At 39.3% G+C, this 72,089-nt stretch overlaps 3 protein-coding genes and 1 long non-coding RNA gene across 5 annotated transcripts; 2 read left to right on the top strand and 2 right to left on the bottom strand.

Annotated features, from left to right (window-relative positions):
- Positions 1-35,459: 35,459 nt before the first annotated feature.
- Positions 35,460-42,401, top strand: LOC311095365 (uncharacterized protein; the record flags this gene model as incomplete). The annotated part of the gene is made up of 6 exons (XM_084133857.1): positions 35,460-36,211; positions 36,311-36,441; positions 39,999-40,126; positions 40,662-40,807; positions 41,297-41,379; positions 41,480-42,401. 6 exons carry the CDS (start codon positions 35,460-35,462, stop codon positions 41,548-41,550), a joined length of 1,311 nt encoding a protein of 436 aa, XP_083989983.1. The 3' UTR covers positions 41,551-42,401.
- LOC311095313 lies at positions 37,395-38,108 on the bottom strand. Its single transcript, XR_014608816.1, has 2 exons — positions 37,997-38,108; positions 37,395-37,791 (listed from the first exon to the last, which is right to left on the bottom strand). It is a non-coding gene; the product is annotated as an uncharacterized lncRNA (long non-coding RNA).
- Positions 42,402-43,285: 884 nt separating the features above from the next.
- gjb1b (gap junction protein beta 1b) lies at positions 43,286-45,416 on the top strand (the record flags this gene model as incomplete). Of its 2 annotated transcripts, none has more annotated exons than XM_084133712.1 (2): positions 43,286-43,376; positions 44,575-45,416. In XM_084133712.1, exon 2 carries the CDS (start codon positions 44,589-44,591, stop codon positions 45,414-45,416), a length of 828 nt encoding a protein of 275 aa, XP_083989838.1. In that variant the 5' UTR covers positions 43,286-43,376; positions 44,575-44,588. The 2 variants fall into 2 exon arrangements, with proteins under 2 accessions (XP_083989838.1, XP_083989839.1); XM_084133713.1 differs by lacking the exon at positions 43,286-43,376 and adding an exon at positions 43,616-43,703.
- Positions 45,417-50,206: 4,790 nt separating this feature from the next.
- On the bottom strand, positions 50,207-67,525 carry rraga (Ras-related GTP binding A). Its single transcript, XM_084134004.1, has 11 exons — positions 67,434-67,525; positions 60,881-60,960; positions 58,512-58,611; positions 57,930-57,996; positions 57,609-57,831; positions 56,978-57,073; positions 55,746-55,868; positions 53,972-54,063; positions 53,777-53,892; positions 51,413-51,563; positions 50,207-50,656 (listed from the first exon to the last, which is right to left on the bottom strand). Exons 2-10 carry the CDS (start codon positions 60,905-60,907, stop codon positions 51,460-51,462), a joined length of 948 nt encoding a protein of 315 aa, XP_083990130.1. The 5' UTR covers positions 60,908-60,960; positions 67,434-67,525; the 3' UTR covers positions 50,207-50,656; positions 51,413-51,459.
- Between the last annotated feature and the right edge of the window lie 4,564 nt (positions 67,526-72,089).

Below are 72,089 nucleotides of genomic sequence, written 5' to 3'. Positions count from 1 at the left end.
ATCTTCCTGATGTTGTGCAATGTAAACCTGCATGATCAAGCTGTTTTTGCAATTTGGTCTGTGAAGGTCAGCTGGTCATCAAATATTACTCCAGGATTTCTGATCTATCTTGATGGGGTGATTGATGATGAATCTAGCTGGATTCTTGCAAATTCTGGCCTTCCTCCTCCTCCCTTCATCTGTAAAGTTCTTGGACCTGGACCCCAGCTCCTGCCACAGCTCCTTCACCCAGTTCCTGCCTGCATCCTGCACTCCCTGCTTTTGTAGAGCAGCATCAACAACATCCTTGTATGTATCTTTGCCTTCTTTATTCAAGAAGCCATCATAAAACACAACAAAAGCATCCCACACTGACATCCAAGACTGAACTTGGTGTCTAAACTTTGGAACAGTCTTCCTAACATTATCTGGGAAGCAGACACTCTGTCAGTTTAAATCTAGACTAGGCATTCATATAGAACATTATACATTTCTATTATTCAAATCAGTTTGATTATTATGATTATTACTATATTATCCTATGATTATCAGGCTGCATAGATTAGGTCAGCCGGAACCGGGGACACTTTCTATAACACCTGATGTACTTGTTACATCATAAAAAGAATTGCATCTACGCTAAAGTTAGTCTTTCTGTTTATTCCGAGGTTTACTGAAGTCAGCCGGATCTGGGCCGTATCCAGATCAGATGTGGACCTGCACCTGGACCCAGCCACAACGCATCCCTGAAGTGCCAGCCTCATCGGCCCTGTGAAGGCCTCATCGACACGACAGCCATTGGCACTGATCCTCAACAAACTCGTCTCCATACCGGCATGATGACTCCGACTTCCAACCAGATGGAACTGGATAAATATTCTGAATGTTCTGATCCAATCTGACTTCTGATCTGTAATGCTGCCTGAATCATAATCATACACTGTTCGTTCATTGGTCAGAGGAGAACTGGCCCCGACTGAGCCTGGTTTCTCCCAAGGTTTTTTCCTCCATTCTGTCACTGATGGATTTTTGGTTCCTTGCCACGGTTGCCTTGGCTTTTGGCTTTCTTAGTTGGGGACATTTAATATTCAACAATATTATTGATCTGCCTTACTTAAGGTGGACGATGAAGCAATTTTCTTCTAGAAACAAACTTTGTTGTATTATTTTCATGTTATGTGACAGTGAAGCTGCTTTGATACAATCTGTCTTGTAAAAAGCGCTATATAAATAAAGGTGACTTGACTTGACTTGACTGGGAGCCACCAGTGGGGGATTTAGCACTCTGGACGAGAGAAAAGGACTCCAATTATGCAACAGATTTCTCTGAGATATTCTTTCATGTTGACTGACCATTTTTGGTCAATGTGTAGGTCTGACAGCAGAGCCTCAACCCAGTGCTCAAATTGACTGCAGAACTTCTTACTGGCCTTGTGGATGTGGTGGCATGAGTCTCATCAATGTCAAGGAGTTGTGGGGCTCGTCACTCCCTGATCTTTGTCTCCAGTCCGTTCTTAGACCCCCTCATCACAGCACATGAGTCCATGAGAATGGACAACAAATTATGCCATGGCAGAGTAATTTTTTCAAAAAGGTCATCTAGTATATTAAAAAGTGACTCAGATGTCACGGTTGTGAACTCTTACGCTGCAAGATGTTGAATGACCATCTTCTCGATTTTCTGAGACCAGTAGCTGACAAGGACACCCAGGACCCTTTTGTTGGTATTACTGGTGGCGTAGTCAATGTTGAGGGAGAAGGGAATGCTTCTTATTCCTTTATCTTATTCCTTGTCATCTAGGATGGTCTTTTTCACACTGTGTGTGAGCTTGTATGAAGCAGATGTCCTGTCCATAGAGAGTTGGGCAAGGGCTTTGGGGTCTTTAGCCAACTCCTGGGCCAATTTGATGATTCCTGGTGCAATTGACAGAGGAAGAGAATGCTCTGCAATAAAGCCAATAAACAGTGCCTGAAAAACAAAAGCCACGTTTCCACCGAAATTACCCGGAACAATTTGTCCTAGGAACTGTTTTCCCAGGAAATCCCAGATATAATTTAAAAAAACATGTATAGTCTGAAATAAGAATTGTTTAGCCAATTTTCCATCTACATCTACTAACTTCTACTTTTCAATGCTGTTAAAAAACCAAGTAGCCAACTGCTTGCTTTTAAAACATGGAATGTCTGTCTATTTAGAAGTATTTATATTTAATAGGTTCTGATCTGATCTAAAAACACTTAATTGATCATGTGCAACACTGTCACATAGAGGAGGTATTGATCTGCTAAGCTCGCTTGGTGGGGCTGTCACAATGGTATTAGTAGCTGGTGTTATCTCAATGCACATGCTCTGTTTTTGGATCTTCCATGCTTTCATGTGTTTGTAGTGCTCTCTTTCCACTTGTGCCATAGTTCATTGTATTGTTGCAGAGAGTGCAAATAACCTTGCCAGGTGTATCAATTTTACAGAAGCAATCAACATGGACAGTCTCCTGCAACCAGCTCCATTTGAATCAATTATTCAATTTCTTGTCGATTACTTCTGATCTGAGACTGTTAAAATGTCAGAGTAGCCATTTTATCATCAGTAATGCTGCAAAAAAATAATACTACATTAATTAATGCAAGTAAAAATTTCTCAAAACAGTTACAGAAGACAAGTAAACAGTCAGCGATAAAATAAGAACAAAGAAACTAATTACAAACAAAACCAACAAAACATACAACAGAACAAAAATACAAATTAAATATACAGTGCTTTAGGTTTTTCAGGAAGATGTGGTATTATGTGGTATTTTTCAGGTAACAGTGGTATTCAGATAAGTAATAGCCTACAACAGATATTAAGTAATCAAATGTAAAATAACACTGCTGCATACATTAAATATAGACTAATCCTTATTTAAAACTACAAAAGTTATTAATTCAAGAGCAGTGATGACAGTGATTTTATCTTTGTCTTTTCTTGTTTGATAAACATTAATTACTGCAACAGTCATGTTGGCTGCTGTCACTTTAACAACTGTAATACATTTGAACCATTTTGTAAAATTGTTTAACTTCTGCTGAATAGTGTCAAACAAACTCTATTCTCTAAATTAATTTTCAGTGTTGAAGCATGAAACTTACAATCAAATTATTAGTTTACTTTTGCAAAATTATGAGTAAATTCAAGTAATGTTACCAAACAAACACAAAATATTAACTTATATATTATAACTGCCTTACCACAAATTTGAATTGTGTACCTGTAAATTAAATGGGTTTAATCACAATCCCAGTAGCCTGTTTCAAACCTTTTTTTAGAGCTTAATTCAATTTTATATATAGGATACAGCTGAGACATGCGATGCATTTGATTAGAATAATAGTGATATTTTATATTTATTTAAACGTCTAATTGGTCATGGCATGATTTTTTTGCTAATGCCGCAATTCATTTTGTTGTTGTTGTTATGTTTTCGATATACAAAAATTTCTGATGACCATCTTTCTGAAAACATGACATCTTTCTAATGTCTTCTTCTTCTTCTTGTTTTAATGGCGATTAACTCCTTAGGAGCATTATCGCCACCTACTGTACTGAAGTGCAAATTAACATGGTTGATGAGTCTGAAATTTAACCCCCCTCAGAGGCTTCATTGAGCTTCATCCGGCGCTGCGTGTTCAGCTCCTCCGTCCACACTCAACCCCTATGGTGGGATTAATGCTAAAAGTAATCCATCCACACATATTATATTCTAGACTCTAGACCCGTGTCATATATAATTGTCATTAGTGCTCTGTACAGCTGTCTGTCCAATAAGCCTTTTCCTAAAATATTTTTCATTATATTCTCCCCTTTCTTAAAGTGATTAAATAGTGTATCACAATATATATTATATTTACTACATATGAAAAGCACATGACATGCATTTTCAAATACACCACACACATCGCATAATCCATTTTCATGTAAACCCATAAGTGACAGTGTTGATTTCAACCAAGTGTGTCCTAATCTTAATCTAGACAGCAATATTTCTTCTTTTCTATTTTCTCCCTGACAATTTATCCTCCCTACTGTCTGTGTATTATACAAACTGTCAGTTTGTAGTAGTAAACAAAGAGATGTCATTTCGATCGCAAGTTCAGTATGTAGTACCACAGGCTCAGTCCTAGGACCGTTGCTGTTCACTCTGTACATGCTACCCTTGGAAGATATCATTAGGAAGCAAGGCATTAGTTTTCACAGTTAAGCCCGGGACACACCAAGCTGACGGTCGGCCGTCGGGCAGTTTTTGTGCATCGGCCGACTAAGTTTTCTCAGTGTGTTCCGCACCGTCGGCTGAAATTGGTCCTCGTCGGCTTTTTTTCGGCCGATTCTACATGTTGAATCGGCGTCGGGCCATCAGTGAGAGAGGGAACTCTGATTAGCTGTTCAGCTTAGTGAACGAGTCAGTGCACGAGAATAATAGCAAAACAGCGAGCAAAGTCAAAACAGTACAGACAGAAGGCTGTTCTAATGTTACGTCATCTTACCTGAGTGTTCCTTGGTGAATATTTCAATATTCAATAAAATAAGGCATTGAATATGAGCCGCATGGTTCGGGTAAGGTGTGTGCACGGGAGCGTAGTGAATTATCCCTTAATGTCAGCTGTGATTCAATTTAGGGGTCAAAAGCATAGGATAGAGGTGGCAGTTAACCCGCACCTCAGGCATCCGATGATTTTGGGAAGAAATTGGCCAGCTTTTAGTGAATTGATCAGGGGCTTATGTGTGGATGCCTCTTGTGTACAGAAAGCACAGGATAGCGAGGCGACGGTGCAGATGGGAGAGACGGAACCGGGACCCTCGAGACTGGATTCAGGGGAACCGAGCGCAATTGAGAGACAGATTATCTCGGAGCGCAATGATTTTTCCCTGGAGCAGTCTTAGGATGAGTCATTAAAACATGCATTTGAACAGGTCCGTACCATCGACGGTCAGTCTCTCCAACCCGACCGTCCGCTCACCTATCCCTATTTTGCGATTATTAAAGATAGGTTGTATCGAGTGACACAAGACACTCAGTCAAAGCAGATTACAACCCAATTATTAGTACCAAAAAGCCGTCGGGAAATGCTTTTCCAGGCGGCTCATTCTAATCCATGGCCGGACATTTAGGACAAATAATGACACTTAATCGTCTCATGGCCTGTTTCGTTTAGCCGGGCATTTACGAGAACGTGCGCAGGTGGTGCGCGTCTTGTCGTGAATGTCAGCTGGTAAATCTGCCGGCCTCCCCAAAATCACCATTGCATCCGCTTCCTTTAATGCAGGTCCCCTTCGAAAGAATTGCGATGGACCTCATCGGGCCATTAGAACGATCCGCACGTGGACATCGGTTTGCATTAGTGATAGAGGACTATGCAACCCGATATCCTGAGGCAGGGGCTCTCCGCACCATCTCAGCTAAGAGTTTTTGCGGATGCACTGTTTCGTTTAATCTCCCGAGTGGGGATACCGAAAGAGATCCTCACTGACCAGGGCATGGCGTTTATGTCACGTACATTACGTGAACTTTACGAGTTGTTGGGCATTAAATCGGTTCGTACCAGCGTCTATCACCCACAAACAGACGGACTGGTCAAACGATTTAATCGCACGTTAAAGACCATGATTCGTAAATTCGTTCACGATGACGCCAAAAATTGGGATAAATGGTTGGAACCCCTGTTGTCTGCAAGCCTCCACGGGGTTTTCCCCCTTTGAGCTCCTTTATGGACGTCAGCCCCGCGGGGTGCTGGACGTCCGAAAGGAGACTGTGGAGGAAGGACCTTTGCAGAGTCGTAATGAAATTCAGTATGTCCTGGACCTGAGAACAAAACTCCACACTTTGGGGCGGCTCTCAATGGAGAATATGTTACAGGTTTAGGACAGACAGACCAAGTTATACAACAGGGGAACCCAGCATAGAGAATTTTCACCGGGAGATAAAGTCCTTGTATTGCTCCCTACGTCGAGTTCTAAATTACTCGCAAAGTGGCAAGGGCCCTTTGAGGTCACACAGCGAGTAGGTGATCTCAATTATGAGGTACTTCGAACGGATAGGAATGGGGCACGTCAAATTTACCACTCAACCTCCTTAAAAAATGGAGTGAGGCGGAGTCAGTGATGCTGGCGACAGTATAAGTGCGGAAGAGGATCTCAGGCCAGAGGCGAATATTAAACAGCAGTCACTCGCACTGGCCCCAGGAGGAGATTATCTTTCCCAGATTATCACCGTCCCAGATTACTGACGTAGCCAGGTTGCAGGCAGAATTTGCCGACTTGTTCTCGCCCCTACCCGGTCGAACTAATCTTATTCAGCACCATGTTGAGACTGAGCCGGGCATGGTGGTTCGCAGCCGGCCGTATAGGTTGCCTGAACACAAAAAGAAAGTGGTTCAGTCTGAGTTAGAGGCGATGCTCGAGATGGGGGTAATAAAAGAGTCCCACAGTAATTGGGCGAGCCCGATAGTTTTAGTGCCTAAAACCGACGGCTCGGTTCGTTTCTGTGTGGATTACTGCAAAGTTAACGCTGTGTCGAAGTTCGCCGTGTATCCAATGCCGTGGATTGGACCCAAAGAAGTGTGCGATTGGGCGGGTAGAGGTCAGGTATCTGGGCTTCCACTTGGGTCACGGGCAGGTGCGGCCACAAATTGTTAAGACTGCAGCTGTTGCAACTTGCCCGAGGATATTATAGAAGGTTTGTGCCTAATTATTCGAACCTCACCAGCTCGCTGACTGATCTCACTAAAAAGGAAGCACCAGACCCGGTCCAGTGAACGGAGCAGTGTCAGCAGGCCTTCACCCAGGTAAAGGCTGCTCTGTGTGGCGGCCCACTATTACATTCTCTCCTCCACATTTTCTCTCCCTTTCTTGTTGCAGACTGACGCGTCGGACAGGGGGCTGGGAGTGGTCCTGTCCCAGGAGATAGAGGGAGAGTAACGGCTGGTGTTGTACAATAGTCGCAAGCTCTCGAAGAGAGAGACTAAATACAGCACCATTGAAAAAGAATGTATAGCCATCAGATAGGCCGTCCTGACCCTCCGCATCTCCTGGGACGGGAATGGCTCCCCGGCCTGAGTCGGGCGGTGGGGGTATGTGGCAAGGGGGGCGTGGTCTAGCGAAGTCTGTGACAGGAGAGAGGATCGGGAGACAAGTGCGGCGTAAGTGGGTCAAGTGCAAATGACAAAAACACCGGTGTCTTGTTTCAGTGATTGGCGTGGAGAAACTGCATATAAACGACGGGGAAACTTCATTCAGAGAGAGAGACATACGGAGATCTGTGGGTGAGAGCGCTGACTAACCGAGAGGAAAGAGTTTTTGATGATGCCGAGTGTGGGAAGCGCAAGGACGTGATCGCTGTTTATATTGGACTTTGTTGCTGCAGCGCCACGTGCGCGACTTTGTTTTGTTGTTTTTTTAATTTATAAATAAATACCCACAGCCTCCGCAGCACTTTAGCTTTTTCTTAATTTCCTCAACCTTACCGATTTTTGTCAAATATATCAACTAATCCAGAAAGATGATCATCATCCTCCCAAGAAAGAGCATTTTTTACAACACCAAACGGTGACACCACAACGCATGATGTAGTCAGCCGAGTCCGGGCTGTATCCAGATGGAGGACCTGTGCCTAGACATGACCACAACCAGTGTTGGGAGTAACGCGTTACAAAAGTAATGCATTACAGGAACATATTACTTTTTGCTGTAACGCAGTATTGTAAGGCATTACTAATCAATTTTCAGTAATATTTTACTCGGTACATGTTCGGTAACGCTTGCGTTACAACATAATTTTAGCCCAAAATGTAATTGTTCCAAAAAAAAAAAAAAAAAAAACCAGAGGGAAAAAACAGCCAGACCGGGAGACATTAACGAATGAAAAATGCAAGTAAGTTATTACCTGCTCGTGGTCAGTCGATAGCCGCGTTTGGTGTCCAAGTTTGTAAATAAAGACTAAATTACCGCTTCAGATATATTTGTATGGCGATTTATTTCATTCATCTCCCTCTTGCTGGTGTAACTTTGTATTGTGTGACATAGTCCAGTAAAGCCGTGTTTAGGGCAGGTTTAAATAAATGCGAACACAAAAAATAAAATGAATATATTATGTTCTGTGGAGAACATGTCCTTCTTCATCCGGTGGGAATTACCTTTGGTTTGCTTAGTAGTGTCATTTACAGAATTACTAAAAAATGTTTTGCTACCTAAAAGTTAAAGATTTTTTGTGTCACGCACAGCGGCGGTTTCTTCATTAGGGCGATCGGGCGACGCACCACCACCACCAAAGTGTGAAAGGGACTTTTTCAATCACAATCTCATTCAACCACAGAGTTAAGGCCTCATTATACTTCTGCGTCGGACCTACGCCGGAGCCTATACACCGTAGGCAACGTGTTGGTTTTAATTTATACTTCTGTGTCGTTGTCCTCGTTGACACGCACCTAGGGAGCATGTGAGACCCCGCGGGAGGGGTTCTGGCAGACCAATCACAGCGCTTGTGTCCGCGTAGAATTGACACGTTGTTACATTTTTGGAGAGGTGCACGTCAGGGTACGCCGTAGGGTACGCGCGCTACACACAGCCTACGACGTAGCTACGGCGGCAGTTCGACGCAGAAGTATAATGAGGCCTTTACGCTAGCAGCAGTCACTCACTGTTGTTCTGCCTCTAGTCCAATCAGCGCCAAGTCACGTTCTGTGGAGTACCGCCTCTTTTTGGGCGATTTCACTCTGGCTGAGAATCGCCCAGAGTGTTCCCATAGACTTACATTCAAAGATTTTTTTTTTCGAGCTGCAGGCACTGCAATGCATTCTCTATGGGTTCCGGGAGGGCTCGCACTAACGTGCTTTCGTCATCATACGTAAACTTCACTTGTGCAGCGATTGGTGGAAACAAATATACCTCTAATAATATTTAGCCATAAGCTGAAGTGACATCCAATAATTTACTCAGTGAATAACTTACATTTCACGGACATATTCTCCATCTGTAAATGTTAGAAAGTCAATATTTCCAGTTTTCTGTCGTGAGTGAACGAGCTTTCTGCAAGCTAAACTTCCGTGAACGAGCGCCGCCGCATGCATGCGCGCCGAACAGACGGAGCGCAATAGAATAGGAACGCAATTATTCTGACTAAAATATACATTAGCACTAAATTATAAATATATTTAGCTAAAATATTTGTTGTTGAATATTTGTTGTTGTTGGTAAATAAATGTGCTAGAGAATTTCAAACCTACATGTGTTTTTTTATGATATTATCTCTGTTTTTATTATTATTTTTGTTTATTTTAAGTTTAGTAAATTTAACTACTTCTTTAAAAAGCATTATTTTGTTTTTAGATTGTAATGTTGCAATGTTAGAATGTAATGTGACCCCTTTTTTGGATACACTGCAGATAGACAGCAAGGTTACACTATATGAACATTGTTTGTAGGACAATATTGATCAGGATATTACTTTTTTTTTTTTATTAAATACAGTTTTTTTTTTATTATTATTCAAATAGAAAAATAATAATTAAATACTCAGATAATACCATACATCGCCATATAGCCCAAAAATTCAGATTTATTTGGCAATTGGCTATTTCCCAACCCTACCGGCTGAAGTTTTAGCTAAACTTTAGGCTAATGATAGCTACATTATTATCACTGTTATATTGTTATTTAACAATTAGCCTACATTCAGTCCTGGATTAATAATTCAGTTTGTCGCGCCCCCCCAAAATTTTTTTAGCACCAGCCGCCACTGGTCACGCATGCATGTATATTTCCCTCATAATAAATATAAAACGCATGTGTAGACTGATATTTTTCTAATGTCTAAACTCCTTTATTAAGGGAGTAGCCTGTGGATATATAAACAGACGTTTCAATATATTGGTATTAAATGCATTTTCTGAGAATTTATATTTCATGTTTTAACTGCAAATGTCACGTCCATGACGCTGGAATTGCCCAATTTTAAAGAATTTATCCTCAACTGGTTTTGACAACACCGTTCTCTCTACACAGACTTTAAACGCAAACCTGTGATAAAACGCTGATGGTGCTCACATGCGCATTAAGAATTGGATCTATAGTTATGTGCAGAGCCGGATTAACGCAAAGGCAAACTAGGCACGTGCCTAGGGCCCGATTGGCGGGATGGGGCCCAGACAGACGGACAAAAAAAAAAAAATTTTTTTTACAAATGTCCTATCTACAATTTATTTCAAAATGTATTAATTAACTAAAAATAGTGACGATGTTTATCTTAACCATAGACTGTTACATTACGTCACATTAACGCCAGCCCATGACTATAGAGGCGCCAGCCAGTTAAGTCCGAGGGGACGTCAGCGGCGGTCAGAGGCGGTCAACGAACGCATCCATCAGGTGCTGCGAGTGCGAAGCAAAAGCCTAAATAGGCACGCAAAGAAGCACAGCTCGTAATGCAGGTCATCGATTTTGGAGTGATTGCAATGTATTTTAAATATAAACTTGTGGGCTACTGTAGATCAGCGTCATTTCTGGAAAAATCATTCACCGCTTTGTTAGTCTACGAGTCTAAAAGAGCGCGAGCGTCATTAACGTGCCCAGACGCGACGCTTTGAATTTGCGCGTACAATGAATAACATCGCGTTGGGAGCTGACTAGTAAAAAAGCTACAAAAGTAAAAGACAAGACGTTTGTATTCAAAGTTAAAAAACCAACACACTGCAACATTTTTAAATGTTTCAAATAAAGGATCTCAAATCTATGGTTCTATCTTTTATATTCTGATGCTGATGATTAGATAATACCCTGACATCATAGCCTATACGAATATTAGTTTAGAATTTTTTTCCTGCTCAGTAGCGATCGTATCTTTCTCTTTCACTTGATTTGTGTGTATAGCATATTTAAGGTAGCAATGCAATACATAATAACATATTACTGATATTAATAATATGACAATATCTGCAGTCAATATTGATTAAATGGGAGGGAAAAATCCTGCCCATAACGCAGCTATGGAAAAAATTATAAAAGCACGTTCATGTTCATCTACTGAAGTGGTATTCTGGAACTGTGAATAAACTGAATAAAACAGCAAAATAACAACAAGAACAATAACATCTTCATTAAACAAAAAAGAGATTACCTTAGATAAAGTTTGATGTAGTAGGCTACCAGTAAAAAGTCTGGACCCATTACTATTTTTAATGTTTTTGAAAGAAGTTTATTATTATGCTCTACAAGCCTGCATTTATTTGATCAAAAATACAGAAAAAAACAGGAATATTCAGCGAGGATGTGTTAAATATACAGTATAAAAGTGATAGTGAAGACTTTTTTAAAACAACTTTTTAATAATCAAAAAATCCTGAAAAAAAGTATCACATGTTATAAAATAAATATTAAGCACCATTTCTAACATTTGATAATAAATCAGAATATTATAAAGTTTTCTGAAGGATCACGTGACACTAAATTCAGCTTTGCATCACAGAAATATATTTTAAAGTAGGCTATAGTAAAATAGAAAACCATTATTTTAAATTGTAATAATATTTCACTATATTATTTTTCTGTATTTTTGATCAAATAAATCCAGGCTTGATGAGCATAAGAGACTTCTTTCAAAAACATTAAAAATAGTAATTTGTCCAAACTTATGTACTGTGTAAGTAAAAATATACTAAATTTAAAATTAAATGTTGCATAAATAAAAAGGTTAGGAATTATATTTGTTTCAAGTGTTTTTTTATTGGGGGTGGGGGGCCTCCAACATGAATTTTGCCTAGGGCCTCCAAATGTCTAGAACCGGCCCTGGTTATGTGCGTTTGAATATATGTGCACAGGTTTGTAATTCCCTACAAACCAAGCCTAAACAAAGTATTGGTCTTTCCTTACAAATTTTGATACAGAATTTTATTTTATTTTGTCACTTCGGGGTAGGTACACGAAACGAATTTTCCCGACAACGCCTTATCTGTAGAGTGGTAAATGTTATTTTAAGAACAACTGTGTGTGTGGTGTGTGTGTGTGTGTGTGTGTGTGTGTGTGTGTGTGTGTGTGTCTGTGTGTGTGTACCTCAGTAGGATCAGTAGTACCTGAACTTTAGGTTTTATGTTAATGCCTAAGACAAAGAATCAGACGCGTTCATCAAGCCAAAGAGGCCTAATTACCCACACATCCCGTGCTATATTCTTCTCAACAAGAAAAGGTGTCGTTTCTTCTAGAACATCTGTATCTGTTTCCCGACGCCAATAGGATCAGTGTTAAAAAGACAAAGAATCAAAACATTTATCTAACTCACAGTGAAGGTGTTTGCGAGTGGAACTGGCCGGGGAAGAGTGCATCCTAAATGGGTTTGTTAATGGGTTTAGGACAGTTGCTTAGGCTAGCCTAGATGTTTAAAGAATGACACTTCATCAAAAGCTTTCTGGTGATTCTCTGGGCTCGCACACAAAAACATCTTTTTAGTGTATATAAATTTGTTTGTTACTTTTGTTATTTTAGTATTTTTTAAAGAAAATGTTTTATTTTTTAACCCAACCCATAGTGTGTGTGTGTGTGTGTGTGTGTGTGTGTGTGTGTGTGTTGCAAAACAACAAATTTACATATTTTACTACAAAATTCTGAGTAAAATAAGACACACAGGGATTTTAAACGTTCAAACATTTTATACATTTGTTTGCCATACAAAAAGCAAGAAAAGTTGTCTATTTCCTTAAAATAAAACTTTTACTTTATTTTATTCTTTAAGACAGACTGATGACCAGCATATTTTATTAGTACTGTAGCCGAGCAGTTTCCTCACATGAGTAAAACACAATTTTCACTTAGAAAACTTTTTAAATGTATGCATGTACCTTTTTTTCTTTTGACAAACCTACATTTCAAATTATACCTGTGTGTGTGTGTGTAACAACCACAAGGGATACATGTTGACGCCTAAGTTTCGGGTACAGTGCAAACATGCAATACTCTAATCTAATCTTAGTGTAATCTTCGTGTGGTCAGAACACAAAACTTTGTGTTGAGTGATCCAGACAAAGCTTCATGCTAGAAAATATCATGGAAGTCACTAGCCCTTCAACATCCAGCACAAAATTAAAGAGATGAGCTTAGGATGTTTCGACTATTACCATCTTCTTTGACCCCCAAAAACGGGTGAATAGTTGTGCTAAACTCTTTGTGTGTATTTTTACACGCCAACATATTCTGTCAGGGGTGTGTCACACCACTCTGATGCAAAGTGTTCACACTCTTGAATAACTTTCAAACATAATATTTATACAGGAGTTACTGTATGTGTGTCCAAAACACCTGTACATTTCAAAAGACCAAATCAGTAAGAAAAGAGGGCACAGCATACATTGAAAAGTAACATTTATAATAAATACACAAAATCCATTCGTGAGCAATGAGCAAAGTTTGTTAATTTTGTCTTGTAAGTGTTGTTTTATCACTCCACTAGTGTCCATCTTATTCAGATAGCACTATTTTGTTTGTTGGACTCTCCTTTGAGAACTGTCAACATTCAGTGTTTATAGGAATAAATGCAAGTTAAGAATTTGAGTGGTAGTCTTTCTGCTTGAGAGTGTTTGACTAAGTTGATATTTTTTAGTGCAACTTTACAGCTATCTATGATGTGGGATCACATGAAGCAACAGCACGAAAAGTAAGTTATTCTGTTTTACACTTAATCTGTTACAACTGAATCACATCTGACTATTGCACTGAGAGCTGCACATTCATTAACGTTTGAGGCTGGTAAACAAAGTGCCACACTCTGGTAAAACCTGCAGATAAAATCAAAAAATGACGTGTGAAGAAAACACCATGTAAAATTAAGACCCCAAATCACTAAGAAAATAAGTTAGGCCATACAACAATTGTTTATGATGCATACAGAATATAGAAAACTCAAATGATGAGCAATTTGTAAGTTTGTTACACGTTTGTTACAACACTAGATTAGTCATCTTGTTGAGATGACACTGTTCACATTTCATTGTTTGTTGGTCTGTGTTTTGTTTTAGGTGAAGACAAACCGATGTAAGTTCATGCTATTCCGCACATGGGAAAACGTGTGTGATAAACGCAGGCCTTTCATTTAAGAGGCTTTTTAAATATATGACTGAACTTTCTCTTTTTAACAAACCAGTATTTCATATTTCAAGCAAATGCAAGTGAACTGTTTATTACTGTGATAATTTACAGTTATATGTGAAACAAGCTCAGTCACATCAGAGTTGAATTGGAACAGTTATTGCATGTTTAACAGTGCTAGTGTTCTTGGCCTCATCAAAGTTCACACAAGGCACAACGTTTTCACTGTGGTGCGTTTCATTCTTCGTTTTTATTTTATATTAAAGGTCCCATGACATGAAATTTTCACTTTCTGAGGTTTTTTAACATTAATATGAGTTCCCCTAGCCTGTATATGGTCCCCAAGTTTCTAGAAATTTCAATCGGTGTAAATCGAGCTTTTGCTATCTTTCTCTGCCTTTGAGAAAATGGAGGCTCATACGCGCTGATCTTGAATCTCCTCTTTATGACGTCATAAGGAGGAAATGTTACCTCCCCTTTCTCTGCTTTGCCCGCCCAGAGAATATTTTCCGCCCATGAGAAAATGCGCTAGGAAGTAGGAACACGCGCGCGCGCGATTTTAGTTTGTCCACGAGAGATATCATGGCTTTTGAGCGAGCGAAGCATAACAATTGCTCAATAATTGGATGTACAAATGAACACCGAAGGGTCAATACAGAGCTGGGCTTGCTGAACGTCTGAAACTAAAGTCTGGATCACTCTCTTTGGCTCAGCTACACACCTCGGACAAGTAAGTCAACTAATGATATATAAGTGTGTTGCTTTACTGTTTATGGTTACCTAGCTTGTTACACGTAGAATGTGGCTGTAACATTAGCTATGCAGCTATGCAGTTTATGTGTGTGAATACACACACTGTAACGCGAGTGTTGTACACTTTTTCCTGTTGGTTATATGACGCGCGCGATATCCGCATTTCAAGATCGCAGAGCTTGATGTAATTGTAATAAGATAAATACAGACGTTACAGATCTCTCATGAAAAGGCAACAGTAGGTTAGCGTTAGCTACATGATAATAACTGTAAACCATCCGAATAAAGTACCGCATCCAGACATAATATTTTAAACTAACCATTCGGAAACGTCCTGCTGGAGCCGCTGAGTTGCAACTTCTTCATCCGTTGCTTCTCCATCCGGATCAGATTCTGGGTCAAACTGAAATGCTTGAAAGACTGCGTGTCTTCGTGCCATTGCTATATCCAACATGCATGCCACGGTACTGTTGCGCAAGATGGTCAAGGCCACACCCACCCTCCACCTTGCGCCGCCTTTCTCCTCCTCATTATCATTTAAGGCTACAGACACCGAAACGGCCTGTCTGAAGGAAGCTCATTCTGGTACTGGCTTGTAGTGGCTATAATTCTGCATCGAGGCTGAATTTTTGGAAAGAGATTTCAGATACAGTACTAGGGACCACTAAGGCCTATATTAAAGCCTACAAAAAGTAGCATGTCATGGGACCTTTAAGTAAATGAACTACAGTTGATAAGTAGTCATTTTAAGTGAAAGGTGCAATGTTTCTGTCCATGCCAATACTTTGACACCAGTGTTTTAGGCGTCTGTCTTTTAGGTTTGATCCAGAAAACAGACGGTGTGTTTTATGTCTTAATATTTTGTTCTCCTTTTTTTTATATATTTTTTATTTTTATGAAAACATGCCGTTTTTGTTCACATCAGCAGAGTACCAAAATGTTTTAGTATATCATAAATTTCAATAGTTAGCTAGCAAATGCAAGTGAACTGTTTATTACTGTGATAATTTACAGTTATATGTGAAACAAGCTCAGTCACATCAGAGTTGAATTGGAACAGTTATTGCATGTTTAACAGTGCTAGTGTTCTTGGCCTCATCAAAGTTCACACAAGGCACAACGTTTTCACTGTGGTGCGTTTCATTCCTCCAAAGTTCCATTGTTTCAAAGTTTAATTGTAGCATGTAACAGTTTGGAGACATTTTTTTTTATTGTATTTTTATGATACTTTGATTTTGTGTGCACTTTTCCTGAAACAAACTGTTTTAGAAACTGTTAACCGCGTGTGTGTGTGTGTGGGTGTGTCTGTCTTCCTAACACTTTGAAAAACAACTGTTTCCTCTAATCTGCTGTAATTGTTATGTGGATACAGAGATGAACCCAAGCACAGACAGAATGCACTACACACAAGGTTTGATGACAAAGAATGGGGAAAACAAAATGTCCATGGTGGATGGGTGGAACGGAGGTCTTAGGATGACGGGACAATGGCTGATGGCGAGGGGTCCGGGCAGACTTGGATGGGGACACATGAGGAAAAGTCTTGGGGGAAACAGTCCAGGGTTTAGTGGAGACAGGGGTGACCGGGGAAACCCACGGCGGCTTAACGGGTGGAAACCGCAACAGGAACAGAAACAGGGGGTACAGCGGGTGACAGGACAGGAATCATGACAGGGGGTTCAGCAGGCAGCTGTGGAGCGGGAACAGGAACTGGGCTCTCAGAAGCGACTTCAGAACCAGTACTGCCCGAAGCGGACTCAGAATCTACGCCCCTCATCTCCGATTCGGTAACAGCCTCTGATTCTGGGACAGAGCTCTCTGCAGCTGGCTTGGGATCAGGGTCTGGGGACAAGACAGGACTGACAGGGACTTCTAGAATCTTAACTAGACATGACAAATAATCCGACAGGGTCTTAGCAGCAATGATGACAGGCATTTCCTGATGAGCTGAAACAGACTGTAATACTGCTTTAGCAGCAGAAACTGCCGCGGCTTTCTTTTTGCTCTCACGACGGCAGACTCAGGGACGGCTTTCTCTGCAGCAGACTCCGGAAAAGCCTTCTGACGCCGACTCAGGGACAGCTTTCTCTGACGCCGACTCGGGGACAGCACTCTCCAACGCAGACTGGGGAACTGCGCTCTCTGCAGTGGGTTCAGGAACAGCTTTTCCTGCAGCAGAGTCCGGAACCACGCTTACAGCAGCAGACTCAGGAACAGCGCACTCTGTTACAGCGGCAGGTTGGAGAGCCATCGCGGACTCAGGGGGAGACAGAGATGGAGGACAGAAAGCTCCCTTCTTCCTCGTCTTTCTCCTTGGCCGTGGAGCAGATGCCATTGGCGGACTGGTGAGTGGTTGGGGAACTATGGCGGTCTCTGTGTCAGGGGTTGGAAAATCAGTCTCTAGGAGGGCTGATTCTGTCGCGGAGGACTCTGATGCCGACTCCCAAGAGGTCCGTCTCCCTCGCTTGCCGAGTAGACTTTCAGGTCCGGATGACGTCTCGGGAGTGGAAGTGGGACCAGCTTGATCCCCCTGGGAAACAACACCTAGGACACAACCCTCCGGAATCACTGGCAGCTTGACTGGTGGTGATGACAAGATGGACCCCCGCGACTCCCTCCTCGATAAACAATCCACCATATCAGCGAACGAACGGCAAACCAGCTTCTCCCATTCAGCCAGGGGTGGAGGAGAGTTGAGACCCGCAATGAGGTAGCGGTTTAGGAGGACATCAGGCAGGAAAAACCTTCTCTAGTTCACGACCCGGGCATACTCCCTCAATGATAGCTCTCCCTGGGAGGGAATTGGGAGTTTGTGAGTTCCTGTGCCACCAATCCTTAAGATCATCTGGGTTATGCTTGACATAAGAGGACATAATGTCTGCTGGGTTCGGTTTTGGCCGGTTCATTCTGTTATGTGGATACAGAGATGAACCCAAGCGCAGACAGAATGCACTACACACAAGATTTATTGATGACAAAGAATGGGGAAAACAAAACCCACGAGGGGGCAAAACACAGACAAGACAACGAGTGACTAAACTAGACTATGACTTGACATAACTAGACTACAAACAGCTAATACAGAAACAGAACTTTCTCTTGATGACAGGTACTCACGGCGATGGACAAAGTCTCACAATGAATGATAACATGTAACAATGAACTAGCACAAGACAGCAAACACAAGGGGATTAAATAGGGAGACTAATGAAAACACAACAGGTGACACAGGTAAAGCAATAATGACAAAACAAGGATAACAAGGGGGCGGGGCAAGAGAACGAGACAACACAAGCACGTGGCCCAAACAAAAGGCCATGTGCTTGCACACAAAACATGGGTCTGTCATGATCCTGCCTAAAGAATTAAAGAATGACAAGGACTAGATGGCAGAATCATGACAGTAATTTTAGTGAGCTCTAGGTGTTCTCGGCTTCTCTTTGTTCAAATAAGACAATGCTCCCATGAATTTTGGGGTGGTATGTGGATATAGAATGCTGCACAAGGAACTCTTAAATATTTAATCTAATAAAACATCTATGTAGTGTTTTTAAAAACACTGTAAAACAAAGGTGTGAAGACATCTTTCTATCAGAGACCTTCACAATCTATGATGTAAAACAAAATACAGTGCATCAGAGTACAACGATTTACCAGCAAATTACTGTAATCACTTTTGTTTGAAGAAAAAAAAAACTGGTTAAATTAACTAAGTGTGATGTTTTATGACTACTGAAGGTGTCGCATCCTTAGAGCACTGCGACCCTGGATATTTCTCACCTACAGCCCAGCCTCCTGAATTTGGTATTTAAATATGATTTAGGATAGTAACTCTAGTGTTACAATGGCTACTCCAAAAGCTCCTGAAACATCTAGAGAGATGTGTGTAACACCAACAAGAACAGCAACAGATGAACAGGACTGAACAGTTAACAAGCTTAAACAGATGATGACCTGCACTATCAGTTTGACAAAGTTTCTACGTGAAGATGAAGATATTGTGAAACAGGACTTTCCGATGTCTGATGATCGTGTAGGAAGATTGACCCCTTGTCAAACACAAATCTTCCTACACGATCATCAGACATCGGAAAGTCCTGTTTCACAATATCTTCACGATATCTTTTTTTTTTTTTTCAAACAAAAGTGATTACAGTAATTTGCTGGTAAATCGTTGTGATTTACCAGCAATGTCTCCAAACTGTTACATGCTACAATTAAACTTTGAAACAATGGAACTTTGGAAGAATGAAACGCACCACAGTGAAAACGTTGTGCCTTGTGTGAACTTTGATGAGGCCAAGAACACTAGCACTGTTAAACATGCAATAACTGTTCCAATTCAACTCTGATGTGACTGAGCTTGTTTCACATATAACTGTAAATTATCACAGTAATAAACAGTTCACTTGCATTTGCTAGCTAACTATTGAAATTTATGATATACTAAAACATTTTGGTACTCTGCTGATGTGAACAAAAACTGCATGTTTTCATAAAAATAAAAAAAAAAATAAAAAAAAGGAGAACAAAATATTAAGACATAAAACACACCGTCTGTTTTCTGGATCAAACCTAAAAGACAGACGCCTAAAACACTGGTGTCAAAGTATTGGCATGGACAGAAACATTGCACCTTTCACTTAAAATGACTACTTATCAGCTGTAGTTCATTTACTTAACAGTTGTTTAGAGACAAACACAAAAGAACTGTGTTTCTATGACTGTGCGGTGAAATGCAGAGTTTTAAGTGTAATAGTTTGAAAAGTTTGAAGTGTAATGGTTGAATAGGTAACAGAAAAACGGCATAACTCACTTTTTTTATGTTGGGTCGTTGTGTCTTGCGATCCCACAGCGTAGATAGACCAGAAAGACGTCCTAAAAGAAATTTCATTTGTTTAGTCTCAAGCAGTGTCATGTAGAAGGACTGACATTTAATTCTCAAAATGTGGTATTTGTTCATGTTTTCATTATTCCTATGAACATGTTTGACCACGCTCAGAGAGTAGTCTTTACAAACTGTACAAAACAAAGAAACTAAATGTAACGCGGATCATCGATTAGTGGAAAAATATAATTTTACATACTGTATCGACATAAACTTTCACAATAGACCAGGAGAGAGGAATTCTGTATTCTTTATGGCTAATTTTCTCTTTTCCTATAAGCCTTACAATCTTTCGTAATAAATTGACCTCTTGAATTTACTTTTGTTCACACATAAACCCCATATAACGATTATGTTGCAGAAGAGCAAAAATTACAAAGACTTTTAGCACATATATTACCTTTATTTGAGTCAAAGAAGATGGTGATAACAACTGAAAACAAACTATAATCTTTAATGTTAAGCGGGACGTTGAAATAAACAATTCTGTGGACGTTAAACAGCTTAATATAATATTAAGTATAATGTAATATAATATGAAATACTGGTTTGTTAAAAAGAGAAAGTTCAGTCATATATTTAAGAAGCCTCTTAAATGAAAGGCCTGCGTTTATCACACACGTTTTCCCATGTGCGGAATAGCATGAACTTACATCGGTTTGTCTTCACCTAAAACAAAACACAGACCAACAAACAATGAAATGTGAACAGTGTCATCTCAACAAGATGACTAATCTAGTGTTGTAACAAACGTGTAACAAACTTACAAATTGCTCATCATTTGAGTTTTCTATATTCTGTATGCATCATAAACAATTGTTGTATGGCCTAACTTATTTTCTTAGTGATTTGGGGTCTTAATTTTACATGGTGTTTTCTTCACACGTCATTTTTTGATTTTATCTGCAGGTTTTACCAGAGTGTGGCACTTTGTTTACCAGCCTCAAACGTTAATGAATGTGCAGCTCTCAGTGCAATAGTCAGATGTGATTCAGTTGTAACAGATTAAGTGTAAAACAGAATAACTTACTTTTCGTGCTGTTGCTTCATGTGATCCCACATCATAGATAGCTGTAAAGTTGCACTAAAAAATATCAACTTAGTCAAACACTCTCAAGCAGAAAGACTACCACTCAAATTCTTAACTTGCATTTATTCCTATAAACACTGAATGTTGACAGTTCTCAAAGAAGAGTCCAACAAATAAAATAGTGCTATCTGAATAAGATGGACACTAGTGGAGTGATAAAACAACACTTACAAGACAAAATTAACAAACTTTGCTCATTGCTCACGAATGGATTTTGTGTATTTATTATAAATGTTACTTTTCAATGTATGCTGTGCCCTCTTTTCTTACTGATTTGGTCTTTTGAAATGTACAGGTGTTTTGGACACACATACAGTAACTCCTGTATAAATATTATGTTTGAAAGTTATTCAAGAGTGTGAACACTTTGCATCAGAGTGGTGTGACACACCCCTGACAGAATATGTTGGCGTGTAAAAATACACACAAAGAGTTTAGCACAACTATTCACCCGTTTTTGGGGGTCAAAGAAGATGGTAATAGTCGAAACATCCTAAGCTCATCTCTTTAATTTTGTGCTGGATGTTGAAGGGCTAGTGACTTCCATGATATTTTCTAGCATGAAGCTTTGTCTGGATCACTCAACACAAAGTTTTGTGTTCTGACCACACGAAGATTACACTAAGATTAGATTAGAGTATTGCATGTTTGCACTGTACCCGAAACTTAGGCGTCAACATGTATCCCTTGTGGTTGTTACACACACACACACAGGTATAATTTGAAATGTAGGTTTGTCAAAAGAAAAAAAGGTACATGCATACATTTAAAAAGTTTTCTAAGTGAAAATTGTGTTTTACTCATGTGAGGAAACTGCTCGGCTACAGTACTAATAAAAGATGCTGGTCATCAGTCTGTTTTAAAGAATAAAATAAAGTAAAAGTTTTATTTTAAGGAAATAGACAACTTTTCTTGCTTTTTGTATGGCAAACAAATGTATAAAATGTTTGAACGTTTAAAATCCCTGTGTGTCTTATTTTACTCAGAATTTTGTAGTAAAATATGTAAATTTGTTGTTTTGCAACACACACACACACACACTCACACACACACACACACACTATGGGTTGGGTTAAAAAATAAAACATTTTCTTTAAAAAATACTAAAATAACAAAAGTAACAAACAAATTTATATACACTAAAAAGATGTTTTTGTGTGCGAGCCCAGAGAATCACCAGAAAGCTTTTGATGAAGTGTCATTCTTTAAACATCTAGGCTAGCCTAAGCAACTGTCCTAAACCCATTAACAAACCCATTTAGGATGCACTCTTCCCCCGCCAGTTCCACTCGCAAACACCTTCACTGTGAGTTAGATAAATGTTTTGATTCTTTGTCTTTTTAACACTGATCCTATTGGCGTCGGGAAACAGATACAGATGTTCTAGAAGAAACGACACCTTTTCTTGTTGAGAAGAATATAGCACGGGGTGTGTGGGTAATTAGGACTCTTTGGCTTGATGAACGTGTCTGATTCTTTGTCTTAGGCATTAACATAAAACCTAAAGTTCAGGTACTACTGATCCTACTGAGGTACACACACACACACACACACACACACACAGTTGTTCTTAAAATAACATTTACCACTCTACAGAGAAGGCGTTGTCGGGAAAATTCGTTTCGTGTTCCTACCCCGAAGTGACAAAATAAAATGAAATTCTGTATTAAAATTGATAAGGAAAGACCAGTACTTTGTTTAGGCTTGGTTTGTAGGGAATTACAAACCTGCGCACATATATTCAAACGCACATAACTATAGATCCAATTCTTAATGCGCATGTGAGCACCATCAGCGTTTTATCACAGGTTCGCGTTTAAAGTCTGTGTAGAGAGAACGGTGTCGTCTTAGTGGCCCCTAATTTAATAACAAATGATCGTTGCGACGGAAGCGAATCAATCAAAACTAACTTTAGCTGGAAAATAACTTTATTAAAGAACCGCTATAAAGCCAAAACAATCTCTGTTACCTTAAATTATACGCTTATCTCTGTAAAGCTGCTTTGAAACAATCTACATTGTTAAAAGCGCTATATAAATGAAGATGACTTGACTTGACTTGACTTGACTTAAAAGAACATCCCCAGACATGTTATTTTAATGAATATAGCCAGTGTGGTGTAGGGGTAATGGTATTCCTGAATGTCTTGACTCAAATACTTTGACTCAGTTAACATATAGGCTACCCTATTGATCAAACAACAACGATTTTGACACTCAGGGTGTCAACATTACGTAATACCTGCTTGGGTGAATTTCACCCCCAACAATCAAAGGAATACAATCAGCAACAGTTTCCCCCATACAGACGTTCCCCCTGTAAAAACATTTGACACCCACTGACCAGTCAGTTTGAGTGACATATGGATTCCCTGTCAATCACTAGTGAAACTAGGGTAATAAATCAATCAAAGGGGTCATAAATCAACCAGAATGTGTCAACATGACACATAGTATATGTTAATACTACTCTAATAGTAGTTTAAAGATGTGGTAGCATTAGATCTGGACGGGAATGATAACTCTGGGAGTTGGAAGGGGTGTGTCGCAATTCTGCCTTCTCACACAGGTTCGTGGATCTGAGTGTCGCGATTTCGGTTTCATCGCATATCGTTACAGCCCTAGTCATTTTAGAATGTTAAGTTAAAGCTAAAACTTCTGTAGTTATTTTGGTGAAAGTAACTCAAAAGTAATACAGGAGTAATGTAACGCATTACAATTCTGAGACAGTAATATTGTAAGGTAAAGAATTACTTTTAAATAACAGTAACAAGTAATGTATAATGTATTACAGTTTGGAAGTAACTTGCACAACACTGACCACAACGCATCCCTGAAGTGTCAGCAGAGATTGTGTCAACTAGACTCTCCCCTGTGAACGCCTCATTAACACGAAAGCCATTGGCACTGATCCTCAACAAATCCGATCTTCAACCAGATGGAACTGGATAATATTCTAAATGTTACAATCCAATCTGACTTCTGACCTGCAATGCTGCCTGAATCATAATCATACACTGTTTGTTTGTTAGCCAGAGGAGAACTACTCTACATTAAGCAGCATCAGAGTATACATATATGAAAACATATACATTAATAAATCCAGTTTGTGATAAAAAATTAAAACTGAGATAAAATAATAGGACATGGTCAATATGAATACAATGGATCGTGAATTACAAAGACATGGGTCAAAGGGTTTATATTAGGGCCATAAAAATATTCCAGGTCTCTAAGATGTGGGTTTTGTTTTTTAAACTGTATGTTAAATATTCCATATTTAGAGTGTCGATTATGATATGCTTAAATAATTCAAATGTTGGAGGGTATTCTTTTTTCCAGTTTAGTAGATTACATTTCTTAGATGCATAAGAAATCAGACCTACTATTTTGATAAATACAGGGTCTGATATATCATTTAAGTCCACACCAAAAAGATATATTAAAGGATAATATTTTTTCCTCAGGGCCATCACAGAGAACTCCCTATAGGTACTTTAACATCCACCTCTCTCTTGTCTAGTGCTTTTTTTGCTAGTTTATCAGCAACCTCATTACCAGAGATCCCAACATGTGCTGGTACCCAACAAAAATACCCCACTATTCCAGCCTCTTTCAGTCTGTATAATGATAAATATACTTCCATTAATAAATCTTCTCTGTCTGATTTTGCATGTAATATACTAATTAAAGCAGAAGAAGAATCTGAGCATATTACTACTCTGTTTGGTCTGACTTGTTCAACCCACTGTAGTCCTATTATTATAGCTGTTAACTCTGCAGTGTACACAGATAACTTATTGGGCAACTTCAAACTAATCTGTATTTTAAATTCCGGAATATATACACATATTCCAACCTTTTGACTGACAGGTTCCTTAGAACCATCTGTAAATATTTGTAAAATTTTATACAATTTGTTATTTAATACAGCATGCATGTTGTTTCCTATATATTCTTCTTTGGACTTGTCTAGTAAGCTCAAGTCAACAAGCGGTTCAGGGACTTTCCATGGTGGAGCATCAGTAATTTGTACATTAGGACAGAAGATCTTTTATTGTCCGTGCCACAATCCTTTGCCCACATTCTACTCTTCCATCCAAAACTATTTCCTCCATCATTATGAATATTCCCAGCACTCCTCCAATATTTTCAGAGTAAGATGATTTTTCACTGATTGTTGATTCACCCAGTATGTCATTGCCAGTTTTTCCCTTCTAAGATCTAAGGGCATCTCTCCCATTTTTACCCCAATTGCATCTGCAGGGGATGTTTTAACTGCTCCACAACATATTCTTAGTGCTCTGGATTGAATAATATCAATTTTTTTCAGTAAAGACTTGGTTGCAGACCCGTATACAACGCAAGAGCGAATCAGTGCTTGATACATGCACACCAATGCACTACGACTAGCTCCACAATTGTAACTAACTGCACGCATTCAATTTAAGATCTTTTTACACTTTGATTGAATTTAACTAATATTTTTTTACATGATAACTTTTCATCAAACCATAAACCAAGGTATTTAGGTATTTTTAATACCTAAGGTATTTTTAATCTTTAATCTTTAAATCTTTAATCTAAACAAGGTAATTTTAATCTTTACATGGATGACTTATCTAAATGCTTGAATGCCTGTAAAACGACTCGGTTACTCACGTAACCTCGGTTCTCTCTAGATGAGGGAACGAGTGTTGCGTAAACTAGCTTACGTTACGGTAAAACCCCTTTTCTCGAGAAAATTGAAGCCAAAAATTATCCTTAATTTTTCTAAAATTTAAAACGCATTTGCTGCACCGTGCAGACCTAGGCGAGGCAGCTTGCGCGCCTATTGGCTGCTCTGCGGCAACCTATGGGGAGGCAGCTGTGACGTATGCACCAATGCCTCACGCCCTCTGAACGTCACGGCCCGCCAAAATGGGCGTGGCTTATGGTTATAAAGCCCAGACCGGCCCAGGTTGCCCTTGGTTTCATCGACTGAAGCGATACCAGATCGTAGCACAAGCACGGCAGGGTTACGCAACACTCGTTCCCTCATCTAGAGAGAACCGAGGTTACGTGAGTAACCAAGTCGTTCTCTTACAAGAGTACTCTCGTGTTGCGTAAGCTAGCTTACGCTACGGGAACCCAATGTAAAACGCTGTGCATGCTTAAGAACTTCCTCAGTCAAAAGTCCCAGGGCAAGTGCCCAGGCCTCATAAGACGAGTAAGCTAACATCTCGGCCAACGACAGTGGGCCTAACGAGCAGTATGAGGGCCAAACACAGTTTGGGCCCTAGTATACATAATGAAGTGCTTAAACACTATAACACAGTTAGGCCAGACCTAGGTCAGGCAGGTAACTGCAGATATCACAGCTAAACCGATAACAGTCTAGCCTGTAAAGCGTGAATTTCTAGGTTGTAAAAACGTATTAATGTAGACGGGGAGGCCCAGCCTGCCGCCATACAAATATCCTGAAGTGAAATCCCACTGGACCAAGCCCAGGAAGAGGCCATGCCTCTACTGGAGTGAGCTCTGATGCCCAGGGGGCAACAGAGGCCTTTGGATGTATAAACCAATGAAATAGCATCGACTATCCATCGTGAAAGGCTTTGTTTCGTGGTAGCTAGCCCCTTAGCGCGACCACCAAAAGAAACAAAGAGCTGTTCTGATTGTCTGAAAGCAGCAGAATGCTCCACGTAAATTCTCAGAGCCCTGACAGGGCAGAGGAGATTTGCATCACTCTCGCTGTCAGACACAGGGAGAGCAGACAGGGAAATAACTTGCGCTCTGAACGGAGTGGCAAGCACTTTAGGAACATATCCATGCTTAGGTTTGAGGATGACTTTGGTGTCATTAGGCCCAAACTCAAGACATGTAGTGCTGACAGAGAGTGCATGCAGGTCACCCACCCATTTGACTGAGGCGAGGGCCATCAGGAATACGGTTTTTAGTGAGAGATATTTCAAGTCCACAGACTGTAAAGGTTCAAACGGGCCACCTTTCATGGCCTCTAGGACCATGGAAAAATCCCAGACGGGAACCGCAGGAGGTCGAGGATGGTTCAGCCTCCTAGCCCCTCTGAGGAAGCGGACGACCAGGTCGTTCTTCCCTAGTGACTGACCATCCGTTGGCAATAGAAACACTGCTATGGCCGACACGTTTACCTTGAGCGTGGAAGGGGATCTACCCTTGTCCAGAAGCTCTTGAAGGAAGGAGAGAACCTCCGTTACCCCACAGCATTGTGGGTCTACGTTCCGTGCTGAGCACCAGCTAGAGAACACTGACCATTTGGAGGCGTACAGCCCCCTGGTAGAGGGCGCCCTAGCCTCTGTGATTGTGTTTAACACTCCCTCTAGGAGGTTAACGGGTACCTATTGATAGCCCATACATGCAGGGCCCATAGCTCGGGATGGGGATGCCAGAGTGTGCCTTTGGCCTGAGAGAGGAGGTCCCTCCTCACTGGAATCGGCCATGGGGCTGTTCCCGGTAGCTGCATCAGCTCCGGGAACCACACTTGGTTCCTCCAAAGCGGGGCTACTAGGAGCACAGAGCATTTGCTCTCCCTGATCCGTTTGATAACCTGTGGTAACAACGAGATCGGAGGGAATGCATAGAGCGGGTGGCTAGGCCAGTCGTGGGCCAGCGCGTCCCTGCCCTTCGTAAAGTACGTTAGGCAATGAGCGTGTTCTTGTGACGCGAAGAGGACGACCTACGCTCTGCCGAAGGTGTTCCATAACAACTGAACCACCTGGGGGTGAAGGGACCATTCCCCTGGGGGAACGTTGTCCCTGGATAGCATATCTGGCCTCAGGTTCAGAATGCCAGGCACGTGCGCTGCTCTCAGCGAGCACACGTTGTGCTGAGCCCACACGAGAAGGTGTTTTGCCAAGGTGTACAGGCTCCGTGATCTGATACTGCCCTGGCGGTTTATGTAGGACACCACTGACATGTTGTCCGATCGGACTAAGACATGGTGGCCCTTTAAGAATGGGAGAAAAAACTCCAGTGCTATCTCGACCGCTCTCATCTCTAGACAGTTTATGTGTAGGCACATTTCCTGGCCTGACCAAAGGCCGGAAGTTGGCCTGCCCTCGTAAAGGGCACCCCAACCGAGGTTGGAAGCATCTGTCGAGACTACTTTTAGCTTCAAGACCGCCCCTATGTCGACGCCTGAATGGTACCAGTCGGCCGCCTTCCAGGGTTCCAGGGCTTTGATGCAGCCCTGGGTTATGCTGAGACGAAAGTGACCCGAGGTCCATGCACGAGACGGGACTCGGCACTTCAGCCAGTACTGTAGGGGGCGCATTTGTAGCAGACCCAGCCGAAACACTGCCGAGGCCATACGGCCCAGAATCCTCTGAAACGTTTTGAGAGGAGTGTCATTGCCAGCTTTGAATGACGCTGCTAGGTGCTGTATGGAGAGTGCGCGCTGTGATGTAAGCCACGCTTTCATTGACACAGAGTCTATTTCTGTTCCCATAAAAGAGATTTTCTGGCTGGGTAACAGCAAACTCTTGGTCCAATTGACTTTGAGACCCAAGTTTTCTAAATGGCTGAGTAGCAAATCTTTGTGCGTCACCAGTTCTGTCTCTGACTGAGCTAGAATTAGCCAGTCGTCGAAATAGTTCAGTATTCGCATGCCCTGTTGTCTCAGGGGAGCGAGCACCGTGTCCATGCACTTCGTGAATGTACGAGGTGCTAAAGACAGGCTGAACGGAAGGACAGTGTACTGATAAGCTCGACCCTCGAAGGCGAATCTCAAGTATGGCCTGTGACGGGGCGCTATTTGTATCTGAAAATACGCATCTTTCAGATCCACTGATATAAACCAGTCCCCCGGGCGAATTTGCGCGAGGATCTGCCTGGTCGTGAGCATTTTGAACGATCGCCTCATAAGTGCTTTGTTCAAATGCCTGAGGTCTAGGATGGGTCGGAGACCACCATCCTTCTTTGGAACGAGAAAATAATGACTGTAAAAACCCGACTCACTCTGTGTCAGGGAACGGTTTCTATAGCCCCTTTCCTCAGCAGTTTCGCTATCTCGCCGCAAAGGTGCTACTTCGCTTTTTACCGTGGTTTCGACCATGGCTCGAAAGCGCGGGGGTCTTCGAGCGAACTGCAGCGAGTAGCCTCGCTTTATTATGTTTAACACCCATTCTGATACTTCCGGGATGATTTCCCATGCTTCTCAACGTATGGCTAGGGGTAGAATGGTGTCTAGGCTCAGGTCGCTGTGTGTTAGGGACCCGGAGACCTGTTTGACTTGTGCTTGTGACACTGTACTTGCAGCGCTTATGTGTGGAGGCGCACATTGAATTACGTGTGCCTGATTTACACATGATACACTTGCCGTGGGAGCGGGGAAGTGCTTTATTGATGGGGGCCCTGCGTGTGTGTGTGACACTGAACGGGCAGTGTTTATGAGTAGGGGTGAGCACTGAATAGTGGGCACAATTCCTACATATAAAACACAGTTGGCGTAAGCTGGATAACAAACAGACATTTTGCTCTTTTTGAGATTTATTTGGGTCGCCGTAAAAACGGCATTTGAGTGCAGGCGTGCGTGTTGTGTAACAGGCTCGAGAACTGCAGTATAGACATCTCCAGTCGCCTTTGATGCGGGAACTGATAGAAGAGAGCGCGAGATCTTCGACGGTGGTCCAGCCACGGCGGGAATTAACCGTCGCCGTCTTCCCTCCGTGGTCAGGAGGGTTTCGGAGGCTCAGGGTTCAGCACAATCTTGGGCTTGGGTCCCCGTGAGGGAGACGGTCTGTGGCGGCTCGAAGAGCGCGAGCGCTGGCAAGCTTCAGCATGTGGGCGGCGCTGGGAAGCTGGCGGCGGAGGCGGCGGCCCTGAATTCTGAGCAGGCGGCTGTTTCTTAAAGTGCTCCGCGAATCCTTTTACAGACGGGCCAAACAGACCGGATGGCGAAATCGGCGAATCCAAGAAGGAGGATCTATCCGCGTCCTTCATCTCCGTAAGCGTCAACCACAAGTGAGAGCCGCCAGTGAGAGCCGCCATGTTTCTGCCGATCACCTGGGCGGTGGTTTTCGTCACTCGCAGGGCTAAGTCAGTTGCGCTGCGTAGATCTCTGAATGCCTCTGGGTCCGGGCCAGCCTCATCCATATTACGGAGAAGGTTGGCTTGGAAAACTTGAAGCACGGCCATAGTGTGGAGTGCTGATGCAGCTTGACCGGCGGTGGCGTAGGCGCGACCAATGAGAGCTGACGTTGTTCGGCAGGCTTTAGAAGGGTGAGTGGCCTTAGACTGCCATCCAGCGGAGGGCGGACAAAGGTGCGCAGACACAGCTTCCTCGATAGGGGGAAGACGCTGGTAACCCTTTTCCTGAGTGCCGTCGACAATGGAGAGTGTCGAGGAAACTGAAGTTTTGAGCTTGGCAGAAAACAGAGCCTTCCAGGATTTAGATAACTCCTTGTGAAGTTCAGGTAGAAACGGAGCGGGCCTTTGCTGCGGGGCCGGGCGGCATCCCAGCAGAAAACAGCCGTCTAGTCTGTTGAGTGCAGGCTCGTCAGGAAGAGACCACTCGAGGCCGAGGTCTGCCACGGTGCGGCCCGTTAGAGGGAGGCGGAAGTGAAGCATCCTCGCCGAAGACGGCTAATCGAGCCCGTAGGGTCGGTAGAGCCATATCATCGCACTCCGGGCAGCCGCCTTTGGAGAGCGCGTGGTCGGCGTGGTCCTTCCCCAGGCAGGAAACACATAAGATGTGTCGGTCCCCAGCCGTGAGGGGGGCTCGGCACGAGCCGCAGGAATCGCGGGGCATTTGCAACAACGCCCGCTAATTTGCTCTTTTAGAATGAATGTGTGTGAAGAAGCAACGACACACACAGAAGCTTTAAAGGATATGTGTAGTGCACCGGATGGCGCAGCAGGAAACGGTGGCTGAAGGCGGCGAGTCGAAGGCCGGCTTCTTCAGGTCTCTGCAGTGCAGTTGGCTCGTCCCACTGAAGTGCTGTTCGATGGCGCGAAGGCTTCTTCCAGAGTCAGCGAAGTGGATCACTCGCTGAAGGAGAATGAAATCAAGGGCAACCTGGGCCGGTCTGGGCTTTATAGCCATAAGCCACGCCCATTTTGGTGGGCAGTGACGTTCAGAGGGTGCGAGCGCCCTCATTGGTGCATACGTCACAGCTGCCTTCCCATAGGTTGCAGCAGTTGCAGCAGAGCAGCCAATAGGCGCGCGAGCTGCCTCGCCTAGGTCTGCTCGCTGCAGCAAATGCGTTTTAAATTTTAGAAAAATTAAGGATAATTTTTGGCTTCAATCTTCTCGAGAAGAGGGGTTTTCCCGTAGCGTAAGCTAGCTTACGCAACACGAGAGTACTCTCGTAAGAGAACTGGTTGTATGGTTGGGAACATCTTTGTGAATCTTTGTCATTATGTATGCAGATGATCTTGTGGTTTTTAGCCCTTGTAGTGCTGGTCTCCAACAGCCGTTAACCATATGTTCTGTTTATGGTCTTGAGCATGATATTTTATATTCTAGTAAGAGTGTTGTGTTGATTTGCAGAACGAAGGAGGACAAGAGTTTAAATCTTCCAATTTTTAAATTGTCTGATAAGGATCTTGCTGTGTTTGCGAAAGTAAAATATCTTGGTCATTTTATAACTGAGCACATGACAGATGATGAGGACATTGAACGGCAACGTCGCATGTTGTGTATGCAGGCTAATATACTTTTGCATAAGTTTGGTTCTTGTTCAGATAAAGTAAAGACATCACTGTTTAAAGCATACTGTACACCACTTTATACTGCCCATTTGTGGACAAGTTATAAAAAAAATCTAGTTTACAGAGGCTTCAAGTAGCTTACAATGATGCAATGAGAATTTTATTAAGGAGACCTAGATGGCATAGCTAGTGCGAGTGAAATGTTTGTAAGTGTGGGAGTTAACATTTAAAGCTGTGTTACGGAATCTTATGTTCAGATTTATCTGCCGACTTAATGCTTCTAAAAATGAGATAATCATGGGTCTATCAAGGTTTAGCACTACACGTTCTCAGTCTAAGTTGTGGAAACACTGGTACTTTTGTATTTTTGTAACGTATTGATGAATGTATGTGTTTTTTTGTTTGTTTTTTTATTGGTTATGTGTTTTAAAAATTGGAACCTGAGTCTGTAATAAAGGTTTGATGATTTAAAAACGAGTATTCTTTCCAATGTATCATACAACTTTAACTTTAAATTTAAATAATAATTAATCATTTAGATTTAAATGTTCATGTGCTAATGTCTTATACTAATTAGGCTACTGCGTACTCAACTGTGCACGTGGTGAATCAGCCAGTTTTTTTTTTCAGTTAACTTTTAGTCTGCTACTAAATATAGCTGGTGGCGGAAATGCACCATTAATGTTGGATGCCAACCGCCGTTAAACAACAACGAAGAAGAAGAAGAAGAAATATAGCTGGCGACCACTTGCTTAGAAATCCGCAGCACTTTAGCTTTTTCTTAATTTCCTCAACCTTACCGATTTTTGTCAAATATATCGTCTAATCCAGAAAGATGATCATCATCCTCCCGAGAAAGCGCATTTTTTACAACACAAAACGGTGACATCCACAAATAAATTCAAACCAGGTAAATAAAAAAGCTTGATATTTATAAGTGTATTATGTTGTAAGCATTTGTTAGGTTAACTAACTAACTAACTAACTAACGTAAGTGGAACGTTAGTAGCAGTAACAACCTGGCCTAACGTTAGTTGTTCTACTTCTTTGTAAAATAGGCTGTATATTATCAGAGTATTTTAATTTGGCTAAACTTTTACTTCCCTACATTGGGATACTCGACCACATTTCATAAAAATATATCGTTCCTTGTTATTTCGAACTGAAGAAATCGCCACTTGATGACCGATTCATGAGCGAGATGATTCTTTCGACTTGAACCTGTTCGCGAGTCGCACTCATAGACTGTAAAAAATAGGTCGCACTGATGATCCACTCGCTGCTGTTCTCGAGTCAACAACTCACTGATTCAATGATCCGATCAACGAGCCAAAGCGAAGCTTCAAGCTTGAACCTGCGTCAAAGAGTATAGAAGTACCAAGAGGCGAAACTCAATAGAACGTTCCATTGCAACAAACTCACCCATGCGCAGAGCTGCAGCTCCGCCATCTTGGACTGAACGCAACACAGCTGTCATAGAATTGAACGATACCGGTTCAAATTCAAAAGCGGTTAAATGAACTAAAAAGTAGTTTCTAGTTTTTAATATCTCTAGAGCAGACATCCCATGTCTCCCGGAAGATCCGGGAGTCTCCCGCATATTGATAGCGGCTCCCTGATGCCCACAAATTAGCTAAAATCACCCGGAATCTAGAGCGAGCGAGCGAGCAAGAGCGCGCAGCTCCAAACCGTGTAACGTAGAGCACACGGCAGAAAGGGTGAGGAAGCGAAATATCAACATATCAACCTAAAATGTGGAACACAACTTGTTCAGATTTTTTGCTTTCATTTTCTTGCAGTTCTAGAGTAAAATATATTGTGTAATATATATATTTTCTATAAAATATAAATAATTATATTTTAAATTTGTACATTTTAATAAACTCAAACTTATATAACTTTTTTCTGTTTCACTTTCATAATTTATTTCACTTCAACAATAATCTGACAAATTAAAACAAGACCAACCATAGGTCTAAATTCCAAAGCATTCCTGAATTAACAGTTACAACCATTAAGTTTGGATAGTGATTTTCATGTTTATGCGAAAAAAAGTTAAAGGGTTAATTTAGTGATAACAATGAATTAATAAAGCGGTCATTTGCCAGGTTAGGTGTTCATATATCTCTGAAAGTATGCGATTTAAAAAGCCAATTTCGAGTCTTGACAATTTCGACCAAATACATAACATTAGCAAACTGTTACTGCGGTTATGGGATAGCTTACATTAACGTTACAGCACCTGTTATCGTTGACGTTAGCTCACTTTAAAGTTAATAAAAACCTTTTCTACTTTACCTCTCTGGATCTTTGGGGAATCTATGAAATGCTAGTTGATTGGTTGTACACTGGTAGTTGTTGCAGTTGATGGCAGAACACTGTTTTCTTTGTTTCCAATTATTTCCAGACATAATGTTAATGCTGTACAGTAGTTGTGCTAACGGTAAAGCCGTTGGTTCAGTCCAAAATGGCGGCCGCGCTACCGAAGCGCCACCTAGTGGCTGTTGTCAAAACTGCAACGGAGTTTCGCCTCTTGTTACTTCTATACTCTTTGCCTGCGTGCAACTGATGGCGCGAAAAGTAAGTGACTAATGAATTTTAGTATTGTTTATTGTACGTGAAATCATATTTAGGTCATAAATGTATTAGTTCATTTTTTTTAACTAAATCTGCTGTAAAAGGGCAAGTTGTTTAAGCCCATTGAAATGCTTTATGTGGATGCCCTCATTTCGATTTTGGGTAAAATAACGCAAATGAAGGCCCATGAATTTTCTCCGCTGTTGTAACTTAGCAGTTTCAAATAATATAAAACGTGTTTGCATAGCGTTCCTCAAAATGTTAACCCATTTTGCCCCATATGTTGAATTTTTATACTATTTGTCGCCACATAACGTTAACTTACTTGCAAAATGAAAAAATCACCATTTTGAAAAAAAACGCGTTTGTTGTTTTCGTCCTTGAAATGGTCTATATATGGCATATTATTTCACCAGTTTGCACATTTAAAAGATACGTAAATTTATGTTTTAGTAAGGTTGTTTTGATAGAGTATAAATGTTTGTATTAGGCTATTTTTAAAAGTTTGCTTATTAATTTGCTATATTAAATGTCTGCATTTCTCTGACTAGTGCTGGCTAGAATAAATGTATGTTTAACCGATCAGTACTTTTTAAATAATTGCTTATTTGAAACAAGTACTTTTAATATTTTAATATGGCATCTATACTTTTACTCAAGTATTTTATTTGTGTACTTCGTCCACCACTGAAACTAAGTCTTTATAGTCAATTATGTCCCAGTTTTTTTAACTGCTAATATTTCAATTTTCACTGAGCAGTACACTTATTTTTTATATTTTATTGTTGTTAATGTTTTAGTCTATGCCAGTGTCAGAAATGAATCTTTTATTCAGGGGAAATATTTAGCTCATGGAACTTTTTTTTGTTCTTTTACATGAGGATTTCTTTATAGGAGCATAATTTTTCTAAAAATATTTGTCAAATAAGGCACAAGTCAGACTTGTCTGACCAGCACAAATTCAACATTAAATCAAAGCAAAGGCAATTGAAAATTACTGCTTCACAACATCATCCTTTGGTATTAAATAAAGAAAACTTGTGATAAAGACATTATCTCATCTGTAACTTGCAAATTAGATGAAAAAGATTTTGACTTCATATCTCCACAATCAGCTGCACCTGCCTTTAAGAGAGTGAATATTGATACACTTTTCTCTCTCTCTACATTTAAATATCTTTTTTATTCACACTTTGTGATTTTTTGCCCCTGGTCCATGTTATAAAATATTTTTAACTAATGATTAAATAATTGTTCAAATGATAGAAGCAGCATTGAACTTGAAAAAGATATTCTGCTTTCATCTGAAATGAGAGTAAAAATACCTGCAACTGTTATGACATATGTTGGATGTTTTGTTCAAGAACAGCCTTTGAAGGTTTTGCAGTTCAGATCATCAACATGCATCGGAGAATACCTGTGAAAGGCCATCATAATCAGATCTTCAACCCAAATGAGATGTATCCTAATCCAAAACGCACAATTCGGCAAAATGCTGCTAGTGACGGAGTTCGCCGTCATAAGTTGTCATCCTCTCAGCTCATTCACTTTCTGAGGAGTCAAAACCCAAAACAAGCGTCTGAACTGTCTTCATCGGCTGATGAAGTCGAATATATGACAAACATAACTGAGGCATCATCAAGACTGATGCAGCAACCAAACATTAATGCAATGGCGTCTATGGATCAGAGAGGCGTGGCATTGGCCAGTGCCGAGAAGGACGTGGAGAATAAAGTTTCTGAATCCATATTTGCTGAGAAAAACATCAGCGTTGATTGTGTGGCCTATCGCTGGATGATTACCACAAATAGTGAATTGTGGGACACTGGGAATATTTTTTCAGACACAGATCACTCTACGGCAGAGCCATTCACAAAAGAAATGGTCAGTTTTTGTTTCCAAGATGACTGGAAAGTTGCTAACCTCTCCAGCCAGAGGTCCTGTCCCTCCTCAGAAGAAGAGTCATGCCGTAAAGGCTCCAACACACTGACTGGTGAACCTGAAGATGATGACGGTGTACATGTCCAAATCCCAGAGTTTCAGAGTCGCAAATTTGAGGAGATCCCAGTTGTTATCACTCGCGTTATTCACCCAAACAAGTTCTTCATCCAACACAAGGACACAAACCTTTGTGAACTGTCTGAAATCATGCTGTAAGTAGATTAATATGGCATATCTTTAACTTTTTTACTAATGTCTGTACAGTTCAGGTACTAGTGTCTCTCTTTGTTCTGTTTTCTTTGATTAAGCAGTAGGAATAGCAGTAGATCTTTTGCAGAGATGAATAGTGTCCCAGAATTTGGTGCTTATGTCATGGCATGGGTTCCCAAGCAGGAGGTCTGGTGCCGTGGCCAGGTCATCAAAGTATGTCAGTTGAGTAGAGGTAAGACAAAGCTGTTTTAAAAGTGCAATTTTCCCCAAAATTTATATTTTCATTATCCTGTTCATTATTAATTTCATCTGTGAAATGTATTGTTTTTATCCCTGCTGCCCGTACCATACCCCCCCCCACTCATACAAGGTATGAATGGGATGAATAAATGTTAACTTAATCTACATTTTTAACTTCTAATTTTAGCATTAATTCTGTATTTTAAAAAAATTGTCATTGATGAAATGGACTACGTTCACATATGCACCAATAATGTGATTATTTACAATAATCAAGAGTAACTAAGTTAAGGTTATGTTTACCGCCATTCTTCACAAACCTCAACGCCCAGCACAAACGAACTCGCATATGTTCACGGGTAAATATTTCCCCCTCTGAAAGTCCCTGCCCGCGAGGTAGTACTTTTTCAAAGTTCAGGAACTTTCGGGGGTGGGACTTTTGCGCTGAACACGCTGATTGAGTTCACGCTGCATTTTGATTGGTTGACTCCACGCAGCATTTTATTTCAACCGCCATTTTTAAAAATCTATTACGGCGGTCCGTGCAGTAACAGTACTGATCCACTTGTCCGTTGCGACACTTCTGTCGTGCTGCACTCCACTATATTCCTATGGGTGACGTCAAGCGACTCTGACGCGCCTGCAAAGCATTCCGGGAAGGCGACGCTTCATTTGGAAAAATGCTGCGCGTCAAAAAGCTGGCCAATGCCCATCTTTATGCAAATGCATTCCGTTGAACGTGACGCGACTATCGAATAGAAGTAGACCATAGGGCTGACTTCTAATAGTCGACGATTCGACGATTCGATTCGGAGAGGTCTGATTCGACTATGAACCTCATAGTCGAATACATGGGCGTCAGTTTGGTTTGAAATGTGCTGGGGACAGAGACGCATTCGCATTTTCAGAAGGGCTGGGTACAAAAAAATATTTTCCACTTTCGCGCAGGTCATGTTTTGAAAGACGATGTCCTGTAGCTTACTAATGTAAATAAATAAAAATGTATTCAAAAATCTGCTTCACATTTTCAGCAGGGCTGCGGAGCGGCTGTGGGTTGACTCCACACGGTTCTCATGGGCTTTATATATAGGCTAAGTCCTAACGTGAAAAAAGCTTTACGTGGTTTAATGTACCTAAACAATGATTACCAAATTTCCCTCTCATATTGCTCCTCATAACCACTGAAAATGGTCAAAAAATCGAACCCAGAGTCCAATTATTATGGACGTTATCTGATATTAAGCGTTTCTGCTTCACATTTTCAGCAGGGCAGCGGAGCGGCTGTGAGTTGACTCCACACGGTTCTCATGGGCGTGAAAAAGCTTTACGTGGTTTAATGTACCTAAACAACGATCACCAAATTTCCCTCTCATATTGCTCCTCATAACCACTGAAAATGGTCAAAAAATCGAACCCAGAGTCCAATTATTATGGACGTTATCTGATATTAAGCGTTTCTGCTTCACATTTTCAGCAGGGCAGCGGAGCGGCTGTGAGTTGACTCCACACGGTTCTCATGGGCGTGAAAAAGCTTTACGTTAATGTACCTAAACAACGATCACCAAATTTCTCTCTCATATTGCTCCTCATGTTTATGAAATGTTATGATATATGTGTGATATGTTTTGTTCATCTGGCTTTAAATGAATAAAAGGTATTTTACACACCATGTTTTTCTTTTAGTTTTTTTTTTTAGCTCTTTTGTTTGAAATGGAAAAAATCTAGCTGCTATCTAAAAAAAAAAAAAAAAAAAAAGTTTGACTATCAGTCGACTATGGCAAAATCTAACCAATCAGATTCGACTATGAAAATCCTTAGTCGAAAAAAGCCCTAGTAGACCATATGGAGACGGGGGGAAATTTCTTGCAGGTCCTCTGTTCTAATACGCAACATTTCCCGCTCGGTCAAAACCACGCCCATAGCGGTAAACGCCCATCAACGTAGAAATGTGGGGAGGCGTCGCGACACCACGCGACAGTCGTGTCGCAAAGGTGGATCAGTACCGTAAGAGTTGTCTGTCTGCAACTATGGAATTTAATAAAAAATACGACCGCTGGACCGACGAGCAGTCGCGCGGCAGTTCTACGTCACCAGACAAATTTGCATAATCTTCCCGGTACTTTAGACCGCAGTGTAAACACAGAAAGCTACCGGTTTGGGGCAAAAAGAAAGTTCCTGGGACAAATTGTTCCAGGTCATTTCGGTGGAAACGCAGCTATAGTGACATCGCCAACTACTGGCCTGGCATGAATAATACAGCGTTTTTATTCGTTTTCACGGATCATTGTGAATGTGGATCGTTTTTACAACGTTGTCATTTGTTCAATGAAAACAATTTTTCCGGATTTTTTTTTTTTTTTACATCGTTGCCATGTAAATGTTCCCTTAAGGCCTGGATATACTTCATTTCAAATTATACTCCTTTGGCCGCGAGTGCAGAAAGACAAGTGCGCACACGCCGAACGATCTAGTGAATTGTTTTTTAAACGCTCAAGCTCAAGAAAGGCGCTATATAAAATAAACGTATTATTATTATCAAATCACTTGCACATGCGCTGTTGTACGTGCAATTCATTACGTCAAAATTACATCATACTGCCGGTGCGCAGACGTGTACTGCTGAAGTATACTTTGGGCTTTAATCTACTTGTCAAACGCAAAACACATTTCTATGGACGTCTTTATTCTGGTGATGCACCTAAAACGTCTTTTTCGATGTTTCCGGCCATTAATACCCTGGTGAGTAAAACCTATTTAAATGTATTTAAAATGCATTTATTTATTTATTTCCTACTAAGTATTCTACAATCCATTAACATATTTACTGACACATCGCTTGAGACTTACTGATATAAATATTATAATTAAACTTTATTTGGAGTACTTCTTTGCACAATGCACATTTCTTAATATTAAGCCTAAAATGTGTTTTAATGTCACTATTAGTAAGGATAATATGATCTCTGTATAATATCAGTCTTCAAATGCAAGATATTTAAAGTGTATCTAAAGTATACTTGCAATAGTTCCACTTTAGCACAGTCAAATATACTTAAGTATATCTTTAGTTGGAACCTCAGCACTATTTCTGGATAACTAAAGTACATTAAGCACAAAATGAGTTGTTCCAATATAAATGTATTTGAAATACATTTATTTTATATTTATATTATATTCATTAGGGTATACTACATGATAATCATGTCGCGCAACATTGTCAACATGAACTTAGTTTCTTCAGCAGCCCAAAAATGTGATGCCGCCTTTACCGCTATGTTTACAAATCATGACCGCATCATCCACGTTCATCACAAGCACATGCGCGCTTCAGTCAGAGTGGAATAGATGCCAATGAAGTGTTAACTTGGTTAAAATCGGCATATGCCACATTTGTTTATGGTTACTACGCTTATGAGTTTAATTGCACCAAACTGGATGAAGTATTGTTACGTTAGGTAAAGTAAAAAGTTTAATCACAATATTGGCTAAATCTCATAATCACATTGAGTGTGCTGGTAAACGTGGTCATTGATGATGATTTCTGCACAGACATTAAGGTGGAGGTCAGGAGGATTGACTACGGAGATGACGTTTGCGTGTCTCTTCGGGATATCAAGGAAATGAGTGGAGAAGTGGCATCCAGACCCGTGCAAGCGCTGCAGGTCTCGCTGGCAAATGTGGGTGACGCTATTTTGGGTGTGATGACGATACACGAGCTCACAAGATGATCCATGATATTGGGTTCACTATTTTAAGGAATCTTCCATGACAAATTATATGACTGGAAAAATGTATTTTATTCGACTGAAAGTCACAAAATGCAAAACAAAACAGGTGCATTTTGAAATTAACTAAGAGAACAATAGCCTTTAAAATGACTTACAATGCATCTATACTTACAATGAGGCTATAACTGATTCAAATCATGTATTACAAGCAAGTAATTTTGTGTTAAAATACATAATGTAATGTCTATCGATCTTATGATTTCAGTCGTATCCGACTGATTCTGTGGCCTTCTCTTGCCATACGCGAGAGACTGTCCATGAGTTTTCTTGGCAATTTTTTTGCCTGCAAAAGCAAGCACAAGGTTTTGCCACAAGCTCAACTCCGTCATGTTTTAATATGGCGAGATCTTGTCATATCACTAACATTAATATTGTTGTTTCAGATTGTTTAATGCATTAAGCTGTTTTAACTTGTATGGTGTAGGTGAGGCCAGTATTTGGAGAAACCTGGTCTTTTGAAGCAATCAGCTGGTTCAAAAGCAAAGTTCAGAACAAGACTCTTTATGCCAGGATTTACCCGGAAGGAGAAGTTGAGCTCTTCATGGAAAAGGGAAAGATTGGTGCCATGAGGTAAGGACAGCCCTATTCTCATTCCAGTAATTTGGACAAGCATTAAAGTGGACCCTTGCTAATGCCATCTAAAAAAAAAATGTTACTGATTATTCCTGCCTGAGCAAACTACTGTTATCAGACACGTTTTTTTTCTTCTTTTTTTTCTTGTCTGATTTAAATCTGAAGTCGTGTCTGTGTGTGTTTGGTTGTATTGTTTTAAATCGCAAATCCGTACAAGAAAAACTTGTATTTTTCCGCACATTTTCCAAGTCTTTAAATAAATCTTGAGGTTCCTGCTGTGTATTATGTACCAGCCCTCATGTTGAAATAGACAAATGCTACTGGGTCGATTATTATTTATAACATCAATTAATGCACTTATCATCAGCTCATAGCAGAGGCGATCGTAACTTAATAAGCATGTTGTAATGGCGATGATCACTTTTAACACTAAAAGTGCATTTGCCTGGCTTCTAATCCCCAGTCTTTTCTGTTTGACTCCTTTAGGAGAGGTGATTCCCTTTCTGAGAGACTTGCACAAACTAGATTTGCCATTCTCAGATGTAACGAGCACAAGGGGTTAAAGAGAAGTGAGTGAGTGGCACCTTTAAGTGTCATGATATAACTGGAAGATAACATGATGGACATGAATTCTTTATTGTAACATTTACAACTGATGTTATTTCCCAGGTGACGCCCAAGAACGAGCCCGGAAACGGTCCTCCGAGTGGGAGAAGTATCTGATCTCCTGTTACCGCTAAAACGGGAAATAATGTTGTCTGTTCCGTCATCGCCAAAGTGTGTGCTTTTGTCGTTGATCCGTTCTCAACCTCAGCATACTTTCAATTATGTACCTTTTACTGTGTTTTACTTTCACTTAGTTTGTGTACAGTGCACATTTGTTACAAGATAGGTTGTATTACAGAAGAAAGTTGATGTTCATTGCTGTAGAATGTGTTGTTTTTGGTTTAGATGTTTCATAATTGTTAATTCATAATTAAAAAAAATGAGTTCTAAGATAGAAGAATGTCTATTTCAAAGAAGTTTAGAGTCGACTGTGGTCTTTTTTTTTTTTTTTTTCTGAAATTTATTACTGAAACATTGTTTAATTGAATACGCAGATGTACATCGCCCCAGAATCATGAGACACTTGCAAAATTATTGTCTGGATGTTAGCCTGATTTTATAGCATGTTTTCATGCCTTAAATAACTTTAATTTGAAGAAGACAAATCAGTAATTACAACATGCAATGGTTTCATGATCAGACGAGAATAATAACAAAAGAAGTCCTTTTCTTTTGGGGAATTTTGGACTGTCCTGTGCAGAGCGTGGATGCTAATATGAATGTGCACACAGATGATGACAGTTTGAAGGGAAATATTCACAGTTACAGATTGACGCCAGACCTTTCTTTCCCTCATATCTAGCAGATCCCCTGCATGTGTAGTTGAGAAATGATGCTTAAGATTGTGTTGCTTGAAGAACCATGAAAAACAAACTCACTGGCCAAAGTTTGAAACACCTGGTTTAAAATTGTGTATCCGCCTTGTTAAACTGCAGCATATTTAAGAGGAGCCTGTTCAACTGTTTTTGCACTGATGTCTTTGGTTAAAAAAAAAAAAAAAAAAAATCTGTTCTAAAAGTTGCATTTGGAAAAGCAATCAATAAAAATCAGTTTTTCTTTTCATGCCTGAACTGTTGTTCTGCTCGTCTTGCTGATCCCATGAATGAACTTTGACACTCTTTCCAAACATGATGGCAGTTGTACAATGAATGTCATGAGTCGCTCTCAAAAGCTCTCATGTCACAACAACCAGACAGAACCATCACTATCACATGGCAGTTTGTAACCATTTCACATTTGTGCAAATTGGTGGCTAATTCATATGATCTATACATTTTTGTCTGCTTATGCCCAAGTGGTGTTGGACCTTTATGCTTGTTTTTTCTCTCAAAATTGTTTCACATTGTATGATTTCTTCTGAAATTGTAAAATACTTTCAGATAGGGATGACAGAACTCAAATGCCAGGGTTAAAGCTATTCAACAAAATGCAGAAATGCGCAAATATTTATTTTACTGGTGTCCCATCTTCAGATCTTGTGTAGTTTTTTCTCTCTTAAAAATGCTGTCTGAAATCTGTCATTTACATAATATGAATGATTTCGCCACAGATTGAACCTAGAGATACACACAAAAGCCTGACAGTATTATTTCTCAAGTCGACCTTCTTTGATAAATTGTGCTGTGTTTGATAAAGTGAGAGCGGGTCAGAAACGCCCCTCATTTCCTCTCCCTGCCAGGCACAATGAATAATGTTGCTGCTCATTGTGTCCACACAGATTCTTTCTTCTGCCCCGTGTGGGTGGAAATCAAGGCATTTGATCTGAATTCTGAAGAGTCTTGTTAGCCTCCATAAAGAGCAGCATTGTGTATAAAATGGGTTATATAAGTGCATATGACAGCCGTGGTGCAGGGTTGTGGCTAGTAGCGCGTAAATTCATTGCGTTTGCAAAGGGCATGGTGATCATTAGCGAGGCCAATAGCCGTTTCCTGGAAATGTCTCTTTATTATCTCAGCTGAAGGTAAACCACTCTAGAAATCAATTTTATACCATTATCAAATATGTTGATTTGACTACTCAGTACTCAGTTATTTTTGGACCACATCATGAAATTTAAATCCTTTTTGGTTATTGTGTGGGCCGACTGTAAGCTTGCTATTGGTCAGGTTGTCTTGTGTCAGGTGACGACATGCGGTAGACCGTCGCCTAAGCTCTTAACCAGCTCCAAAGTGACCAGAACATTTTTGTATTTTTGTCAACCAAGTATCCAAATGCCAAGAATACAGTCTGTTGTTCTTCATGTTTGGACCTGGTACAGCATAAGCTGCTTTCTCACGGGCTGAACCTGGTAAATCATTGCTCCGCTTCAGAATTTTGTGCCAGGAAACATGTTTGGTTGAGAATTATGTTGCATTGGTTGTTAGGATTACATTAATCTTTAATGTTGTGTAATTGGCAGTTTATAAGTGATTAGTCATGTTGTGTTTGACTTATCTGAATATGTTATACCAGTCAAAAGTTGGAATAATCCTTTACTGTGGCTATTTTTTACATTTTAGGTACACTCTTAAAAATAAAGGTTTTTTAAGGTTTTTAAAGAACCTTTCAGGGATCAGATCCTAAGTTGTTTTTTTTTTCTTAGTGTGAAGAACATTTGATAACTAACTAATGTTAACTAATGAATTGTAAAATGTATTAACTAACATGAACTAACCACGAGCAATGCATTTGTTACTGTGTTTGTTAATCTTTGATAATGTTAGTTAATAAAAATAAAGCTGTTCATTGTTTGTTCATGTTAGTTCACAGTGCATTAACTAAAGTTAACAAGATTTTAATAATGTTTTAGTAAAAGTAGACAAAGCATGGCACTAACAAAGATTAATAAATGCTGTATTCGTGCAGTTCATTATTAGTTCATGCTAACAAATGCTAACTAATGAACCTTTTTGTGAAGTGTTACCGAACCTTTTTTGACTATAAAGAACCTTTTGTCCAATGGAAATGACAAAGGATTTTATTTTTAAGAGTGTAAAAGCATTGAAACACCACAAATGGAGAAATGGGAATTATGTACTGATTAAAAACATTATATATATTTGAGCTTCCAACTTCCTAGCTAGTGTAGTGTAAGACAGACTCGATTCAGAGTTGGGGAGTGTTTTGAACTCGATGAAACCATGTAAAAGTCATTGTGCTTTGGATTCTCTTCTCTTTAGTCTTCAATCCAACCATGAATTGGGCTTCGTTTTATGCCGTGATCAGTGGTGTGAACAGGCATTCGACGGGCATCGGACGCATCTGGCTGTCGGTCATCTTCATCTTCCGGATCATGGTGCTGGTCGTGGCGGCGGAGAGCGTGTGGGGAGACGAGAAGTCTGGGTTCACCTGCAACACTCAGCAGCCCGGCTGCAACAGCGTGTGCTACGACCAGTTCTTCCCCATCTCTCACATCCGCCTCTGGGCTCTGCAGCTCATCCTGGTCTCCACTCCAGCCCTGCTGGTCGCCATGCACGTCGCTCACCGCCGGCACATCGAGAAAAAGATCCTCAAGATGTCCGGCCGGGGAAGTGAAAAGGACTTCGAGAACATAAAGAGACAGAAGTTCGAGATCGCCGGTGCTCTGTGGTGGACTTACATGATAAGCATCATTTTCCGCATCATTTTCGAGGTGGTTTTCTTGTACATTTTTTACTACATCTATCCAGACGTCAAGATGTTTCGTCTTGTGAAGTGTGACTCCTACCCCTGTCCCAATACAGTGGACTGTTTCGTGTCCCGTCCCACAGAGAAGACCATTTTCACTGTCTTCATGCTGGCGGTGTCTGGAGTTTGCGTCTTGCTGAACATCGCAGAGGTTATGTATTTAATAGGTCGGGGGTGTATGAAATATTTTCAAGGAGCTGTAAGTCAACCTAAAGGACCGTGGCTCACTCAAAAACTGCCAACCTACAAGCAGAATGAAATAAATCAGCTGATATCAGAGCACTCGTTCAAGCCTAAATTCAATGTTGGGCGTAAACCTCCCACAGATAAGAGCGAACGCTGCTCTGCTTTCTAGACTTGTTCGGTTTCTTCAACTATCAGTTATTAATGGAACGTGGATGTCTAAAATCAAATTAATATATTGTCATTGATTTGCTCTTTTAGTGCGAGGCTTCTCAACTGGTCCACTTTCCTGCAGAGTTTAGCTCCAACCCTAATCAAACTCACCTGGAGAAGCTAATCAAGGTCTTCAGGATCACTAGAGAGCTCCTGGCTGGTGAGTTTGAGGCCCTGTCCACACGAACACGGGTATTTTCAATACCGCAGCTTTTTCCATGCGATTTGGCCTTTCGTCCACACGCAAACGCAGTTTCCGGTCACTGAAACCGGACTTTTTGGAAAACTCCTGCCAGGGTTAAGATTTGTACAAACTCCGGTTGCAGTGTTGTCGTGTAGACGGTGAAACCGGAGATTTTGGCTTGACGTCGGAACCGAAACCGCTAATAACCTTTTCTCCAGGCTTCTGATTAGCCAACATGGCTTTACGGTTAGGGTTATATCGCCACCTGTTGGTTTGGCATGCTCTTGACAGCGGATTTTTGCGTTTTCATGTGGACGCGAATCTTTTTTAAAACAAAGGAGGAAAACCTCCGTTTATAAAAAATGTCCGTGTACGTGTGGACTAGGCCTGATCAGGGTCAAGCTGAACCCCTGGTTTAGTGGCCCCTCTACATGTGAGAAGTGATCATGGGAAGATATATGCTGGAGAACTGTGAAAAAAGTGTGTATGTCTGCTCAGACCCTGACGTGGCGATACACACTTTTCCACATCAAAGGAGAGGCTGATCAATGCAAAGCCATGGTGGAGCGTGAAGTCCAGCTCCCTCTTTCTGGGTGTAATGAGTGAAGCTAGAAGGTCCAACCACACCCTATCCCTACCATTACTGTATCCCTCCACCCATTAGATCCACAGAGGTGGAGCTGGACGTCATGAGCACCACTTGCGTCAAAGAACTTTTTTATAAATCTGTGCATATGCACGTTTCATAAATGAAGCCCCAGATTGTACGCAAACACTGGAGAGCGTATCAGTTTGTCTTTTGCTTCCGTACTAAAGTTTGGTGACCTGCGTATTCATGTACAAAGATATTTGACCAAAAGAGGGTCTATCTCAAATTGACTCTTTGGCTGAATCCGAAATCGCCCCCTATAGCCAATTATAGTGCTGTCCGAAACAATAGTGGACGTTATTGAGTGTGCTCATTCAATCCCACAATGCACCGCAATAACGAGTGTAGGCTACAACTGATGTGCGCTCAACGGCTGTCCGAATTTGCTCACTCGTTTTGATTCACTCCTTCAAGTGAACTGTATTAGTGGACTAACGTAGGGAATAGTGAATGAGGGTTTAGGGGCCGATTTCGGATTCAGCCGTTGTCTCATAAAAAAGGCTCAGTGTGTTGCATGAAAGTGGAGTAGATGGTACGTGTTAACATTTTAATTTTATTGTATGTTATTTAAAATGTATTATTTATTGACAATAGTAGCCCTCAACTCTACAGAGGACAAGCAGCTGAGAAAAAGATGTGTGTATGGATGAAAACAGAAGCCCTAGAGCATCGGTCAGCATAATTGAGCGGAGGGATAATCACATGCACCTCCGGTCGCGTCAGTGGATTGTCAAATCTCCGCACTTGCACAGGTTAAAATCTCATACTTTAAAGGCCCACTTTAGTTTAGCTTCGTTTGGTGCGTTTGACGTAATTTCCACTGAAACAGGAAGCTAAGGCGGGACATATTGAATGGCTCCTCCCCCTTTTCAAACAGCCAATAGCGTTTAGTTTACCTCACAGACTGCAAGTCGTACTTGACAGCACCATGGAAGTGAATCCGAGCGCGTTGGATTCAATAGTAGAGGAATAAATTCTAGCCATTTCATTCTTAACCAACGTACAGTTGGAAAAACAGAATAAAACTCGAGCGTTTGAGCAACCGAACACACATCTCCAACCCGTTTCGCTCCGATTTCTGTCTTAAATGATGATGATGATTTCTGTCTTAAAACGGTCGCTTTGTCCAGGTGGTGTTTATAGCATAGGGGGCGGAGCTTTAGATTCTAGAGAGCGTTTGATTGGACAGAAGATGTGATGAGAAACTTAAGTCATAAAAATCCGTGATCCATTTTAGCGGAAGTGAGAGACTTAAAGGCACACTGTGAAACTTTTCAACCTTCATAATATATTTCCAAGACCCACTTACAATAGGTTGAATGACACGTCTGCCATAGCCTGACGGGGTCTGTATCGCTTTTACTGGCACTATGTAACTTCGGGGTTCGGGTGGTTACCAGAGCACAAAAAGAACTACAAAATTCGACTGCTTTACGGCATACGTCACTTCCCCCACCACTTCGTCAAATTTGGACGTGAGAGGCCAACCAGCGTTTGTTTTCGGCTTTCGTGCATATGTTTTTGTCATGGGGCTGTTTACACCTGGCCACTTCATGCGTTTTCTCAGATGGGATAGCTATCCAAACGTGAAAAGACCAGGTGTAAATGCCCTCCGAAACGCATTCAAGACGGATTTGAATCCGATCGCTCAAACCACTAAAGGAGGAGGTCTGTGCAGCATTCCAGACCAAACTGGACAAGTGTAAATGCATCTGGTTGTTGAAACCACATGTAAATTGTACTCCTCTCAAAAATGCTAAAAATAAAAACGTGTGAGAGCGTGTTATAGGCTATATGTTATAGACAGATATGACGACGCTACTGGAACACGCATCACCGCAGATGAGCAACTGAGCATAGGCTATTCATCAAGAGAACGTGCAAACTATCGCAAATCAAAGTGAAAGTAAGTCGCAGACGCTTAACACACAATCATCATCATTAAAAGATCATCATTAAAAGTAAAGAAATGAAGTGATCTTACCAGGGCTGTTGCCGCTCTCTCTTATTGCGGTCTTTGATTTTGAAATTTTAGCTGATTATCAATAAAATGCTGTTCATATCTGTTGCTCGTGCACTCCATTAAATCTGCATACAGCGCGGGAATTGAAGATCGGATTTAAATCCGTTTCGCAAAAACACATTTATGTGACCAGTTGTAAATGGAATTGTTTTGATAAATCAGAAATCCGATCTGAGAAAACGCATGAAGTGGCCAGTAAATAAATCTCTTATTTGTAAACTTGTTTGCATTCTATGTTGTATGTTGTTGCGCTTGCTTGTAAGTATGTTTTTTTTTATATGCTGTTCATTCATTTATTGCTGATAATTAGACCAGTCCAATAATTTCCACATATGTCTAGCTAGCTTTCGATTATCAGAGCTGTTAACAGACTTGCTAAAAAAACACTCGTTTCTCTTACGTGTTTTTTGCGTTATGTTTTATTGCCTAGCTTGCCTCACGAACTAGTTTGCCAACTGAACTCAGGTGTTGTGAGGTGTATTTATCACGTAGTCCTGAGGGATATCAGACGACGCTGTTGACGTTGATTCTTGTGATTATCATGAGAACAGTTTTTAATATCTCACATAATTATCAGGACATAAATAAGCCTAACGTAGAGGTTTTAAATAGTGTAAACAAGTACAATTTGCAAACTATTATGATAAATTGCAATAATCATGTCTTCGGAGTCTATCTGTGCCTATTCCATGCCCGATGCAGGTACCGGTGTACAGGGTGGGGGGTGGAGGGGTATTTACGACAGTGCAAGTATTCCATAGCGACTCTAGGGGTCGCTGTTTGACAAAAACACAATTCCTTCACAGTGTGCCTTTAAGTTTTGAATGCTTATATCTCCTAAATGCGAATGTTGTCATTGTTTTGGAACACACCAGCTTATTCATAACCTTAAGGCTAACATCTTCATACTAAAAGCTAAAAAACTTAAATTTTGATTTCAGGGGGCCTTTAATAGTATTTACCTAACTTAGTAAAACAGGCTATGTGGTTATGAGGAATGATCACCTCAAAATTGAAAGCCATATGCAACTTCAATGAACTTTATTTAATAGAAATTCATACATCTTTCTAGCCACCGTCACGTGCCAGTGATTATCCCTCCACGTGTGCCATACGTTGCCGATACCCCTGCCCAAGAGTGACATTATTGGTTGATACTGTATAACTGATATTTTGACTGTCTAATACGGTGACGTGTACTGTGTAGTATGAACGCCCCTTAAGAATGCTACATTGACAAAATATTCATTTCTGATTGTTTATCTTTGTATGCTTGACGTACAAATGTGCAATGATTTCTGTCTTAAAAGTTAATCAAAATGCCACTTTACATTTTTAGTAAAGTTTCTTTGTTATTTTCCTGACATGTAAATGATTTGTGAAAATGGTGGTCTGAACATGTAAAATTTTTGTTTGAGTTTTTCCATTTGTAGTTTTATTTTAGATAGACTTGAGACTGCATTTATTTGATTCTAAATGTTTCTTGGTCTCACAATGTAAAGTTACACTAGCAATCACAGTCTATCTAACACACCTTTCACGAGTCATACAATCAAATATAATTGACTGGCTGTCCTTCACTAATATGTTTGGGAATATTTTCTTTTTTGAAATCCTTGATGCAGCTTTTTGCTTGTTATATCAACTTTGTCATTAAAAGAAATGCATTATATTGTACATACAATACAACTTTGGATCATTTTAACTTCTTAATATGTCCATGAATTTCAAAAAAAGAAATTCTCATTCCAGTAAAAGGAGTTGGTTATTAAAAAATAAAAATAAAAAATATATTTAATATATATTGTCACTATCCACGATACATATTGATGCATTTTTGTATTGCGATATATTGACATAACTATAATTATGTTGTACAGAAAAAGACATTCATTACACAACCATTTGTATTTATTGAGAATATTTATAATGATTTTGATGATCAAGATGATTTTGTAGATCAAGTAGTTCATTTATAAGTTAGTCCAATTTTAGTCGCACAGATTTCTGCTCGACATTTGGAAACACAGTACAGCAAGCCAATAATGCTTAATATAAGACGATATATAAAAGACACGGGCAAAGAATGCTGACTTGATGATCTAGCTTTCCTGGCTTTCAGTAACTCGCAAGCCTCCTTTTATGGCACAAATCATATATTAAGGGAGCATTACAACATTCATTAAGAAACAAAGTTCCTTTGCAACATTAGTGAGGAAACAAGCATGTTATTGCCTTTTAATATCAGGAGAATTAGTTTCCTGGCAGAAACACTAGATGCATGTGAAATCAGCAAAACAGAAGGAATTCTTCGGGATGATTCCCAGCAGTTCAACCACCACCCTGTGCATAAGAGAAAGCATAAACATGTCAGTAAAACAGCAGCCACCAAAATAATATTTATCTTTAACCCTGTCTGTTAATCTAGAGGCACACATGTTTCCAAACATTCTAATCACAGTTTAAAAGCACAGAATTCTATGGAAGCTCGTTTCCGCCACAGGATAAAAAGTAAAAAAGGTAATTGCGACTTTTTATCTCACAATTGCGAGTTTACATCTCAGAACTGCATCATATAAAGTCGCAATTGTGTGTTATAAAGTCAGAATTGTGAGATATAAACTCTGTAAAGTCTTAAAAATAAAAACTGTCAGTCTTTTTTTTCACCTTAGAATTGGACTTTATAACTCACAATTGCAAAGATGTCAGAATTGTGAGATAACAAAGTGTCAGGATTGCATGATATGAAGTCAGAATTGCGAGATATAGACTCACAACTGCGAGAGAAAAGTTCAGATTCATTCTAATCACATTTTAAAAGCACAATTCTATGGAAGCTTGTTTCCGCCACAGGATAAAAAGTAAAAAATTGCGACTTTTTATCTCACAATTGCGAGTTTACATCTCAGAATTGCATGATATAAAGTCGCAATTGTGAGTTATAAAGTCAGAATTGAGATATAAACTGGGGAAAACTGAATTTCTTTTTTTTCCTTAGAATTGGACTTTATAACTCAATTGCAAAGATGTCAGAATTGCGAGATATTAAAAAGTCAGAATTGCATGATATGAAGTCAGAATTGCGAGATATAGACTCACAATTGCGAGAGAGAAGTTCAGACACTCAAACTCTCTACGCCGGCAGTCTAGCGCATGCGCATGTGTAGACTGTGTTTGGGCCCGTCCACACGCTCAAGCTTCTCGAAGTGTCTCCTGGCGTTCCGGATGTTGATGAGGGTAGCAGCAGAAGCTGGAAGAGAGAGAGAGAGAGAGAGGCTTTACTCGGGGTCACAATGTGCTTTTCTCAAACCTCATTTGGAGTGCAGATGGTGAAAGAACAATTTGGAAGCGTTTCGAAAAGCAAGGAAGGACAGTTTCTAATTACATGCAGGATCTGAAAGCTGCTAAATCTTTGTGTAAATGAGGAACGGTCAAATCCAACACAAGTTAAGTATGGAGTACCACAAGGTTCGATCTTATGTCCCCTATTGTTCTGAATTTTTCATTATTGTCAGTCACTTGTCAAGTGATTTTTTTAAATACTTGAAGCAGGAGAATAAAGGCTTACTCTACTTTTCAGTCAATTCTTTGTCCACTTTTATCAGCTTTCATTCTTGTCTTCTGTTTATTTAAATAAACCAATGTGTCAATGATCAGATATACCACTCTATCAATGCCATTATTTGAATAAAAGTAAATAAACTGCTGAAGATACAATGGAATAAGCTAATGTATCATCAAGCATGGCAGTGATGAGATGGAATGAAAGTCAATTGAACCCTGGCATGAATAAGGTTGAGATGTTAAGAATATAATGCACATTCTGTGGCATGGCTTCAACTTTTAAATGGAAAAGAAAAAAAAAAACATGGAAAATTAACCACTTAACCCTTCATATTCATAATAGTGTAATACAGCATGATTTTCAGTAATATCCAACACATACATGTGTTGACATCAAAAAAAAAAAAAAAATGTGTTTCACTGCCCTTCAAAGACCCAGGAATTTGTATTTTTAAAACCAAATTCCTACACCTATTATAATACCTAAATATTCCTACAAAACGCTGTATTTTCCTGAAAGTTAGTTCATGCATTCATGACTTTGATGCTAGATTATTATAATTCTCTAATGGCTTAATGTCCTAATCACCATAATCAAGCTTCAAGGTTCTTCAAAACGCAGAAACTAGGCGGATCCAGAAATCTTGCTGATGGATGCCCAATGCCAACTACACAACTGATTAGCCAGACATGGAGGGCCATTTTATGATCTTACTCTGAACACTGTCTGCCTCTCAAGTAGATTGAGGACACACTACAAATACTATTAATCAATAATTTCCCTTACAATTGAAAAATACTAATCAATTACATTTATTTAATGAACACGTGACTAGTATTACCCACTCTGAGTAATTTAGAAAATATTTGGCAAAAATACATGTCGCCAAGAAATAAGGCTTAATTGTCATGAAAATGTCACCCAAAAATGTTTTGTGATTATATAAGAGCTGGTCATTTGTGGCCATGATAGCACTGCTATCAAAGATTTATTTCCCCAACATGTTAGACCACAGTTGAGTGTAATAACTAACCAATTAAAGCATAACTCTCGCCAAAATGCAACCTAGGGTCTTTTTGTGAATCTACCCGAGGCAAACTTTCGTTTAAAAGCATAATTAGGATGGAAACGCCACTTTTAAGATTGACCGTATTTTCGTTTTCAGTCAAATTGCCTGTTTGAATTCTGTCAGTCAAAAATAGTCGATCTCCGAATGCGAATGAACTGACTCTGAATTTTAGTATTGTTTCTTATATGAGGATCCTTTTTCAAATACAAGGTCAATATTGATTTTCACTAACGACAAAACAACAAATTATCCGTGAATTTATATGGAACTGAGCTTTAGGAGCTTTCCATCTTTACTTTGTTCATGTGTAGAGCCCCTGGTGATACTTCGAGCAAAGTTTCATGTTGTGTCGAGCCTTCTTAGTGTTTTAAAAATAGCGATTTTGATGCTGTCATAGTAGTGCCCCAAGCACTCCCATTCAAAAGGCAATTTGACCGAAAACAAAAATACAGTCAATCTTAAAAGTGGCGTTTCCATCCTAATCATGCTTTTAAACGAAAGTTTGCCTCGGGTAGATTCACAAAAAGACCCTAGGTTGCATTTTGGCGAGAGTTACTCTTTTAATAGTTTAATAGCAATAAATCGAACTAATGATCTTTGCAACAGAAGTGAATCGATCAAAACTAACTTTAGCTGGACAATAACTTTATTCTAGAGCTGCTGTAAAGCCTAAACAATCTGTGTTACTTTAATTTCCTATTATCACTGTAAAGCTGCTTTGAAACAATCTATATGGTTAAAAGCGCTATATAAATGAAGGTGACTTGACTTGTAATGTGAGATTATCGGGTGGCAAAACCCATTGCTGTTCCTGCATGCTGGTGCTTACGTATAGACGGGTCTGACATGATCACCATGACGTAGGTGTTGGACGTGAACACGTCGATGAAGGCAGCAAAGTTAGAGTTTCGCACTTCCATGCTTTGGAAAGAGGCCGCCAACTTGCTGTGGGACAGAGAGAAATGTCACATGACCATGACGCCGTGTTCAGCACTTACAGCTTCATGAACAGAGTCTGACTGACCTGCAGCTCAGCTTGAACTGCTTGATGATGTTACTGATCTTCTCAAAGCGATGAGCATCACGCTGTTCCTTACACTGATAGTGAGAGATCACCTGACAAGACACAAGTATACATGTCAAATAATTCGTTTGTAAAGCACCTTTACACAATATGTTCACTGCAGTTTTCCCTTTTTTGTGTGTTTTGTTTGCAGAGTTTGACTGAATCTGTATACCTGTCAAACAGCAATTGTTATTTAAGATAGAAGTGACAGAAAAATGACCACAGAAATAACCTGCTCCTGCCTATTAAACCTGCTCAGTATCCAAAGAACTACAGTTTCAGGCATTCGGTGTTGGGCGTTTAGGATGTCTGGCACCAGTTTACCATGATGGCGGAGAGCGGGAGAATGATCCCTGACTCTCTCACTTTTTGCATTGCATATTTTCAGATAATCTGGTGTTAAAGGATTAGTTTAGTTCAGAATTAAAATGTCCTGATCATTTACTCACCCCCACGTCATCCAAGATGTTCATGTCTTTCTTTCTTCAGTCGAAAAGAAATTAAGGTTTTTGAGGAAAACATTCCAGGATTTTTCTCCTTATAGTGACTTCAATGGGGTTCAATGGGTTGAAGGTCCAAATGTCAGTTTCAGTGCAGCTTCAAAGGCTCTACACGATCCCAGCCGAGGATTAAGGGTCTTATCTAGACAAACCATTTTGGCTAGATAAGTTTTAGATAAGCTCACTTTAAAAAAAACAACAACATTTTTACTTTTTAACCACAAATGCTCGTCTTGCACTAGCTGCGAATGCGCCACACATTACGTGATCACGTTGAAAGGTCACGCGTGTTCCGGTTCAACAATGTAGGATAGGGGGAAAAACTTCATCTCATTTTCTCCTCCAACTTCAACATCGTCCGACATCGTTGTTTTACCTTTTATTTTTATTTATTTTTGTAAATAACATTTGACTTAGTCTTTGCACATTAGCTTTGTAAACATTAGTTCGGTACTTCCGCCTATGTCACACGTGACCTTTCAACATGATTATGTGGGGCATCGCAGAGCTAGTGCAAGATGAGCATTTGTGGTTAAAAAGTACATTTATTTTTTTATTTTTTTAGAAAATGAGCGATGGTTTGTCTAGATAAGACCCTTATTCCTCGGCTGGGATCGTGTAGACCCTTTGAAGCTGCACTGAAACTGACATTTGGATCTTCAAACTGTTGAACCCCAATGAAGTCACTATAAGGAGGAAAAACCTGGAATGTTTTCCTCAAAAACCTTAATTTCTTTTTGACTGAAGAAAGAAAGACATCTTGGATGATGTGGGGGTGAGTAAATGATCAGGACATTTTAATTCTGAAGTGAACTACTCTTTTAAATGATGTTGTGTCACTCTGGATAAAAAGTTTGTGTTTGACACAGAAGGTTTTGTGTTTTGCACATTCACTTATCGCAATTCATTGAAAATCTGTCCTAAAACCATCCTTTTGTTGGCAGGCAACAAGCCCTCATTGGCAACATGGGGAAAGGTGGAACAAGGCGCGTGTCAGCGACTCTGGATACCAATAGACCACTGGGCCCTATTGTCCATTCAAGTTCCCCTAAAATTTGAATGGACCCTTCACTTCAGCAGGGATCCGTAACTATTTTGAAGCTGTTATGTCCAGTTTTTCAAAGTGTTCACCTTACGTGTGCTCAAGTGTGGGTGGTTAAATTTTGCAGCGTAAATTTGAATATATGCACATATATATGAATCTAAGCACTGTGTTTCAGTTTGGTACAAACCAGGAAAGTAGCTCTTTCAAAAAGTAAGACTTCATCCGCCTCAATGATCTGAGCGAAGTTGCGCAGGTTACACTCAAGCTGCTGCACATTAGGAATGAGCTGATACACGATACTGGACCAAGCCTGCAGACACAAACACAGATCAGATCATATTCAACTTTCTTACTGTCGGATTGGTGTATTCATACTCAATGTCTTTTATCCATTTCTTTTATTCCTTTTTATGAGTCTTACTAATCTTTTCTTTATGAATTCCATACATTGGTAGCCATGTACCATTTAATCATTAATCGCTATATTCCTTATGTTGCATGATTATTCATTTACATGTTATTAATTTCTACTATATACTCTGATATGTTTGATTATTTTCAAATTTAAGATCTTTTGTGGTTTCCTTCGGAATTAATTACTTGATGTACCAAATCATATCAAAATATGTCTGTTTGCAAGATCTGCAATTTGCTCTTAAAGGGAAAGTTCGCCCAAAAATGAAAATTTCGTAATCACTTATTCGCCCTCAAGTTGCTCCAAACCTGTATGAGTTTCTTCCTTCTGCTGAACACAAAAGAAGATATTTTAAAGAATGTTGATAACCAGACAGTTAACAGTAGCCATAGACTTCCATACTAGGGAAAACATTACTATGAAGTCAATGGGGTCCATCAACTGTTTGGTTACCAATATTCTTCAAAACATCTTACAGGTTTGGAACAACTTGAGGGTGAGTAAAGGAATTTAATTTTTTTGGGGTGAACTGTCCCTTTTAAGGTGTTAAAACCACAATGGCTTATCAAGTTATTCTGTGTGCCTTACAAGGACCATGGTGACCTAATAAGACCTGCTTGGGTCCAAATAGCAATAGGTACTTTCCCTAGTCCCTTCCGGCTACATAGGCACAACATATAAACGTGTAGTTTCAGAAGACACTGGACTTCCTCTGCCGATGATGCTTCTCTTTTTCCTCTCCTTGCATTCTGCAAATATCTTTTGGGTCTTTCTTTCTCTATACTCTGATCTTCACAAACCTCATCTGTTAGATACAATACTTTGGATATTACTTACTTTGAATATATTACAATTAAAGTGGTGTAATTGTGGAATTACAATACTTTGGATGTATATATATATATATATATATATATATATATATATATATATATATATATATATATATTATTTATTTTTTTAATACAATTTGTTATTCCTTATTCAAATGCACACGGTCTTACTTTATACAGCGTCTCGTCCCAAATGGACGTTCTGAAGCAAGTGCAGGCCAGTGGGCGAGACAGTCTTTTCAGGTCCTCCTCACGCTCTTTAAATATCTAAATAACCACAAAGAAATTTACAGATATTAATTAACACTGTTTATGTCGATTTCATTGTATTTTACCAGTCTGAAGACAGTCTACATCAGGGATAGGCAACTCCGGTCCTGGAGGGCCACTGTCCTGCAGACTTTAGCTCCAACCCTAATTAAACACACCTGAACAAGGCAATCAGTGTTTTCGGGATTACTAAATAGATACAGGCAGGTGAGTTTTTATGAGGGCTGAAGCTAAACTCTGCAGGATAGTGGCCCTCCAGGACCGGAGTTGCCTATCCCTGGTCTACATGGACTTGCTTCAGACTCCTTACAGTAATGAGAATGAGATTGTCTTTGCATTTCAGTAATGAGAATTTGCGGGAACATGCTTTTGTACAAAAGAAATCGAGACAATTTATATAAAATGGGGCCATTTTTGGGATTCAATGTGACCCAGACTTGTTCTTGCAAGCAGGTTTCTTGAGATTAACAGTCAAGGGATTACAACAACAAAAAAACGTCCTCAAAAGAGGAAGTTTCCGCTCGTATCGTACCAGGTCTCTCTGATCCTCCTGGACCAGGTCCATCTTGTGCACCAGGCAGAAGATCTTTGCGTCAGGCGAGTTCTGCAGGATGGCTTCCAGACACGACTGGTAGTAATGCATATCTTTCTCCAGCTCTCGGCTCTCCACATCAAACACATAGATCAACACCTCTACATTGCGAAAGATGTTGTCTCTTTGACTCGTGAAGTAGTTTTCCATGAAAGTGTCCTGCCTGTGCAATTCACATGTAAAGATGAAGCGAGAATGAAATCATCTTCACAAAAGCCATCCAACAAAACTCGTTCGTACAGGGGTGCTCGTGACACTTACCCACCGCAGTCCCACAGGTTCAGCACCAGATTGCCCAGAAATCGCACATGAGAGTGCTCCACATCAACTGAAATGAGGAAAATACACCTAATTTTAATCTTTCACTGATCAATATTGATTTGTTTACACATATATTGTGCCTGGATCGTAGTTCATACGTGTCATAATATATGTTGACATTAACATCTCCCGTTCCGCATCAGGTCTCATTTTTATAAATGTAAAACAGGGGAAATTGTTTAATATTTTATGGTACTCTACAGTACAAATTAAAAGTACCACCACAAATGATTATTTAAGCCACTGAGAACAATAACCACTGCAGAAAACTGCCCTAAAAATAGTAATCATCAAAAGACCAGTAAATGTTTTAATGTGTTTTGGGAAATTATCTCCAACCTCTTTTGCATTTCCTAACCTGAAGCTCTGATCACAAAACACATAAGATCCAACAGAGTCTGGTGTCACTGAAGTAAAACCTGATGCGTCTCGAGGTGTCGTGCAGGTTTGGAACAAAATGAGTTTGAATCAAACATGGCAGATTTGCATTTTCTAGGGAACTATATCTGGTAAATGTCATACTTGTGGCTCCAAGGCGGCGAGTGTCTCTGGCGATGTAATTTGCAAATATAATTGACCTCATACTGGTCTTTCCTGATCCACTTTTACCCATCAACAGCACCTGCAAAAAAGAAACAAGAGGGTAATTTCATGAGGCTGGAATCTATAAATTAGGGCAGTGCTTCTCAAACATGTGGTTCTTTTTACATTAAATAAAGCACACAATCTGCACTGAAGATAATCCTTGTAGTACTTTGTCTGTTATTCCAGCCGAAACACCACAGAAACAGAAAGTGTTTGTAAAATATAATCTTAGCAGCTGGTTAGTACAAAAAATTCTGATTAACTCTTTTCCCACCATTGACGGGATTTTTTTGTTTTCACTGTTATACGGTAGGGGGCGCTATTACACATCTTCTGAAAGAGTACAGATTCTCCTGATCTAAACAAAGATGTAAAAACAAGCGATAGCATTTGCAAGCTGATGCATATGTAAAATAACGCGATCGTCAACATTAAACAGCATGTAAATCAAAACTGCCGAATGTTCCTGAATGAAATGTTGACCCAGGACTGTGAAGCTTTGAGGGTGTGGATGGACTCGATCTACATGTTTTGATCCTCGTTCTGAGTCCGATCCAGGCGTCGTCTTTGACAAAAAAGTGATTTTCTCAAGTTTTTGCTCAAAATGTTGCATTTATATGAAACTCACCCACATTTAAAGGACAAATCAAGTGAAAAATGAACCTGGGCTTAATTAACACATGGTTACCGAGTCGATCGTTCCCTGCGATGCGTTTTCATGAAAATCGAATGTATAGAGTTTTATCTTTAAAAACATTTTAGCTCATAACACTAGTATATGGGGCACAGAGTAAGTAAAAATAAATCGCTAGTTAATACCACTAACAAGGCTCAAAATAGCCTCACACTAACACGGTAACATAATGAGGGTCCTTACATACAAACCGAAGCATTGAGAACTTTGTAAGTGTACAGACAGTTTAATAAGAAGATACTTTATAAAGACAGTACATTACGCGTTGACATGCAGGATCCATCTTGGAAAACAGTCTCGACTAATCGAGCCACGAACGCCGTCGATAGGATAGCTGGTCGATAGGAATTACGTTTGTGAAATCTAACGTAGCACGGCGTTCGTGGCTCGATTAGTCGAGACTGTTTTCCAAGATGGATCCTGCATGTCAACGCGTAATGTACTGTCTTTATAAAGTATCTTCTTATTAAACTGTCTGTACACTTACAAAGTTCTCAATGCTTCGGTTTGCATGTAGGGACCCTCATTATGTTACCGTGTTAGTGTGAGGCTATTTTGAGCCTTGTTAGTGGTATTAACTAGCGATTTATTTTTACTTACTCTATGCCCCATATACTAGTGTTATGAGCTAAAATGTTTTAAAAGATAAAACTCTTTACATTCGATTTTCATGAAAACGCATCGCAGGGAACGATCGACTCGGTAACCATGTGTTAATTAACCCCAGGTTCATTTTTCACTGGATTTGTCCTTTAAGTGTTAATAAAAAAGAAGCATGAAGCAAGAAGAAAACGTTTTCATGTTTGTTTAAAAGCAGAGGGTCTGTTCCTTCATTTGACATATTGCATGTTCAGATATTCATACAGCAAAAGATTCTGGGGGCCATGAAACTGTTGTGAAAATGATCAACTGTGGCTGGCAACTTTTTTTTTTTTTTTAAACACAGGCAGGGAAAGAGTTAACATGGAAAAGATTAATTTTCTCGCATGTTGCGTCGCGTCCGGTTAGGACATGGTGTAGGCTTCAGTCCGTTTCAGAATTTGCATTGATTTCGTATTGTTTAGTCTGTGCATGTCTGTGGACTCTTGTAGTATGGTGGATTTTTGTCCACATTTTGTTTAGATATAATATGATTACTTGAGAATGTCGTTGTTGTACGGCATAAGGAATCATGACATACCCTGTGATTATGTGAATCACCGCCACTGGATAAGAGGTTGTTTTTTTAATGGACGTCCAAAAAAATCGAGTGATTATGAAAAATATTTGTAAAGTGTATACGCAGCAAGAAAAAACAGCACTGCTGCTATGAAAGCTGAAAGGACCGCTGAAAGAAAATATGAATATAGCCATGCAAGTGCATTTACGATTCAATGAGCTTAGAAAACATGTTATCTTCGAAACTTCTAAGTTATATTATACATTATATTGATATTCATTTAAAATAAAAGCTTAATAGATACAGTGACAGTCCGACAACGGATGCACACATTGTTCATGGCTGTATAGTGTGTGTGTGTGTATGTGTGTGAACATGGTAAATGTTTTATATCTTAAAGTGAAGTGAAACACATCAACAGTCAGTGTTATATAACAGTGTGGTTAAACTCACCTTCTTCTTCATGGCTGTGCTGGACATTTCCCTGCTGAACTTCACCACTGTAAACCACTGTAACTGCAGATTGTCAAAACCTGCAACAAGACCAGGACACACAGATCATCACTCTTCTGTCTGGCTCATTCAGCAATGGCCTGATGTCAATAACTGATGAAATCAGAAGAAATTAAAAAGTACAGCTACTCAATCGATATCTCTGCAAAAGAGCACATGAAATCTGATCTCTCTGATTTTCTGCAGATTCTGGTGTTTTTTTGTTCACATGACCTTTTAAACGTGGCCTAGATGAAGCCCCATTTACACCAGGCAATAGATTTGGCCTCACACACATCATAAGGTCAACTTCTAATGAGATCAGTGAGATTTGCCACTTGCAAACGGAAGACCTGTAGCCGTTAAGTCTGTGTTTACGTGAAGCACTTTTCACTCTGTATGTTCAAGAATAAAGTTCAATATAAGCCTGTCCTTTTTAAATATCATCCAATGACCGGTCGTGAAACTGCAGTGTCGTCATCAGATCTCGTGCAGCTGCTCTGGAGTTGATCTAGATGATGATGAGTTAATCTTACGTCATCGGCACCACCTCAAGTTAGGGGTGGGAACCACAGGAAACCTCACGATACGATACACGGCTCACGATGCCGATAACATCACCATACAGCAATTCTGTGATAATCAATATATTGCTATACAATCCTTTAATGATACATCACGATATCTTTCTCATTCATGTGTTGAGCGCCACCTCGAGGAGCCATGAAGTAGAGACGCTGGGAGCAGTGAAATCTATTTACAGCACCTTATTTTATTAATTTAAGTATTGATATTTGGCGCCAGCGTATCGATTCTCATATCGCACGGAGAAGGACGGCAATATATTGCGGTATTCCCAATATATATTTATGTAACATGTATGTGTGCATTAAAAGTACCATTTCGGCAACGAGAACGTTTCTGAGCCAAATGAGGATAAAGATGTGTTCTGGCGACTGGCGTGTTTATTGAACCAATCAGATAAGAGTAAATCGAGAGTCAGCGAGAAGCTCATCTGATTGGCTACATGATGAAGGTGGATCCGCCCTCCTCTACGCACTTGCAAAACTCAACGATACCCCTTTTCCACCAAAAAAGAACTGGTTCGGAACTGGTGCTGGTTCAAAGTTGGTTCAACTTGCGAACCTTCTCAGAACCTGTTTGTTTTTCCACTGACTAGAGAGCCCAGCGAACGACGTCGTTACGTCACTGTGTACGTTGCCATACATGTTAGCTTTCCCAGAAACGCTTGCGCCAACTTCAAGCATAACAATTACAATGGCGGACTACATCGTCTTTCTGCAAATGCTTCTCCTGGCTTTGCGATCCTATATTGGGGTCAGAAGAAGACGTTTAGAATCCATCTTTCTTCAATCATTCTTTCTACTAGCTAGCGCTGTGTTTTTAGCAATGGCGGTCACAACCTTTCCCGTCGAGTTGTTGGTCACAATAACCCCGCCGTGAGCATGACGTGGTAAAAGAACGGTTCTAGTCCAGCAAAGAGTTGGTGCCGCTTTGGAACCAATTTTCCTGGCCAAAAACCGGTTCTTTGGCTGTCGAAACACAAAGAACTGGTTCGTGAGTAGGCTCCGAACCGGCACCAGCACTGCCTTGGTGGAAAAGGGGTATGAGTGAGAGAATCGTGCCAAAACTGGAAGTGCAGGTAAAAGAAAGACGCAACTGTACAAATCGGGTTATTTTGGGAACTTTTCTGCCCCATGCACACAACAAGTCATTTAGGCATTTGCAACAGTTTATTTTTTTTACACAAAGTTTGATTTTACACAAATAATCTGTTTTGCAGTTCCTGACTGTGTTGTTTTCGGTTGCAAATTGCAGTTCACAGGCTTGCAGGTGCTTTTGGCTGTAGTTGTGTGCAAAAACTGTGCCAAAAGTCTAAGCGCGGAAAAATGGAAGTCAGAGGAATACAGATACTATTTATTTTGCATTAGCCTGAAGCTGCAGTTTCACAATACATGAATTACACTTACGAATAACAGTAAAATGCTGCAAATATTTTTTTCTTCCACTTGAAAGGCGATTTACACCTTTACAAATCTTCTCTTGCACATTAATTTACGCTTGCAAACTTATGTACACTTTCACAAATCTTGCAATCGCATGTGATTCTTTATGGCATCATATTACCTTCATAGAGATTGTTCCAGATCTAATGATTGCCGTTTAGAGGGTTACTTCTGAACCCTCTTTTACTAGATATGAGCACCAGTCTGTTATGGTTCTTGAGAGAGACTGATTCTTCAAGGTGAAAATTGGATGTGGCTCCAACATTTAATGAGAGCTGAGTGATCTAGTGAACATAGAGAAGTGACGATTTATCAGCAATGACAAGTAAGATCTTTTCTGGACAATATGGAAGCCTGTATTTTACCACTTTTTTTCTCTTTACCTCATAATGTAACCACTGTGATCTCCTGATTTGTTGCCCTTTTAGTATTTAACATATCAGGGAATTTGACCTTTCACATTATACAGTTTTTACTTATTTCTAAGGCTGGGATTAAACAAAAATATTTCTCATTTCAAATTCAAATATTTTCTCATTTCATTCATTCTTAGATCTCAAGAATCAATCTTCTCAGTTGATGAAGAAACAAAACTTTGTATCACCACTCCCATCCAATCGCAATGCGCTTTGTGCTTGCATCTGATAAGAAACAGTCTCAGTTTTCAAATTATGTCAATTTTATTACAAAATTTAAACAAATCCAGTTTTGCTCTTTAATGAGTCGTGACAGATAGCACCTGTTGAAGTGGCATGTGAACCAATCATCTCTTCCTCAAATAAACATGAACGAACATCAGAATACAGTTAACTCGCCGAAATCCGTATCATGTCCCATGTAATCGCACAATCAGTGTTTCAGCTTGTAAACAATGTCGTGTAATGTTACATTTACCTCAGAAAAGCTGTTCAATATCCAAAAACGTCATTTTGTTTCATTTGTCAGCAACAAAAATGAACACTAGAGGATAATTTTGTTAAATAAGCACTATATTGACTATTCGTTGATTTTTTTTACTTATCCTGTTCAATAATTTAATAATTTTTATTATTTCATGTTTTTATGAAAGCCACCATTTAAATGTTTAAAAAAAAACGAGTAGAAACACCCGTCATTAAAAAAATATTATTACAATGTTATAATTATAAAAACTTCCTTATGTATAATTTAAATGCAAGTAGCCTACAAATCAGTTCATTTTAAAAACCTTTAATATTATAATGTATCAACTGGGGTTCTCTGTATAGTTTACAGCATTTGTTAAGATATTTTTTCCTTGAAGAAATGTGCCGTGTTCTGTACCTGATAGGCTCAGTAATGAATGGAACTGAATAAAATGTTAATAGAAATGTGAAATGTGTGTTAATACCCAACCCTACTTATTTCTAAAGGCTTTATTTGTACACCGTGCTTTGATTTTCCTTTTTCTGACTGTATGTTCGTTGTAACATCTTATCAGAAAATTAAATAAAGTTTACAAAAACAAGAGGACAGAATTTCTAACCAGCATGCACTGCTTCCAATCAGATGCCGACGGCACCACATGCACATCAGGCGAGTCATGTATCCCAGGAACAGCACGTAATGACACTTTAATTCAACATTACAAAGTCAAAAAAGCATGTAATAAGAAAATAAAAAATTGTCCATTTTGATTTTATGTAATAAATTAAAACATGTACAATGCAAAGTTCATATGCATGTCTGACACTTAAATAACATTAGAATTTAATCATTTATTAAAACTGATTGGTGTTATGCCGAGTTCACACTGCACGATTTTAGCCCCGATTTTCGCTCGCCGGCAGGTTTTGCGAGATCACCGACAAATGCCCGAAATCACAGGCAAATCGGTGCTCGTTCACACGAGTGACAAAACGTGGTGTGAATGATCAAAGACGCGATCTGAGAGAATCGCAGACGAGACGCCGACGCCCGTGAGATATTTGGCATGAAAAATATCTGGACCTGTCGGCGATTCACAATCCTGCTGTGTGAATGTGTTCTGACTGAAAACTACATCAGCGATGACCGACAGCCAATGAGAGAGCAAGATACAGGACAGCGGCACGTTCGGGGAGGAGTTATAGACCACAATATCAGTATTTTAATAGATATATTTACAATTATATCAAACCGATATCAAACGCACAAACATTTGCTTGACCAGCAGCAACAGCAGCACTAGAGGTGGGGGAAAAATCTATTCTGTTCAGTATCGCGATATTTTGCGCACACAATTATATGGATACAGTAGCGCAAAGTATTGCAATGATTAATTATAAAATTATCTGTTTTACATTTGGGTTCTCTCCATTGGTTTTCTCTGAGTTTACTCTGATAATTTACATTTGCGTATTACATCCACAAGGTGGCGCTTGTTGCGGTGCTTTGTTGTCTTGTCTTGAATAATCACGTCCTGTCCTGTAATAAGGTCCTGTGTCCTGAATGTTCAAGTTTTTGCACTTCAGTAAATGTGTAGAAGATAATGTTCACAGAATTAAATGTGACATTTGAAGTGAGTCTTATTTTCCTCATTTTTTGTAATGCCTTTGAATAATTTGGGGGACATGAATCACAATATATCGCAGAATCGAATCGCAATAATATTGAATCGTGGCCCAAATATCGCAATACTATCGAATCGTCACATTTTTGCCAATTCCCACCCCTAGTCCTGAACTGACCCGCATGTGCAAAAGAACGATAAAAAGACGTCACGCAGAAGTAAACACTGAGGACATTAAAGTAAGTGATTACGTGATTATTTATTGTGCGATCTGCTTTTTTAAACATTTCTGAAACAAGCCTTCATGAGTTGCTTGTATATAGAGTTGTGCAGGTATGACTTCACTTTGTAGGCCAAAACGCGGAAACGAGTTGCATTTCAGCACTTCCAGGTCCATCGTCCCGAAGTCAGTGGGTGTTTTAAATGGGGTTTTGGTTAAAAAGCTGAAATAAGGTCTGTGGTGAACACAAGCTCAAGACACTTTCACGTTTTATTCAACGATATAAAATACACCAGTATTACCCCACTCAAGATGTTTTGAAGCTGTTGCGTGTCTTGAAAAAGGTGGTTGCTAGCAAGAGTCTAAATGGGACTACAGAGGAGATTAACCATCATCACACTGAACAGGTAAACTCAGGCCACTTAACAGCAGCGTTTTGCTCATAATTGTGCTCTTACAAACTATGCTCTAACTCAAACGTTCTGGGAAAAGTTTTTAGATAAAGACTGAAGGAGTTGTCGGAAGTTTAGAGATGGTGATGTTGGATTCGTGGGAGCGTGGTGTAGTTCGTTTATAGCCAACCTTTAGCTTTTTACTTCTGGCGACTGAATTTAGCCTTCAAAATTCACGAACATTGTGTTCATCTGTGACAATTAAGGATGATCAAAATGGCATTTTTGGTTTTTAAAATTCAGATTCAGTCAAATTATTTAATTTAATTAAAAAGTCTAATAATAATACAATAAAAAAAAAAGAGTAAAAAAAAAAAAGTGTCATTTTTGGTTTTCGGCCAAGTGCATCCAGAAGACAGTGTCAAATCTACGGTACACAATTCAAAAGTTGTAACCTGCAATGGTTACCTTATGGAGTAGCCTAATATCTCTAGGCTACATGATCTAAACTTAAAATGGCATCACTGTATCCTCATGTGTAGGTTGATTCAGTGATGTTTAATATAGCACTGAAAATTATATTTGAACTATTAATTTCACCAGACACAGTTAGAAACTTAATGGCACGTACGTTTGGAAACTTAAGTAGGCCTACTACATAAAATAAATTCATTTATTTGTGTTAGATACAAAATAAAATTTGTATATTTACAAAAAATAAACAAATAAAAAATAAAAACCAAGAGATCGGCAAACAAATTATGTTCGAGATTTTCCAAGAACTTACTTTGAGACCTTTTGCATTGACTGTTCAACGCAGAGGCGATTTCTAGTGTGTGTAACGTTAAGTTACATGGTCAGTTTCCCTCAGGTTCACACACAGCTGTCAATCAGACTGACAACAAGTACTACATCATCTTCATCATCATCATCATCATCATCATGATAACATGTTTCAGACAGTATCGTTTGACAACCACAGAGTGCCAGAATTCATTAGCCTTAAATGTGTAACGTTAACCTAACCAGCTTCATTAGTGAAATACATGCTATGGCTTATGCTACACGCTACTTGCTTTGAACACTTTGTCCAATACAAAGACTATCGTGCATTTGTGTGAGTCTTGAGTGTCCAAATGAACTCTGAGGGCAGAGACGCGCTGCGGTTTTGCAAGATTTGTTGTTTGTTTGTCACTTCCCGCTAATGACTTACTCAGATCTCAAATACCATATGAAGAAATGAAGACTGTCCTTTATTTCCCTCGGCTGAAGTCGTTAACTCTACACTACACGACAGAAGACCCGAGATAGAAGAGACGCTTGCTGTTAATGTGGGTAATGTTGACAAATAAACACATAACGTTACCTGATTAAACTCCCCATCGATGTTTGTCTCCTGCTGGTTTGCGAACGGTGACGATGAGCACGTGACTAACAGCTGCTGTCTCGCGATGACTTGACACACTCCGCTCGGATGACGTCGGCGCACAAGTGGCATTCATGTGACTAGTCACACTGTTTACCTTGTGAATAATGAGAATGTGCGTGTCTTTCACATTGTAGTATTATCGAAGCTTGACATTGTTGTCATCCTTTATCGTTTTCAGTATCTTTCTGTGGTTTTTTATTACCTTTTAGATTGGGTGTTGTAAATGGGCTTTGAGACGAAAGGCACTTTATGTTAGTATTATAATACCAGTCCCCCCACCCAGAATATCTCACCCGTGTATAATATAGCCTATAATAATATAATATGTACATTACAGGTCAAAAGTTTGGAAACATTACGTTTTTTTTTATATTGGGAAAGAAGACTAATGCGTATCAAGGCTGCGTTTATTTGATCAAAAATACAGAAAAAAAATATTATTACAACTTAAAATAATAGTTTTCTATTTGAATATACTTTTTAAAAAATTCATGTGATACAAAGCTGAATTTTCAGGATCATTACTCCAGTCTTCAGTGTCACATGTGACATCCAGTCTATCACATGATCCTTTAGAAATCATTCTAATATTCTGATTTATTATGAGTGTTGGAAACAGTTCTGCTGCCTAATATATTTGATGAATAAAAGGTTAAAAAGAACTGCATTTATTCAAAATAAAAAAATATTTTCTAATAATATAAATCTTCTTTACTATCACTTTTTATCAATTTAACACATCCTTGCTGAATAAAAGTATTGATTTATTTCAAAAAAAGAAAGAAAAAAATTACTGACCAGTAGTGTATATTGTTGTTACAAAAGATTTCTATTTTTAAAAAATGTGCTTCTTTTTTTATTTTATTTTTTACTTTGTATCTTACTATCCTAAAAAAGTATCACAGGTTATGAAAAAATATTAAGCAGCAGAACTGTTTCCAACTTTGATAATGAATCATCATATTAGAATGATTTCTAAGAGTTATGTTTATAGTTATGATCATGTGATAGACTGGAGTAATGATCCTGAAAATTCAGCTTTGCATCACAGAAATAAATGATCATTTAAAGTATAATAAATTGAAAACCAATTATTTTAAATTGTAATAATATATCACAATATTACATTTTTTTTTTCTGTATTTTTGATCAAATAAATGCAGGCTTGATGAGCAGAAGAAACTTCTTTCAAAAACATTAAAAATAGTAATGTTTCCAAACTTTTGACCTGTACTGTATATGGTCTGTGACTCATAGGGGTCAGTGATTCTGCAGGGTCTCCAGTAAGTATTAGTTGCTTTGGTGCATTTCTCAGATCACACCTGAAATCACATCATCTTGCACTTGTGCACATCATAAAAGCAATTTCTCATTTTATACAAATTGCAAATGCTTTGGTACATTCATGCAATTCATAATGTACAACTGTCTGCTGTTTCCTACATTATCAACTCTTTATGTCATGTTGATAAAAAAATAGGCCTATTATAGTTCCTTGCATAAGTCATTAAATGCAAAATGGCTGACTAGTTGTCATAAACTGTTAAGCATGTTTTCAATACATTTCTACACTTTATTTTGTAAATGTGTCCTGAATTGATGAATTGCGGAGGTGTATTTAGAATTTCACTAATGAAGGAAAAAATGAATTGATATAATAAATAATGATGAAATGTACCAAAGCAACTGTGATAAAAAATTAAGGATTCAGGAATTTTATACAAAATTTAACAGTGAGTCCTGCTGCTTGTGAATTTGACAAGATCAGATTCACCATGGATGTCCTTTTTACATTTTTTTTATATTTAATTTAATTTGTATTTTTTATCAGTGAGCAGAAGCACTTTGACAGGAGGATAGAAAAACAGTTAAAGCAGAGTGGCAAGCCATCATAATTCATAAATGGTGTTGATAAATAATGTTTTTGTGAACAAAAATATTGTCTCTTTCTTATAAATGGCCCTTGGAATTTTAGAAAAGGGATAAATTGTGTTTGTCTTCATAAAATGCTATGTAGGACACTGTTTTGTAGCTGTATGATGACTAAGTGAATAGTACAGCAGATATTTAATCGAGAATCCATATGATTACACGGTGCTGTATGTCTAATGGGCTAAATATGTTTAATATCTAATTGTAACTTTATATAAATTCACAACAACATATTTCACTCAGTCTCCTGTATAAAAACATACAGTGAATATTCTATGATTATTAATTATTATTATTATTATTATTATTACTACTACTATTTATTCAATATTAATGTATTCAATATTCAATGAACTATTCTACAGTAGGTCATATATCATTACTTGTCATCTGATCCAACTATGTGTGTTATTTTTTAATTCATGAAAACAAATAGTCTTCTGTATAGGCTGAGTGAAGCCCAACCTAATATCTAGAGATATTTTAATCCATAGTGCAGTGCAGATTTATACTAAAACGTTTAATATTTAAATTAACAAAAACCACAAATTCGGGCAAAATCTATGAACGGGACGGTTATAATGTGTAATTTTGAGCGTCGATTTAATGGTGTTATTTCGCAGTATATCCCCCTACTGGACGCATCAGGAACAGCAGGGGCGTAAAACTGCCTGGGGCGTATATCTACCGGCTCCAGGTCTGCAGCCTCCCCATATAGACAGCAGCCGCACAGTAGACAGCAGCTGAACGAAGTTTTGCGAAGGGTAAATAAATATCTTGTTGTTTGAATAAGTACTACTAAACACTATGTCTATAAAGGCTCATATTTTATTTATTTGATGTCTGACTCACTGACTGAGACATGTGGGACGTCGCCTGAGAGAGAGGTCTAGGCTAGCATTTGCTATCTAGTCATAGCCAATACATAGCCTAACGTTACACTTTAATAGCCTGTGCATACAGTAGCATTTCATCTTTTATTAAATGTGATTTTGGCCAAATGTATTTTACAACAGGAAAAACTGAGCGCCCCGCCTATATAGCTACAACAGGTTACAAACTAAAAAAAAAAAGCACATTTGAACACATTTGCTGGTCAAAAACTATATATTGATACGTAATACAACAACATTTGTTTTTACCATCGGAAAATCATAACAGGTGCGCCCCCGCTGTTTCGCACTGGAACTTACACAAAGCGTCGAGTGATCCTCGTCACCTAGGTAACATATATTTCTAAGACATTTCTTCTTTGATTTATGATTGCTGATACACTTAATTTATTAACATTTAGGCTAATCATGTTATGGTAATAATATTAAATGATGGTTTATTCAAGGCTGTTAATATGCACGTATTTGCTATCTAGCTAATTTTTTAGTATTCTATACTCTCCGCTCGTCCTCACATGTATAAAATGTAGTAAAACATGGTTTTACTACAGTAATGTTGTAGTAATAACTAAAAAAAAAAACATTACAGAAGATCACTGTGAAATCTTTATATTTTATCATGCAGAATGTAATTCATGATTTAATTCATTCCAAGGCTTCATTTATTTGATCCAAAATACAGCAAAAACAGTAATATTTTGAAATATTTTTGCAATTTAAAATAACTGTTTTCTATTTGAATATATTTTAAAATGTAATTTATTCATGTGATCAAAGCTGAATTTTCAGCATCATTACTCCAGTTCAGTGCTCTTCAGTGTCACGTGATCCTTCAGAAATGCTTTTCACACATGGCTCACAGAAGGTTGCTGTTGTAATTAGGTTTAAAGAAGCCCTTAAAACTCTGTTTATCTATATTATCTATATTATTATTAATATAGATAGCCCTTTTTCAGTTTCAGCACATGCCCCTCAAAAGGTCTGTGCATGTCCCTGCTGTCATATGTCTACAGAGGTTCTTATTGAGAATTAGCAGGTTTAGATGATTTATTAAGTTTCATTTGAAGACACCATGATGTTGATCAGTGTTTGCTTTAGATGGTTAGTTTTTAGATGGTAAATGGAAAATGTTCAGAGCAAAAGGGATTAGTTGGTGGGGAACTGACCCATATGCATTTTTAAGATCGAGCCAAACTGAGGGTACGTTTACACGACAATGATGTGCTAAAAACGGGAATGTTTCGCTGTCGTTGTGTACATGAACAGCCAAAACGCATAAAAAGTTTTCCGTTTTTAGTTGAAAATGGTGTTGTCTAAACGGCCCCTAAATGGACATCTGATTTATACACTTGGCTGTCTGGATTAGGTCCTAGATCATAGCCAAATGCTCCACACTAGGGGTGGAACAATACATCATGTCACAATATATTGCAATACAAAAATGCAACAACGTATCGTAGACAGTGACAATATGTATTGTGTATATTTCACCCAAAATGAAAATTACTGTGCGTGAAAAAATTCAAGTTTACAGAGTTTTAGTTTCAGTACTACATTAAACTACTATATATAATGTTGAATATAATGTATAATAATGCAATGGGGGAACATTTGTAGGGTCCTGATAATGCCAAATGTCTGATTTTACCAGTAAAAAGGGTCCTACATTATTTTAAATATATCTAGTCAGTGAAAGAGTGCAAGTATATTCGTCTAAAATAATTCTGTTTTCAGGTTCAGAATCATGAATACTTTTTATTCTGGTGTC

The sequence above is a fragment of the Abramis brama genome, assembly GCF_963993115.1.
Source record: "Abramis brama genome assembly, chromosome: 13".
In the NCBI taxonomy this organism is placed as follows: Eukaryota; Metazoa; Chordata; class Actinopteri; order Cypriniformes; family Leuciscidae; genus Abramis; species Abramis brama.
The sequence above is the reverse complement of the archived record's forward strand: the minus strand, read 5'-3'. Positions and strand labels throughout refer to the sequence as shown.

What these genes read in the sequence shown, in the direction of transcription:
- rraga (XM_084134004.1), bottom strand. Translation starts at nt 60,907, where the DNA reads ATGTCCAGCACAGCCATGAAGAAGAAG. An exon ending in AGGAGGATCAGAGAGACCTG is followed by an intron (nt 57,074 to 57,608) that starts GTACGATACGAG and finishes GTGGTTATTTAG; the next exon opens with ATATTTAAAGAGCGTGAGGA. An exon ending in CAGTTCAAGCTGAGCTGCAG is followed by an intron (nt 53,893 to 53,971) that starts GTCAGTCAGACT and finishes TCTGTCCCACAG; the next exon opens with CAAGTTGGCGGCCTCTTTCC.